General features: G+C 37.9%; 4 protein-coding genes and 1 long non-coding RNA gene across 12 annotated transcripts; 3 read left to right on the top strand and 2 right to left on the bottom strand.

The window, feature by feature from the left end:
• Nucleotides 1-6170: 6170 nt before the first annotated feature.
• On the top strand, nucleotides 6171-10724 carry LOC103947006. Of its 2 annotated transcripts, XR_667229.3 has the most exons (5): nucleotides 6171-7586; nucleotides 7690-8946; nucleotides 9667-9781; nucleotides 9856-9935; nucleotides 10237-10372. XR_667229.3 is itself a non-coding variant. In XM_009357832.3 (4 exons), the coding sequence occupies exons 1-4, from the start codon at nucleotides 6753-6755 to the stop codon at nucleotides 10470-10472; spliced, it is 2442 nt and encodes an 813-aa protein (XP_009356107.2). In that variant the 5' UTR covers nucleotides 6173-6752; the 3' UTR covers nucleotides 10473-10724. The 2 variants fall into 2 exon arrangements, 1 of the variants encoding a protein (XP_009356107.2); XM_009357832.3 differs by lacking the exon at nucleotides 9856-9935 and having other exon boundaries at nucleotides 6173-7586; nucleotides 10237-10724.
• A 5802-nt stretch (nucleotides 10725-16526) lies between these two features.
• On the top strand, nucleotides 16527-24419 carry LOC103947005 (pleiotropic drug resistance protein 2). Its single transcript, XM_009357831.3, is given in 21 exon segments — nucleotides 16527-17426; nucleotides 17538-17658; nucleotides 18079-18167; nucleotides 18375-18459; nucleotides 18726-19016; nucleotides 19100-19190; nucleotides 19291-20191; nucleotides 20314-20474; nucleotides 20584-20687; nucleotides 20783-20948; nucleotides 21035-21160; nucleotides 21257-21363; nucleotides 21466-21798; nucleotides 21932-22222; nucleotides 22330-22413; nucleotides 22508-22641; nucleotides 22759-22986; nucleotides 23092-23263; nucleotides 23375-23629; nucleotides 23765-23971; nucleotides 23974-24419. Coding segments are annotated over 21 exon segments (4485 nt in total). The 5' UTR covers nucleotides 16527-17016; the 3' UTR covers nucleotides 24103-24419.
• A 1252-nt stretch (nucleotides 24420-25671) lies between these two features.
• LOC103947004 lies at nucleotides 25672-31569 on the bottom strand. 2 transcript variants are annotated; one of them, XM_048572613.1, is made up of 4 exons: nucleotides 31314-31569; nucleotides 28815-31226; nucleotides 26632-26942; nucleotides 25672-26422 (listed from the first exon to the last, which is right to left on the bottom strand). In XM_048572613.1, exons 2-4 carry the CDS (start codon nucleotides 31100-31102, stop codon nucleotides 26061-26063), a joined length of 2961 nt encoding a protein of 986 aa, XP_048428570.1. In that variant the 5' UTR covers nucleotides 31103-31226; nucleotides 31314-31569; the 3' UTR covers nucleotides 25672-26060. The 2 variants fall into 2 exon arrangements, with proteins under 2 accessions (XP_048428570.1, XP_009356104.2); XM_009357829.3 differs by having other exon boundaries at nucleotides 28815-31569.
• Nucleotides 31570-34690: 3121 nt separating this feature from the next.
• On the top strand, nucleotides 34691-35390 carry LOC103947003. Of its 2 annotated transcripts, none has more exons than XR_007253993.1 (3): nucleotides 34691-34748; nucleotides 35043-35112; nucleotides 35232-35390. It is a non-coding gene; the product is annotated as an uncharacterized LOC103947003 (long non-coding RNA). The 2 variants fall into 2 exon arrangements; XR_007253992.1 differs by lacking the exon at nucleotides 34691-34748 and adding an exon at nucleotides 34755-34957.
• A 13284-nt stretch (nucleotides 35391-48674) lies between these two features.
• LOC103947000 (rust resistance kinase Lr10-like) lies at nucleotides 48675-55552 on the bottom strand. Of its 5 annotated transcripts, XM_048572747.1 has the most exons (6): nucleotides 54898-55549; nucleotides 54737-54807; nucleotides 51724-54590; nucleotides 51042-51143; nucleotides 49927-50396; nucleotides 48675-49783 (listed from the first exon to the last, which is right to left on the bottom strand). In XM_048572747.1, exons 1-3 carry the CDS (start codon nucleotides 55389-55391, stop codon nucleotides 53464-53466), a joined length of 1692 nt encoding a protein of 563 aa, XP_048428704.1. In that variant the 5' UTR covers nucleotides 55392-55549; the 3' UTR covers nucleotides 48675-49783; nucleotides 49927-50396; nucleotides 51042-51143; nucleotides 51724-53463. The 5 variants fall into 5 exon arrangements, with proteins under 5 accessions (XP_048428704.1, XP_048428700.1, XP_048428702.1 ...); XM_048572743.1 differs by having other exon boundaries at nucleotides 54737-55552; XM_048572745.1 differs by having other exon boundaries at nucleotides 49935-50396; nucleotides 54737-55552.
• Between the last annotated feature and the right edge of the window lie 5396 nt (nucleotides 55553-60948).

The raw sequence follows: 60948 nt of genomic DNA, 5'->3' as shown, positions 1-60948 counted from the left end.
AAACCTAATCAAGTTAGGTTGAGAAGTTATAATCTGAGTATGATTTTAGCCCGGCTATGAAGGGTTTCGCTACTATAAATAGATGAGGGAGCATACATTCAAACCCATTCCAATTCAACACACAAATTGCCTTCCGTAAACTCTCACTTTACGCGAAACCTCTCAATAACCTTGAGATTTTTATTTTCTTTTTTCCGTTAACACATCTTCAGTTTGGATAAACAACATTGTGAAGGCAATCGGTGACATCTTCAGTTTGGATAAATAACACTGTTGTCGTAGAGTCAGCCGAGCACCTTCAGTTTGGATAAACAGCACTGCTTCGAAGTTGACTAATTACTTATCCATGTCTCGATCGATAAGGATTTACAAGTCCTTGTTGGTAGAGGTCATCTTATCAGCCTTCTCGGCTAAGTGAGGTGTTACCAAGGTACTACATTCGGCACATTAAAAGCCGAATTTGATATTGAACTTCACAAAACTAGCAGCCTTGTCTTCAGGCTCTAAAAACCTGAAGGCTGAGACGTGTTTCTTCCTCGGTTGCAGTCGCAAGATCAAGAAGTCAGCAACGCGCTCAACGTAACATTAACATATTTTACTCCTCGACCGAGCTCGGCCGTTGAGTTGGTATGCCCCGTACATAACCGAATGACGTAGTTAGCTCATTAGTTACTTGGCCTACGTGCCATGTAAGCTTAGTAGTTTTTGGGGTCAACATTTTGGCACGCCTGGTGACCCCCAGTGTCAAAGCTACGAAGTTCATGACCATTGAGACATAGTTAGTAAAAAAGAAAGCAGTCATGGAAAAGTCAACGACCAACCTTTCAATCTAGAACCTAGGACAAAATTATTTGTCACAGGCACAAAATCCTTATGTTGCTGTGACACTTAGGCCACAAGCGCGACACGCCGAGAAAAAGAATTTAGTCTCGGCGGTCAGCCTCCTGATGCAGAAATCCCTAACAAAACCAGGGGCATTTTCATTGAAGGGATATTAGAGGATTGTGATGAGGATAGTGAAGGTTCTGATCCACCAACTAGGTCGTTTCTTCGGAAAAATGAGATATAGAAGCATAGAGTTAGTTTGACAAATAATACACGGACAAGTGTCCAAACGATGAACTACATGGTGCTAACTGTTCATTTTGTGGATGATGTATGAAATATGCACAAAAGGATTGTAAACTTTTGTTTGATTCCAAATCATGAAGGCAAAGAAATAGGGAAGTTGATTGAGTAGGGGATTGAAAAATTGATGTGAATCTCAATTGGCAATCCATTGGCTAATAAGGTGACAATTAAGTATATGCATGTGAGGTGTTTGACTCGTATTGTTAACTTGATAGTTAAAAATGAGTTGAAAAGAATAGATAACAGTGTGGATACAATTAGAATGTTATGAGACATGTGAGATCAAGCCCCTGAAGGTTTGTCTGTTTCAAGAAATGTTTGGAGAATGAGAAGTTGAATATTAGGGGGTTTAGTTATTATCGATGCGTCTACTAAGTGAAATAATACATACATGATGCTAGAATCGCACTATTTCACATGAAATTATTACTGTGATGACAGAGAAGAAGTGAGAATTAACATTACAGGTAGGGTTAGACCACCTATATAGAAGGATTGGGAGGTTGTAGAATTGTTTGTGAATTTTTTGAAGGTCTTCTACTTAGTGACTATTAAAGATAGTGAAAGCAAGCATCCAACATCTAATATAGCAGTCCATAAGGCCGAGATTAATAAGATGTTTTATTGCCTGAATATATGTAAACTCGAGGAGGTGTTAAGACAATACTATGTGATATGACAATGAGCATAACAACCATATACCAAAAGTATTTTGGTTCAATTGGGTCTATGAACCAAATCTTTGTAATTAACCTTATCTTAGACCCACGATTCAAGTTGAGGTACTTCTTGCAATTTTGTAGAAAGCAATTAAAGCTTTTCCAAAAAAGAGGCTGAAAAAAGAAGCAATAAAGGCGATGATGAAGGCGATGTGTGATGAATATGATCAACAAGCTTTTTGTGACATCCCACATCGCCCAGGGGAGTGATCCTTATACATATATTCTCATCCCTACCTAGCACGAGGCCTTTTGGGAGCTTACTGGCTTTGGGTTCTATCGAAACTTCGAAGTTAAGAGAGTAACGCGCGAGAGCATTCCCAAGATGGGTGACCCATCAAGAAGTTCTCGTGTGAGTTCCCAAAAACAAAACCGTGAGGGTGTGGTTGGGGCCCAAAGCGGACAATATCGTGCTACGGTGGAGTTGGGCGGGGGAAGTGGTTCCGCCCCGGGCTGGGATGTGACAATTTGGTATCAGAGCCTGACCCTGGCCGCGTGTGTGCCGACGAGGACGTCGGGCCCCTAAGGGGGGTGGATTGTGACATCCCACATCGCCCAGGGAAGTGATCTTTATATGTATATTCTCATCCCTACCTAGCACGAGGCCTATTGGGAGCTCATTGACTTCGGATTCCATCGAAACTCTGAAGTTAAGCGAGTAGCTCACGAGAGCATTCCCAGGATGGGTGACCCATCGAGAAGTTCTCGTATGAGTTCCTAAAATCAAAACCATGAAGGCGTGGTTGGGTTCCAAAGCGGACAATATCGTGATACAGTGGAGTCGGGCCTGGGAAGTGGTCCCGTTCAGGTCGGGATGTGACAATTTGTCACCCATCCTGGGAATGCTCTCGCACGCTACTTGCTTAACTTCGGAGTTCCGATGGAACCCGAAGCCAGTAAGCTCTCAAAAGGCGTCGTGCTAGGTAGGGATGAGAATATACATATAAGGATCACTCCCCTAGGTGATGTGGGATGTCACAATCCACCCCCCTTAGGGGCCCGACGTCCTTGTTGGCACACACGCAGCCAGGGTTAGGCTCTGATACCAAATTGTCATATCCCGACCCGGGCGGGACCACTTCCTGGGCCCGACTCCACTGTAGCACTATATTGTCCACTTTGGGCCCCAACCACGCCTTCACGGTTTTGTTTTTGGGAACTCACACAAGAACTTCCCGATGGGTCACCCATCCTAGGAATGCTCTCGCGCGCTACTCGCTTAACTTAGGAGTTTCGATGGAACCCGAAGCCAGTGAGCTCCTAAAAGGCCTTATGCTAGGTAAGGATGGGAATATACATATAAGGATCACTCCCCTGGGCGATGTGGGATGTCACATTTTGGTTCACAAACACAAAAAAAAAAAAAAAAAAAAAAAAAAAAAAAAAAAAGGTGAAGAAGCTTCAACTGTTGCACAAGTCCTTCAAGTGTAAAAAGAACTACTTCCTAGTGTAACAAGAGAATTGGTGATATTTAGTCAAATGATGGATGATTGGGAGAAGGAACTAGAATACACTGAAGATATTGAGTTTGCACCTGAGGTGGATATGTATCTCCTTGACATACTAAAGAGTATCGCAATGTGAAACTTTTGACATTTTGTAATGGTGGAAGTTGAAAAGGAGAAGCACATATCCCACAGTTGTTGTGCTAGCGAAAGATATGTTGGCTATTCAAGTGTCAACAATTGTTAGTGAGATTGCATTTAGCATAGGAAAGAGAAAATGATCCATTTAGATCATTTCTCACTCCTAAAACAATGGAGTCATTGATATGTCTCCAAAATTGGATAAGAAGTGAAGACATTAGCAACATTGAGTATAAAGCAAGTGTGTCGGAATTGAACTTTATAAAGAGTGTGAAGCCGGTAATTATTTTGTTTTGTGTAGTTTGGTTTATTTTAAATTGTTTTGTTTTCTATTTGTTAACTGTTAATGTGCTTCTTTTATTTATTTTTATAGAGCATAAAAATAGAAAAGTAATTACTATAAGTACAAGTCGCTCAAGTGTTTCTGAAAGTGAAGCTCAACCAACTCAAAAGAATAAGGGAATTATGGTAATATTTTAAGGAACTATTATCTGCATTTCAAAATCTCATTCTACACTTCTCACAAGTGTATTTTTCTTTCTGATTATAGAAAGTTTAGAGTGCAAAATGATATTTTTGGAGTGACAATAACAACTCTCTATTTTAAACTCAAATGAATACACTTCAAGTTTCAATGATTCAATGGGGATACTACGATATTGGATGTTGGAGCTCATGTTGATTTTAATTTTTTTCTTACAAATTTAGTGAGGAATGATGTTGGATGTTTGATGTCATGTCGGATGTTATTACGAATTTAATGGTTATAGATGTTATTTTGGATTTGGATGTTGATTTGAATTTGGATTTTGGATGTTAATCTACGGACTTTAGATATCTCAGATGTAATTTTGTAGTTTTGGATATTATTATAGAACTAATATGTAATTTTCAATTTGTGATGTTCGAACTATGAAATTAGGATGTTATTTGAATAATTATATGTGTTTTTGTATTATGTAATTGTAATATGTGTTGCTGTGCTTCTGTATGCTGCACAATGAATATGTACCTTCACTAGTTCACAATCTCTTTTATTTATTTATTTTAAATAATGTGTTTTTGAAAGGACAAAAAAATATAGTTGGATTCGGTCTGTTCACACAGACCGAGTTAGGTTAGGTATCAAAACTCAATACCTAGAGGCCCGATTCGATCCCTTTAAATGTGGGCCTGGCTCGTGCCCACCCCTCATTCAAACCCTTCCCTTTGTATAATAATAATAAAAAAATAAAAGAAACTGCTCAATCAGTTTAAAAGTCGTGTTAAAGTTGACCCAACAAGAATTGCACCTCTACGGATGACTCAAATTCTTATTAAAAATAATAGAGGACAAGTAATATTAGATTGTGACTCAATAGTACTTATTATTCAATGCTACGAATATTTTAGCCGTTAAATTTGTAACTGTTTAAATTTTCTAATTCAATTCAGCTATTATTTTCGTATGGGTTTTTTTTTTCTCACAAATAGTCCCTGAAATTGACCCCTCCCATTAAGATGGTCATTGAAATTGAAAATCGATCAATGTAGTCCCTAAAAATGGGTGTCACAAATCAATGTGGTCATTCCATTAGAATTCCATTAAAACTTCTGTTAAGTGCTGATGTGGCAAATAAATGTATTCCACAAATCTATTAAACATTACCACATGAATAAAAAATTTATTTGAATAATAAAAAAACCTTTTATTTTTACCAAAAAAAAAAAAGAAAAAGAAAGATGAATGTTCACCATCTTATTTCCTCTCCCACAGAGCAACCACTACAACCCCACACCATCCTGTCAACTACACCTCTTGGTGAGAGACACCAAAGAGGTTTTAGTTTGATTATCAGCGTTGTAGAGCACAAGGACCGCAAGAATGAGGGTGCAACCGATTGGACTAGTTGGAGCCGACGGTGCCGATCCGATCACATGACGAGAGATGTAGGCTAGGGAAGGCATGCGGTTAGGCTTGGAGTGATCAGACAGGTGAGGGTGGAGGTGGTGGTGGTTTCATTGGATGGTGGGGAAAGGTTGGGAGCGAAGGAGGAGGAAGAGGAAGACATTGGTGTGTGAGAAGGTGGTGGGTTTGGCGGTCAATGCTAGGTAGGTGTGGGGTATATGCATATGGTAATTGCATTTGTGTTTTACAGGGCTTGGGTTGATGGCTGTGTCACTGCAGGAGTCGGGGTTGGGTTTTTGGGCAGGGGAAGAAGATGACGATCTTCTTCTTTTTATTTTTAAGTTTTTAATTATAAAAAATTATTTAAATATTTTCTAATTCACATGGCAATATTTAACTATATTTATGAGATCCAATTATGTGTCACATCAGTATATAACATAATTTTAACATAATTGTGACAGAATGATCTTATTAATTTATGACATCTATGTTCAGAAACTACATTAATCCATTTTTAATTTAATTACTGTCTTAATGTGTTAAATTAATTTCACCGACCATTAATGATAAAAATCCTTTTCGTATCATTCAACATTAGATAATTGTAAAATTTCCTCAAATTCTTTACCCGTTTAAGATTTACAACAGTAACAAAATTTAAATCGCGAACATGCGAAATCCCTTGCCGCCTCAAAAGGACCAAACCCACAAATATTTAAATTCCCCCACCATCCCCACGTCACTTCAAAGCCCCTTTCAGTAATTATCCACCCTCATGACGTTAAAATATCAACCAACTCTCTCTCTCCCCCTCCCTGTTCTCACACATGGCACACCCACCCTCCCATTTTCTCTCTCTTTCCTTTTTCCCATTGGAGCCGTCGAATCTCTATAAAATCAACACGTAACTGGCAATCTCAACCGTTGATTTACCATCCAACTTGCACTCGCAACCGTTGATTTACCATCCAAAGGTTAACTCGAGTCGGCGATTGGTTCCCTCCCCTCTTGCCACTTTGTGGTTTTTTTTATCATAAACCCTAGCCGTCGTGGCCGATATCAGTCCCCCCTCCCACTCTCTCTCTCTCCTCCTCAAAAACCCAATCACTTTCTCTCTACTTTCTCTCTCTAAGTTTTAGATCTGGTTTGTGAGTATCTCCTGTAAATTAGTCTCTCTCTCTCTCTCTCTCTCTCTCTCTCTCTCTATATGTATTTCTGTGTTGTACTCTGTTAATTTTCTGTACTTGTTAATCTCTCTGGTTTTTCTCAACCGCCAAACACTTTTTTTCTTTTTCTTTTAATTTTTTGTTATCAGTAATTTTCTCAAGAAAAATCTGTAAATTTTTTTAATGAGTTGAATCCCGAGTCAGGCTGACTGTATAGAGTTCCGAGTTTTCCCCAACTCCGAGAGAATGGCGCCCCACCATGAGACCCCAGTCGCCGTCCCTTTCTTTGGTTGAGAGGTCCCGCCCCGAGTTTGGGACTGAGTCAACTCGGAGATCGACTCGGCGACTCGGCGAGTCGAGTAGGAGGAGGAAGAGGAGTGCTGCGCCCAGAGTGGTGCTGCTCCGGAATCTGAGCACGGAAATGCCATCGGTGGAGATGAGGCGGACCACGAGGGTTTTCGGGATGGCGATGGCCAAGGGCGGTGTGGACGGGGCTCGTGTTTTGCGGTCCGGCCGCCGCCTCTGGCCCGAATCGTCAGAGTCCAAGCTGGTGAGGGCCCACCGTGGCGATGAGGACTGGCTTAAAGTCATGAAAAGCCATGCCAGTGATTCTGTTGTTTCTTTAAAGAACAAGAGATGGCCCGGGAACAACCACATTCGGAGTCCCAAACAACACGCCGTCGTTTTGGAAGTTCCAGTGGTGAAGAAGCTTGAAAGTAATGAGCTTTTGGCTGATGAAGTTAAAGAGAACAGGATGTATGGGATTGTGTATCTCCGAAAGAGGAAGCGCGGCACCGCGAATGTGGAGAACGATGGTGGTTCCGATGATAGAATGTATGGGCGGAGATTTGTTCGGAGGCAGAGGAGGAAGGTGAACGGGGAGTTGGATTCCCATGTGGGTTTTGTGTCCCGGGAAGTGTTTTGTGTTTCGATTGAGTCTTCGTGCAGTAGGAGATACTGGGCTACTCGTTTTTTGTATTCGGTTTTGGTGTACATGACGAGGGCCAGTCTGGGATTGACTGAGCTTTCTGATTTCCTTGCATCAGAGCCAATTGGTAGCTTTTTTTCATCCTGTGGCATTCAGTTCTCGCGGGTAAGTGGCGGTTCTTTACCACATTTAAATTTGGTTGAGAAGGTGTAGTATCTGGTTGGTCATTAGTTTGATCTAGTTTTCGATTTCTTAAAATGTGTTTCAGGTTCGATCTTGTACTAGGAGCTCTGGAATTTGCAAGTTATTTGGGTCGAAACAGTTTATCCCATTGTTTTCTGTGGACTTTTCTGCAGTTCCTTTTTGTTTTATGGACATGCATACCATTATCCATCTCAGATATAAATGTCAGCCAACTATAAATAATCAGATTGATGGGAATGAAAGTGATGATGACTATGACGAAGAAGTTGAGTGCACGCCGGTTTGGCATTCTGGTGCAAGAGTTCCCAAATTAGCTTATAGAAACACACAGTATAGGAATGGTTTAAATTCGCGTGGTGTTCAGAAGAGGAGTTCGTTGAGGAGAAGGCGAACTAGAAATCCGTCGCTGGTTTCTTCACGAAAGCCCAATGGAGCCTTAGTTTCTGAGCTAACCAGTATTAGGAAGAACGGCCTCCCTTTTTCCTCTGTAGCATCTATTAATAAGCGTAGGAAGACATTTCCAACTTCTCCTGTAGGAAACCTGAAAGAAGACAGTTCAACCATGGAGGGATCGACACGGGATTTAGATTCTGCACGCTGCTTGGTGAATGTACTGATCACTGAAGGGGACAAATGTTATAAAGAAGATGGAGCAACTGTCATGTTAGAAATCTCTTCATCTGGAGAATGGCTTCTTGTGGTCAAGAAAGAAGGATTAACCCGATACACCTACAAGGCAGAGAAAGTTATGAGGCCCTGCTCTAAAAACCGTCTTACGAATGTTATAATGTGGTCTGCGGATAATGGGGATAATTGGAAGCTAGAATTTCCCAATCAATGTGATTGGTATATATTCAAGGACCTTTACAAGGAGTGTTCTGATCGGTCTGTGCCATCTCCAGCTCTCAAGTTCATCCCTGTGCCCGGTGTGTATGAAGTCCCAGGATATGCGGATAGTCACCGTACTTCTTTCCACAGACCAGAGTCATACATATCTCTGAATGATGATGAGCTGTCTAGAGCCATGGCAAAGAGAAATGCAAATTATGATATGGACTCTGATGATGAGGGGTGGCTGAAGAAGTTCAACAGTGACTTTGCTGAGGATAAACTTGATGACCTAGTTTCCGAGGATAAGTATGAATTAATTGTTGATGCGATTGAGAAGGCATTTTATTATAGACCATATAATTTCTCTGATGAGAATCCAGCTGCTAATCTTTGTCTGGATATGAAGAGGGAAGTAATAGAGGCTATATATAGTAATTGGATGGATAAACGGAAGCAGAAGCGATTATCATCGCTACTTAGGGTGTTCCAGGTACATGTCACATTATGGTTCAGATTACGCGTTGTATTTTGGCAATACATCTATCTCAATTTATGGTGTATATATGATAGGTATCTTAATGCCTTGCCAAATTCTTGTAGTTGAACTTGTTTCTTTGTTAGATAAGGGAATACTTCTGTTATTAGAATAACTAATCTGTGTTTCTGATTGTTCTAATTTATTGTGGTAGATATTTTTATTTGATGATTATTGTAAGCAAGATAAACCAGTTTTTTACCATTGTTTTCAATAATAAGAAGTTCGGTATGCTGAGTATCATCATTTTAATTCTCTATGCAGTTTGCCATTAATGAGAAAAGTGGGAATGCAATTCTATTCAACTGGCTGTGAGTTTTAGTTGGAATATGTTGTTCTCAAATTTTAATCCGCAAAATTGTATTTGAATGAACTCGGATATACTTCCTGACTTCTTTCATTGGTATACAACCCCTTGAGTGCACTTAAATGTGACTAAGAACCTGGAATCAATAGAACAGTTATCTTAGTGCACTTAAATGTGGTTTCTTTCATTGGAAGCATTGGTTCCTGTGTTCTGTAATCAGATCACTGTTTATGTCAAGAAAAGACTTTTGGAACTTGCTGATGAATGATTTTCTTTTGCTAGAATAGTTTCCGGCGTATATCTGGTCTGCATATGTAAATTCTGATAATTAGGTTGGTTGTCTGCGTTAATGACCCCTTTTTTAACAGGCGAATCAATCGAAGAGATCTCTACTAGATCCAAAGCCTATTCTGCGCAAGAGAAGATCATTCAAGAGACAACCAAGTCAATCTGGTAGAGGAAATCAACCAAGTTTCTTGCAAGGTAATTTAAATCTCTTATTGCCCAATCCTAGTGGTACAGTGAATTTTACTATCCTTTTTAATATAAATTTACAGGGTAGCTTACATGGCATTGGCATTTGAATTTTAATTAATTCATCAGCATCCCAGTACCTGCAACAAACACTTGATATCATGTGAGGGCTCAAACTTCTGAAACCATTTGAAGTTTTTATACGTACCCGCATAAACTTTTGTTGTGTGTTGCTCTTAGAATCCATCATAATGTGAAACCTGATGTCTGCTTGTTGTGCTGTTATTCTATATACCCGTGAATCAGAAGTTTTTTGTTTTTGTTTTTTTTTGGAACCCGTTCAGTTTGTCTTCTTAAAGGGCAATTGCAGAATGCATCTGTTGTGTATCTGTAAAAGATCTGATTTCTCAGCTTCGCTTTTAAGTATATGAGAACTGTATATCTGAGCTTGTATTGATACACAGCTATGGCTGCGGAACAAGATGTGATGCAAGAGCAGAATGATGTGGTTAAAGTTGAAGAAGCGAAAGATGCGGCCGAGAGATCTGTGGAATTTGCCATCCGCAAACGGCAACGGGCTCAGTTACTCATTCAGAATGCAGATCTAGTCACTTATAAAGCGACGATGGCATTTAGAATCGCTGAAGCTGCCCTAGTTCTCGGATCACCGGATGCCGCTGCTGATTATGTACTGGATTGACCAATTTAGGTGGGTTCTGAATCCTGATGACGGTTGGAAATAACCGTTTTCTAATCCATGGATGCTGGTTGAAGCCCTTGGAAGACGGGTGATGGATTAAAAGTGCTGCAAGTTTGTATAGGTTATGATTCGATGTACATTTGTATTATTAGAACCTCACATGATCATCAAATTATCAAAATAGTGTAGGAGTCGAAATAGTCGATTTTCTTTTGGGGGAAAAAAGAAGAAAATATAGAAAAATTTAACCGAGTTTCGCTGTTGCCCTGCGTGTTTGTTTAACTTGCTCTCTTCAGGAAATATAAAATTAACATCGCGGGGATCAGCCACATGCTCGTTCCAATCTCTTTGGATGCTAAAATTAGGTTATGTGTTGTGGGTACACAATCATTTTGACGGTTGAAAATTAAGAGGTGTGTGTTAGAGGTAAAAATGTGAATGTGTGTTTATTTTTATTTGCAGATGTTTTGTTTTGTTTTGTGGAGAAAAGGTTGCAACCTTGGCCCATGGTAGCTTTGCTGCTAGGTCCACAGTCCACTAGTGTTACTTTTTTTAAAATATTTTTATAACATAACATTCTAGATAAAAGCACTTTAAACATGATAATTTTGAAGAAAACAACATTTTATTTTAGATAAAAGAAAATAAAACTGGCACTTGGGAACAAAACATAGGTGAGACTGAAATACGAGAAAGACTAGAAGGATATGTTTGGGTCAAGAACGTTTTAGTCACATGTTTGGGTTTGGTGGTCTGGACGTGGCTGAACGTTTTAGTCACAAGCCTTAGGCCTAGCCTTCGGTTGGATATTATTTTCGTGTCATTTCAAGTTATTTTTAGCCATATGACTCTTTGATCAGGTTGGTTGGACATGGCCTTAGGGCTCTTGTCAAAGAGTTGGTTTATGCACAACACCTGGATTAGGATTGAAATGTGAACCACAAAAAAAGTAATGATATAGAGACTAAATTTTGGATTAAATATTGCAAAAACATTTTTTCGGATTAAATTTGCGTAAGCACTTTTGAATTCAAATTGTGCAAATAGATCGATATTGGAGTTGTAGAAACTGATTCATATTAAAGTGTTGCAAATACAAAATTAATGAATATGTGTAGAATAGAGTAATAAATTTTTTTCTATACAACGGCATTCTAGTTTCTATACAAAATGAGTTAACCATTGGGTATGATTATTGTTGAAAGTATGCCCTAAAACCAATCAAAAGCTTGATAAATTGCTTAGGACTATGTTGCAACTAGTCCGTAAACTTATACCGCAAAAGATCAACATAAATTAATTCGCAAATCTCTTTGGTGAGTCCATGGATAATGCCATTAGACCATCTTTAAAATAGATGCCAAATCTTAGGTGGAGTGCCAACTAATTACTTTTGACAATAAATATTACTCTAACCGAACATTATGTTAGCTGACCTGGATAGAATGGCAGCAAGACCTCTAGTGCCAATTTTGACGCTGCCTTCATTTCTATTTTATTTATTTTTTAATTAGTGGGGCTCATAATCCACTGCAAGATAAAGCATTAAAAATAATTTACTGTGTATTTTATTTTAAAGTGGGCTCTATATGATAGTAAAATAATAACTAACATACCCATTTGAAATATAAAGAAATTTGATATCATACTTCGAAATGCCATATCAGCCATTACTTAAGAATTTGACAGAAAAAATTAAATACCCATTGAAGATGCTCTTATATTAATGATCTATACATTAGGAGGAGGTAACTCAATAGTCTTAAAAAGAATCATATGAGCACAAGAGATTACATTAGGGGTTTGACTATAATAACCATAGCTCATAGGTAGAGCATTGCATTAGAGAAGGATCTTATTTCATTCTAATTCAGAATTGTACAGGTTATCTACTTATATTTTACAAGGACTTGGGAGGCATGATATATGGTTAGTTGTCATTCGTAGTTGGTGAGATCCATGAAACGAATCACCTGTTTTTCATAGTTAGGGTTGAACTAATATTCTAGTGTATAGCGTGTTGGGTTTCCACCTATACGTTCCGGATCAAAACTTCCCCTTAATAATAATAAATTAAAAAAGCTTATTAAAAAGATTATCACTCTCACTGCCTTGCCAATTAGAACTAATGGACACTTACTCTGAAACCTATGATTTAAAAGTACGATGAACTAATTAATTAAGGAAATGAATAATTAATGGATGCTAGGGAGACTAAATTTTTAATTGACACTTAATTAATAATTCAATCATCTACAATCACATTATTTGGTTTGCAAATCTGACTATTAAAAAATTTAATTATTCAAAATGTTAAAGAGGCTTGAAAAATTGCAAGTGGGCCTCAGAAAGGGCTTTTGAGATCAATGGGTCCAACTTATGTCCATGAGATATGGAAGAACCAAAGAGACCCAATGACAACTGACAAGGGCATGCCCGCTAGGGTTTGAGTGTTGAACATAAAACCAGTCATCGCTTTCAGTAACTTGAAAATTGAAAGGGGAAAATGTCAGATCGAGGATAGTTGCTCTCAATTAAAGGAAGTTGTGGGAGTGGGAGTGGATAAGAAAATGTTTAATTGATTTGATATGGTGTGAGCCCTACAATTAATTCTTATTTTTATAAAAATAATAGAAATTCTTTTTTAAAGGCATCCCTACTATTTGATAATGTTCAATCTTAAAACTTAAAATTTTTAACCTAGGCAATTTAGGTTTTAATCCAAAAACAGTTTTTCTCATCCAATTTTTATGGGTTAAATTTAGCTCGAGATTACTAAAGAATGAATTTATGATAATTATTTTTCTTAAAGTAACTTAAAAAAAAATATATAGACTATCCTAATTTAATTTTATGAACATTTTAATCTAAAAATATTTAGATTTTGATAAATATTGGAAAATTACTAAAGCGACACCAAAAAACTCGTGAAACACTATGAAAGAATATGAAACACATAAAATAATTTTTTTAATTACTTTAGCCGTTAGATTTAAATTTGAACCATTAGATTTTTTTTTTCTACCGTTAGATTTAATCATATTAGATCTTATTCGTTAGGTTCAATGAATTTATAAATATAAAACTAAAAAAAGTTATATATATATGGAGGGCCAACCTCACTAACCCGAGAGGAATCATGGGCTATATTTGCTCTAGAAATGAGTTTTTGGTCAAAAACTCATATTTATCTCATGTTGGAGCAAGTTTGGGTAAATTTAAAACCTAAAATTTGAGTTTTACTTCAAAGGTTGGAGATGCACTTAGGAACCAAAAAAACACCACCGCATCTAGTTGAGAAAATCAGAGAGAAGTGGATATAGAAAAAGATTCAATAACCTTTATTTGTCTAATTGTGCAAAATTGTGGATAAGATTCCCCTTGAATTGCCAAGACCTTCAAATTGGGAGTTGAAACAAAGTTAGCCAAAATGTAAAAGAAAATAAATCAACAACGTTTAGAGGACATGATTTGAAGTTTTCTAACTGTGGATGAAGATAAAAGTGACTATATATAATTTGCTCTGAATGTGACTCAAATAACGTCATCACGCAAAGACAAAAATATGAAAAGACAAAAGAGGAGAGGAGGAGAATGCGACTTGTTCTTCCTTCTCCAACACTAAATCCAATGAAATTCAGATAATATGGAATTGTGATAGTTTCAAATTAAAATCTGAGTGATTATATGGGGATTTATAATACAGAAAACGAAATCTGTATCACCGCTAGAATGTAAAGGCATATCAGTTCCTCGGTTTCTCTTGGTCGATTGGAACAATTTTTTATAGCGCATTGGTCAGATGAGCGTGTTTTCTACGCATATTTATTGGGAGGGTAATCAAGTTGCTAATGTCCTCACTTCTTTAGGCGCGGCTGGTAGTGCATATTATTGGTGGTCATGTTCTAGATTTTGCAGCTGCTGCCCATGCTCGTGACCTTGAGTTCGTCCTGTTTTTCATTTTCGTTGATGTTTCTTTGTTTCATCCTTTCAAACAAAAAAATTATCGATTCAGAAAAGTCCTAACAAATACCGAGGAGAAACTTGTATGGCATGAATACATCACCATAGTAACGTCTTGTGCTAATAATGCAAGTATATTGGTTAGTTTCTCCACCAAAAGGCACTATATATAACGGTGTTTCCATGCCATTCAAGTCCCCTCATCCACTTATTGTACAATATGGGATTAATTAAGATCATGAACGTACGGTGTTCAATGCCCAGATTTGACAGTAGCAAACAAGAACAAATCGAATAGAACAAACAGCAAAATATCATTTACCTTTAATTTGCTGGGAAAGGGAGGTCCATAAATGGTAGTGGATTATCCGAGGGAGTGGGGCAACAACAGAACTTTCTTCCCGGACCAAACTTCAAATTCATTAATGGTTTCATTAATGGTTTCTTGGCGCCGTTTATCTTGGTTGCTTTCTCTAAAACCCACCGACCTCATCAATTTCGGTGGAGATAACTCATTACTTGTTTTTCTCGCATTTTTTTTTTGTGGTTGACAATTATACATATTTTTTTCTCTTAGAAGAACTTGCGATTTTCGATATCTTAAGCTGTTATTGGCATCCACAGAAATAAATAAATTGTTATTGATACTCTAAAATAGTAGTCATGCACTCCTCTGTTATTAAAAACACAAAAACGATAAAACCGGCTGAAAATGTGAGAATAGAGTTCAAGGAGAGATGGAAGAGGGGTTGATTGATACTATAGATGGTGTGAGGTTTTGGTTTAGTGGATTGTTCTGAGAAATAAAGCTTTCCTCTTTGATGCACTACGATTCAAGTTCAAACTCTATCATTTTAGTTTAATTTAAATAACAATATCATTTGTAATAGAAAAATTTATGTTATTTTACTTCTCTCCTCCATAATTCTTTGAAGACTTCTTGTGTTATTATTAGGGGTGGTTCGGTATGGGATACCGAACCGAAAGTAGTATCCCGAATCCCAAACCGAAATGTTTTGGGAAGGGAATTTGAAGACCAATCCCAAACCAAAATTTCGGGAATCCCAAATTTCGGGAATCCCGAAATATTTTCGGGATTTCGGGACAAATCGGGAATCCCAAATTAAAATATGAAATTATGAAATATTCTTCAAATATATAATTTAAGAACACATTCATGAACTAGGAATGTCATTTCATTCACACTACCATTTAATCAAATATTGGCACGCTTGATTGTTTTTATCAAAGTCAAAATTCAAATTAATTAAACCCTTTTGACAATCTATTAAGATACAAAAAGAATCAAATATTCTGAAATCATTAGCCATGACAGCAGCAATAATAAAATCCAAATGAATATCAAACAGAACATGAAAAATATGCAAGGTGTAAGGCATTCCAGGTTGCAGGGTATGAATTAGAAACTACTAGCATCAATTATAAAAGAATAATATATAATATATATGTATAAATTAATAATATATAATTTCGGTTTGGTATGGGATTCCCGAAATATTGAGAAGCCAATCCCAAATCCCATACCAAAATTTCGGGATCGGTTCGGAATAGCATCCCGAATATTTGGGAAATTTTGGTTTGGAAAATTTTTGGTTTGGGATCGGGATTTTTTCGGTTCGGTTTGAGATTTTCGGGAATTTTTTCCACCCCTAGTTATTATTGGAAGAGTGGGAAAGAATGCCTTTTATCTTTGTTTAAAAAGAATTGAAAAAATGGCAAAATATGCTCGCCCAATTATTTAATATCTAGTATATATTATTGTCGGTATTACGCTGTCACAAATCTTAGAAAAAACTGTTGAGAGTACAATATGCTTATAAGTTGGACTACTCCTCATGTTATCAATTGGTTTTATGGTAAAATTACTTTATGATATCAGAGCAAGATATCCCGTGTGTGAAGCTAATGACCACAAGTACTCACATCACCCGTTTGTGTTGTCCCTGTACGTGTTAGGCTTGAAAATTTGTCACAAGTGAGGGTTTATATTAAGAGTACAAATCCCACATCAAAAATACAAAGAAACCTTGCATGTGCTTATAAGTATCCAATTATTAAAACCTTAACTTAAAAAAAAAAAAAAAAAAAAAAACTACGTCTCCATGAAACCTCAACTTTAACTTTCTTCATAAACCACGTCTACATGAAATTCATGGAGGAAGCTTGCCAAAAGATAGGAAGTAAAAATAAAGTATCCTCCAAGGATCTCCCTTTCAACTGTCCCCCAAACTCTGAAGATACTCATCTCTCTCTCTCTCTCGCTCTATCTCTCTCTCTCTCTCTCTCTCTCTCTCTCTCTCTCTCCCCCTCTCTCTCTCACAAGCCATGCAACTAGTCATTCAAGATTTTCATGCATTATTTGCTTCAATTTTTGTTCTTTGAAATAAAAGCTATATGATTTGAAAGTTGTTCGCTCCCCCTCCAGGTTTTTTTTTCCAATGCATGCATCTCCACTGCCATAGCTTCGGTCCATTTAAGATCTTCGACAGAGCATCCGGCAACTTACTAGCAACATATACAGCATTGAATACACCATTGTATAAAGAAATATAAGTAAAAAATGGCGGCGGAATTGGCCGGAGATCATGGATCAGCTGTGAGCAGCTGGAGGAGGAGCCATGGATCAATGAGCAGGAGGAGCCATGGATCAACGAGCAGGAGAAGTTGGGCGTCCACGAGTTTTCGCGAAGTGTGGAGCAATCGGGGGGATGTGTTCCACCGCAGCGGGAGAGCAGACCAGGAGGACGAGGAGGAGTTGAAATGGGCAGCGATAGAGAGGCTTCCAACAATTGATAGGTTAAGAAGAGGAATGCTTAAGCAGGTGTTGGATAATGGAAATGTTGGTTATGAAGAGGTCGACGTTACCAATCTCGGAAGGCTGGACAAGAAGAAACTCATGGAAAATATACTCATGATTGCTGAACAGGATAATGAGAAGTTCCTTCAAAGGCTGAGAGATAGGACTGATAGGTGGGTGAATCATATATATGGTTTTTTTTTTTTAACAGATATTTGTGGTGATAAATATTTTTTATCTGGTGATTTAGAAGTTGGAAACTGTGTTTGATTTTGTCCTGACAGGGTTTGGATTGAGATTCCGAAGGTTGAAGTTCGGTTCGAGCATTTATCAGTTGAAGGGGATGCATATGTTGGAACCAGAGCACTTCCTACTCTGCTGAATTCCTCCATGAATGCCATAGAGGTACTTTGTTCTGTTTTCTGCTTTTCTATATATCTTTTTCTTTGAATTTTTCTCTATTCTTTCCCCCTTTTTCTGTAAGACTGTAAATCCAGAATCTTATTTATTTGTGATCATATGTGCAAGGATAGAGCTGTATATAATTTTATCTTCAGTTTTCGAGTTCTTCGATCTGAAAAGGGTGACTCGTTTCTACCTTTTTTTCTCGATTATTGTATGGTGATAAATATGGTCTTTTTCGAGCAAGTTTTTTCTGTGGTAATATGATTGTATACAATGAATTGTAGTAACAGTTCGTACTTCCAAAGATTGTGTTTATTTATACCTAATAGAAGCTGGTAAGTATGTGTGCGTCCATGTACGCGTTTACTGAGAGAGAATTTTTTGTTCTGCTATTCTTAAGTTTGTGTTTTGTGTGAATAGGGGATTCTTGGACTCATTAAGCTCTTCCCGTCAAAGAAAAGAGTAGTCAAGATACTTCGTGACGTGAGTGGAATAGTTAAGCCATCACGGTAATGTCTAAGTCTTTTCAAATTTACATGTTGAAATTGGTTGTTCTTTGATTCCTGGACTGACATTGTCAATCAGACACCCAGATGTTCTCTAATAGGCAAACTTTTGTCGTTCTTCTGATTTAATATGATCGATGTACTAAATGGATTGACTGTATTTGTTTAACTCGTGCTATGTACTTTGCTCATTTTGTTAGCGTTTTCCAGAATGACACTACTTCTGGGACCTCCAGGATCAGGGAAGACAACTTTCCTGCAGGCTCTTGCTGGCAAGACGGATAAGGATCTAAGGGTGCGGCATCCTCCTTCCTTTGCACACTAACAATGTCTTTCATATGTTAGGCAACATCGCCCCTCAGTCTTATTGTTCATCATGAAGCATGCAAATGCTGAAATATTACAATAAGTAAATGTTTATGATTCTTGTTAATTCGACCGGTCTTGGAAATTTTTATCATGAAGATTGCACAAACTATTTCTGTGAAGTTCAGTATCTCACAAATAATAGTTTTCTAAATATTAGAAATTCTAACTTGATCCCCATCAAATATATAACAGGTATCCGGAAGTATCACTTACTGTGGTCATGAATTTTCGGAGTTTTGTCCTCAAAGAACATGCGCGTATATCAGCCAGCATGATCTGCACAATGGTGAGATGACAGTTAGAGAAACGTTGGATTTTTCAGGAAGATGCTTAGGGGTTGGAACCAGATACGAGCTACTGGCGGAATTGTCTAGACGAGAAATAGAATCAGGAATTACACCTGATCCTGAGATTGATACATTCATGAAAGCCACAGCTCTGGCAGGACAAGAAACCAGTTTATTTACAGACTATATTCTGAAGGTTAGCTTGTTCTTATTGGTTACTTATTTTTCGAATAATACACATGGAGTCTACAATTGGTACTAACTAAGAAACTTTAACAGCTACTTGGATTAGATATTTGTGCTGATATTTTAGTGGGTGACGAGATGCGAAGGGGCATATCTGGTGGACAGAAGAAGCGTCTTACTACAGGTTTGTATACAATACACAAAAATGCAAGAGAACAACACTTAACGGACAGTTCATAACACAACCCTGATTTCTAATAAGAAGTCGGTGCGGATGAATGCAGGAGAAATGTTGGTTGGACCAGCAAAAGCTTATTTCATGGATGAAATATCAACCGGTTTAGACAGTTCGACAACATTCCAAATTGTCCAGTTTATGAGGCAGATGGTTCATACAATGGATATCACCATGACAATCTCTCTTCTGCAACCTGCACCTGAAACCTTTGACCTTTTTGACGACATTATCTTACTTTCAGATGGTCAGATTGTTTACCAAGGTCCACGAGAGAATGCACTCGAATTTTTTGAGAGTGTAGGTTTCAAGTGTCCGGAAAGGAAAGGAGTGGCAGACTTCCTGCAAGAGGTTATTTCCAGAAAGGACCAAGAACAATACTGGTTTAGGCAGAATGAAAATTACCGATATATTAGCACATCGGAATTTTCAGATTATTTTAAAAGTTACCACATTGGTCAAAATCTGTCTGAAGAACTCAGGATTCCTTATGATAGATCTAAAACTCATGCTGCTGCATTAGTGAAAAAAAAGTACGGAATCTCAAACTGGGAACTCTTCAACGCGTGCTTTGCAAGAGAGTGGCTCCTGATGAAGCGGAACTCTGCTCTATACATATTCAAGACTAGTCAGCTCACAATCATGTCAATAATTGCCATGACAATTTTTTTGAGAACAGAAATGAAGCACGGTCAATTACAAGATGGGGGGAAGTTTTATGGTGCACTATTTTTTAGTCTCATAAATGTAATGTTCAACGGGATGACTGAGCTAGCAATGACTATATTCAGGCTTCCTGTATTTTTTAAACAGAGAGATGCATTGTTACACCCGGCATGGGCTTTTAGCTTACCAATTTGGGTCCTCAGGATCCCGGTATCACTGATTGAATCAGGATTATGGATCATTCTCACATATTACACCATCGGTTTTGCTCCTGCAGCTAGTAGGTATGTGCCCAAAAATGTAACTAACGTGTGTGTACAATGCTATCTTTATTGTTTAGATATGATCCACAGATGATAACGACTTCTTTAAACTATTCTCAGCAGCACATTTGAAATTGATGCAGGTTTTTCCGCCAACTATTGGCATTATTCAGCGTGCATCAGATGGCCCTATCACTCTTCCGCTTCATTGCAGCTCTTGGCAGAACACAAATTGTTGCAAGCACGCTTGGCACCTTCACACTGCTATTGGTTTTTGTCCTCGGTGGATTCATTGTTGCCAAAGGTTCACTGCGCTTGTATTTGTCCCATCTATAGAATAATGACTCAAGTTTCTGTATTAGTTTGTTATATTCCTGTATGAATGAATATGTTATCTTCTCCGTTTCATACAGATGACATCGAACCATGGATGATATGGGGCTACTATATTTCTCCTATGATGTATGGACAAAATGCAATAGCCATCAATGAATTTCTTGACGAAAGATGGAGTGCAGTAAGATCTCCTTCCTATCATATATCATTTTATGTCAGAGGCCACATCTATTCTTATAATCTGACTGACATTATTATACTGTTTCTCTGTTACAGCCTAATATTGACCCGCGAATCCCAGAACCAACAGTTGGAAAGGCTCTCCTAAAGGCCAGAGGCATGTTTACAGAAGAGTACTGGTACTGGATATGCATAGGAGCACTCCTCGGGTTTTCCTTACTTTTCAACATCTTGTTTATTGCAGCACTGACTTTTCTGAACCGTAAGCGATCATTTCTCATGACAAGCATTATTTCAGTTACGTGAATAAGATTTTGAGTCCAATACTGCTTTCAAAACCATATGCAGCTTTCGGAGATTCTAAATCTATTATTTTGGAGGACGATGAAAAGCAAGGAAGTAAAGAGCAGCCAATCTTGGATAGAATGGGATCCCAGGAATTGAGTTCAGCATTTACTTCCCCAATGCTTAAAGGTTCAAAATATAAAGAGTTATACATACTGCAAATGTTTCTTTTAAAAGGCAGATAAAGGAAGCATGCTAATGATGATACCATGTGAATAACTACAGGTATTGATATGGAAGTGATGAAAACTACGAAGCGAGGAATGTTGCCGAAGTTTCAGCCTTTGTCACTTGCATTTGATCATGTGAACTACTATGTTGATATGCCTGCTGTAAGTCTTCTATGCATCTTTTTCGATATGTAGCATCACATTATGTTGAAATTGTTTAAATCCATCCCTCGTGAATGCTGAAAGCTGTTAGTTGTTCATCAGGAAATGAAGAGACAAGGAATTGAAGAGGATCGCCTCCAATTGTTGCGAGATGCTAGTGGTGCTTTTAGGCCTGGTGTTCTAACAGCATTGGTTGGCGTCAGCGGTGCAGGAAAGACTACCTTGATGGATGTGCTAGCAGGAAGGAAAACTGGTGGTTATATTGAAGGAAGTATCAGCATTTCCGGTTACCCAAAGAACCAGGAAACCTTTGCTCGAGTTAGCGGTTATTGTGAACAAAATGATATCCACTCTCCAAATGTAACTGTTTACGAATCTCTCGTGTACTCTGCTTGGTTGCGTCTTGCAAAGGAAATTACAAAGGAAACACGACAGGCATCTTCTTCGACACATAACTCATTGTTGATTTTATCATTTTTTTGTGACATTCAAATTTGTCAATACAGGTTTTTTAATTTCTTCCCCCACAATGTATATTTATCGTAGTTTTCTCCTTTCTGACATGTAGATGTTTGTGGAGGAAGTCATGGATTTGGTTGAGCTAAAACCTCTGAGGAATTCCTTAGTAGGCCTTCCTGGAATAGATGGTCTGTCAACAGAACAGAGAAAGCGATTAACCGTAGCTGTAGAGTTGGTGGCGAATCCCTCCATAATCTTCATGGATGAGCCGACATCAGGTCTTGATGCAAGAGCTGCTGCAATTGTAATGCGTACAGTGAGAAACACTGTGGATACAGGTCGGACGCTTGTCTGCACTATTCATCAGCCAAGCATAGACATTTTTGAAGCCTTTGATGAGGTATTCGACAATTCTCATTGTCCGAAACTAGTGGCCCGAGTCTTGCAATTTGTAGTTTTTGTTAGCTACTTGCTTTGATTCGATTTGTTTTCCTTTTTTCCTCACAGCTTCTGCTGATGAAGAGAGGTGGACAAGTGATTTATGCCGGACCCCTTGGCCGCTGTTCTCAAAAGCTCATAGAATATTTTGAAGTGAGTATTACTTGTGACGTGGTCATTAGAAATTGTTGAATTATAAACCCCACGCTACCTTCATCGTCAAACTAATGTCTATAACATCTTGCAGGCTATTCCCGGAATTACAAAGATCAGAGATGGTTACAATCCTGCAACATGGATGTTGGAAATCACTTCTCCTGCAGTTGAGTCCCGACTCAATGTGGATTTTGCGGATATATACGCGAACTCTGAACTTTATAGGTAAGAGGAACATTTAGGACCGCAATTGTAACTTGCATCGTTGTGCCTCCTTTTCCTAAAAATTCTTCAGTAATACGCTAACACGATGTTTATATCATTTGATTTTCTCCTTTCCAGGAAGAATCAAGAACTTATAACAGAGCTAAGCACTCCAGTCCCGGGATCCAAAGACCTTTATTTCCCAACCAAATACTCTCAGTCTTTTCTTACTCAATGCAAAGCTTGCTTCTGGAAACAACATTGGTCATACTGGAGGAACCCGCCATACAACGCCATCCGGCTCTTTCTGACTGTAGTTGTTGGTATCATTTTTGGACTAATTTTCTGGAACAAAGGAGATCAAACGTAAGACATAAGGTTTCTCATTTTTTTGTTAGAATCAAGTACAATAGACTTCTTTCGTATTTGTTGCATATTTCTAAAGTTTATTGCAAAATGTTATCGCAATAGATATAAGGAACAAGACCTATTAAATCTAGTCGGAGCCATGTATTCTGCCGTTCTCTTCCTTGGAGCAACCAACACCGCCTCGGTACAGCCTATTGTGGCAGTTGAAAGAACAGTATTTTACCGCGAAAGAGCAGCAGGGATGTACTCTGCGCTGCCTTATGCTTTTGCTCAGGTAAAAGAAGCCGAAACCTTTATATCAAGTTAGGAAAGTTGAGGCATGAGTTCAATCAAAGCAAACTTCATCTTCCATGGAGATATACAGTAAATTTCGTATCCCCTGCAGGTGGCCATTGAGACAATTTACGTTGCAATCCAAACTCTGGCATATAGTCTCATCCTCTTTTCAATGATGGGGTTCACTTGGCACGTTGACAAGTTCTTCTGGTTCTACTACTTTATATTGATGTGCTTTATCTACTTCACATTGTACGGCATGATGCTTGTAGCTCTCACGCCAGGCCACCAAATTGCGGCCATTGTGATGTCCTTTTTCCTGAGCTTCTGGAACCTCTTCTCTGGTTTCCTCCTCCCTAGGATGGCAAGTGTCCCGCGCAAGCTTATAATATGTTAAAAGATTTTCTCATCTCAAGTTATACACATGAATGCTATTCACTTGTGTGACATATATGAAAGAAATCATTGCATTTTATTTATATACGTGCTGATGTTGCAGCAAATCCCGATATGGTGGCGATGGTACTACTGGGGTTCACCGGTGGCTTGGACAATCTACGGACTAGTGACATCCCAAGTGGGAGACAGAACTTCGTTAGTTGAAGTTCCAGGTGAAGCTCGTATGTCAGTGCAGATGTACCTTAAGACAAGATTAGGGTTTGAATATGACTTCCTCGGAGCCGTCGTCGTGGCTCATATTGGTTTCGTGCTCCTGTTCTTGTTCGTCTTTGCCTACGGTATCAAGTGTCTCAACTTCCAAACGAGATGAGCAAGTATATCGAAGTTTTTACAGCTCCATATTTATTTGTTCTTGAAAAGTTGATGCCACTGCAGTGAAAAGTTTAACTGAGAGTTGCATTAATACTTGAGAGAGACGCCGCATTGCTGGGTGGTATATATTAAAGCCAAGGATTGAGTACACTACAAGGCACCATATCCACCAGAGACATTCAACCGTACAAGTTAAATAGATTGAGACATCCAACCATAAAAGTTGTATGTATAAAACTCAAGGAAAACCCACCTTTCTGTTTTCATATTAACACTTTTTAAGTGCCACACTTTGTCGAAATTTTTTTATGTGTACCCACAACAGAATATGATTTAAAGTGGACGGTATAATTAATATGTCTCACTTTAGAGTATATTCTCAATATCTTCGATTATATTATGACATGTAATTTAGCGCCTTGTGTTTTAGGTACACTAAATAATCGATATAATAATATAAGCATGTTATTAGACTGTATTTGGATATGATGACGGTTTGAATTCAATGTCAGTGGGATCAAGCAACGTAAGCATCTTACGTTACATTATAATCATAAATACAGCGAAACTTATGTATAATCATATTGTTGGGAGTAAATCAATTTTATTACTGTAAGGAGGGGGTATTACTTAATAGAGGTCTAGTTAAAAAATATTAATTTTTTATATTTAATTATCTTTATTAAAAGTTGTATGGATACAAAGAACTACATTAGTAGTAGAACATGTCAATTTCGAAGATATAACATTGGAAATAGAGAGACACCTCTTTAATTTGACGGTTGAATGTCTTGACAAGCTGTCTATGTTGACGATCTACTATGTACGTGCAAGCTCAAAGACGTAGCATCAACATTAAAAAAATAAATCATTGTCCAAACAACTTTAGAAGAATATTTTAGTTCATCTTAAATTTTTATTTGTGACATTACATATTTTTGAACTTATTGACAATTATTACTATAAGAAACCATGTTTCTTTAAGATGGTACCTAGCAATTTATAATTCAAGTTTATATAACTAGCCAAAATTGGGACTGAAATTTTTATGACTATAATGTTCCTTTATCGAATATCACTACAAAGAAGCTTTACTGTATTTGGGCGCCTTTTTGGACTTTGGCACAATCGCAGATTCTGTACACCCAGGGCTGTTCAATGAGTTAGATGAGATTGGACATTAGAGATAGGATTTAATTGACAGAGATGAGTCACATAATCCATATGTGTGGTTTGATTACATAGCCTATCATATTTTCTCTTATTTCGAATTGACGTTTGGTGGATTGGTTGAGATTGAACATTAATGATAAGATTAGATTGGCAAGAATGAGTTACATAACCCATGTGTGAGGTTGGGTTACATAGCCCATCATATTTTCCCTTATTTTGAAACGATAGCCAATATTGTCCATGTGACAATTTTTCTCACCAAATATTATTCGGAAATAACGCATCACATCATGCCCCCAAACGGAGCTAACATTGGACTCTTACCCCAAAACGGAGTGTCGAGTGTGAAGATCCCCATCTGTCCCAAAAGTAAATATACAATCTACTTCCAAAAAATAAGACACCCAGAATTTAAATTTAATAAAATGTAAAGCTTCTCGGATCACCAGAAAGTCCGCATCATGCATACTCATAATTTCCTTCTCACTCAAATCATAATTTCTTTCATTCTGTTTATCGAAACCAAATGGCATTTTATACATGAAACTAATCCAACACAGGAAATTTGGCCTCAAGAACGGAATTTACGCCGCTCGGCCTTATAAACATGACTACGAATTGAAGCATAAACGGTACATTAGTTTGTTTACGTAATGTAAGCCACCACGCGTATAAATTACAAGCAAAATATTCGGGATTCCACGAGTTCAGAGTATTGTGCTAATAACGAAAGCTAGCGGTGACTTCGAGTTTCTTACACGATAATTTCTTTTGGGTTCTCTTCAGGGCATGTTCTACGAGAGGGAAACCTAAGCATAATTCTTAAATTAGTATTTGTGCACAACTATGAGCTACCTCTCATCAGGTTTGACGGGAGCATTGGCCAGGTCCTGAATCTCCTTCTTGCTCTTTATCACAGTCCAGCTCCTGGTATGGAAATCCACCTTATCCAAGTCCTCTACAATGCCCATGTACCCATATAGGAATCGCTCCTCCGCGTTGTCTCCCTGCATTGCTGCTTCGACAATTTTTCCGTTCGAGGATGTCGCTCGCTCAAAATCCACTCTGCCACGCTGATGCTCTGCAAAATGCTTCTGAATCCTCTCCGCGTCCCCAAGCCCAGTAAAAGTTCCCAAGAACTTCACCACTAAAACACTTTGGTCAGCAGGCTTCCCTAGGCAAATCTTGATTCTTCCCTTGATTAAACCATTACCTGCCACGCCATGTAGAACCCAAACGATTCAGAACAAATAATTGTTATCCTAACTTCAAAAGGCATCTTGCCATCATATCCTCCGCTCACCCTGAATAATACATGGTACACTATATTCTTATTTTCTAGTTTACTCGATATTTTTAATAACTCTATGCTCAAGCGTAAGTATTGTATAACTAAATAATAAAAACAACAAAGTCGCTTACTTCTTAGAAAAGCCTCGAGTGCCTCCATGGATACAACCTTCCAACTTTGAGGATTGTTGTCTGACATAGAAATATTGTGAACAACAATGACAGGAGGCCAGAGAATCAAATCTTCCTTCTGAGCCAAAGCTTCAGCCCTGGGCAAGACCTGGGGAGCCCATGTGACCGTGTCAGGGGGGACAACAGTACTCCACCCCAACAGAACACAAACTGCTTTTAGAAGACCCAAGTGCTGAGCCCTCAGCCCAACTCTGTGAGACATATATGCGTGTCTTACCAAGCGTTGAGTGTCCATGAATTCCTTCGACAAACTGCAACACATCATATATAAATAAACAATTGAAAAAGATAAAAAGAACATAAACAATGAAAGGACACAGTATTCGTGAGTACCATTTCTACTCCAAAAAAAAAAAAAAAAAAAAAAAAAACATAAGACAGAAACATCTACAATATCTCATTTAAGTATCATATACAAATTTCAGGCCCTAATAAGTATCATATATAAAAATTCAAAAATGAAAGACAAAAATCTAACTTTGATATCTTCATAAAATAACCAGTGAAAACAAAACCAAATGCTATTTGACGAATTACCAAAAAAAAAAAAAAAGGAAGCTATTTGACGACCCTCAACTGCTACAGTCAAGTTTGATTCAAATTAATCATCTTGCCTCTCATTTGCTACAGGGCTTCATTCCTTCGTATCAAGTAATACACATTCATAAGGTGTGATGGCTTATACCAGCAACAAACTACCACAACCTCTTTTTATCAGACTTGGGGCAGACTTGCATCAATTTAAGACATGTCTCCGACACAGTAGATATCCTCATAAAAGTAAGTGCGGATCAACCTTGGAGCAGTAACAAGACAAACCAATGCACATCTAACTCTCGATAATACTTTGTCTAATGATTTTCTTAATTTCACCCCTTTAAGTTTTATGACATTTTACTTACTTATTTCTAATTTGGGTTCTAATCATCTTTTCTAAAAGCTCAAAATTATCTTACTCTTAAGCATATATAGGAAATATCCTGCATATTCAACCTCACGACCAAGTAAATATTTGGTCTTCCCATGATAACGACATGAAAAATCATATTACTATGCATCGTTAGCAAACCAAATGATTGATCTCATTGTCACTGACTTCGTAGAACACTCCATGCGCTCTTGTGAAACTTTAAACCTACTCACTCACATGTTACCACAGAATCTTTGACTCCAATTTTCACTACAAATCCTTCTTTCCCATTTCTTACCAACTATAACTGACTAACTTCTACTTAACTGGCCAGTTTCTACACTCTCCATCCAGAAAAGACAATGGACTCCAGAGCCTCAAAGATTAACTTACCCCAAGTGAGAAGCTATGGAACTTAACACTGCATCATAGGCTACAGTATGCTTTATGATCACATTTTTGCAGGCATTATAAAAATAATGTACTTTCATGAATGTATAAGCCTCCAAAGCTCCTTCAAAGTCCTGAGAAATTTTTAAAAATATTCAGGTAGAATAAGTGCATATATGAGTAATGAAACACTCTGCATTTCGACCTAGATGCCAATAACAGGATACCAAAATGGCTTCAGCAATTAAGTTCGTATCAGAGGCCTATTTGAATCAATGAATCATTTCAAGCCAAGAACCTCATTTCACTCTTGTTCACAATCCATCCTATGTACATCCTATCCCTCCACCTCAAACAATAAACCAATTTGCATAATCTCTTTGCATCACCAAAGCCTAAAACTATATGTAGAATGTCCACATTTACTTTCGCCAGTGAACAAGGAACCAAAAAACACTTGAAGAGGCCCTGTATCATTTTCTGCTGGACTACGACGACCCTTGTTGATCAAATGGTGTCTGTCATTCCCACTACAAAAGCCATGTTACTTGGAAATTTCACCCATGATTGGTAATGAACAACTCCGCAAACAACATTTCGTATTAGAAGATGTTCACCCAATGAACAACAAGGAAAGACTCAAAATACCACATAACTTTCACAAATTTAAGGTCATAACAAGTGACTTGAGTAGTACTAAACAAACCTAAGTAACAAAAGCTTAAAATAACTGCATCAATATGAGTAATACTAAAAACCTCCTGAATGAAAGATGAAAACTGGAGTCCCACTTAAAAAGAACATGACAGAAAAGAAAACGGACCTTCGGCCACATACAATGCAGAACAAAGTACCAGCCTTCCCTTGTTCCTTGTATCTTCTCCGAACAGCCGAGTTCATATTTAGCTTTTTAGAAAATGTTAAAAAGGCTTCATTTACCATTTGCATAAACTCCTCAGAGTCCTCGGATGGCTCAGGACCTGCAGAGCTCAGCCCATTTTCTGATTGATCAACATCAGTACCATCACTTACATGGACATCTTCTAAATAATTATCATGTCTTTTCCAAACTCGGTGCTGTTTGTGAACACTGCTTTTTATATCAGCTGTATGCAGCTTATGCCTACTTAATGGACCAGATTTTTGATGACCCTTTATATATCGATCACCGTGTTTATAGAATCTGACTGAATGCATTTGTTCATGTTCAAAAGAGTGTTGAGATGGCAACCAATCATCATATTCATATTCACCATGACGGTGCCCACCATATACCCTCTCAGCCTTACTGTATCTATCATGGTCAAATCCAGCTGATGCAGATGTATAATAACTGCCTAAATCTCCATCATTCCACTCTTCACCACTTTCATATGAATCTTGGAATTCTCTAGATGTCCACTTACTAGACACCATAGTTCTAGGATTATGTGTACTTATACCTTCTTCAGTAGCATAGTTTCTTTTAAGCATCCTATCTGCTGGTTCATATATTCCAAGCTCCTCTCTCATAATCTGCATTCCAGCAGGATGCCCACTCATCTCTGAGTCATAATTTGACACAGAAGACAGCCTGTCCTGATACTTCATATTAACATCTCTTTCAAAACCATAATCTTCTTTCTGATGTGCGACCTGAAAATCTTGTGATGCCCTGAAATGGGATAGTTCATAATCTTGTGACATTCTCCTTTCTAAACTGACATGTGTGCATTCTGAACCTGAATATTCCGCACCATGCTTTGATGTCTCTGATATTCTTCTTGAATCAGGGTAGTCTAATAAAGGTTGCCTCTGCAAAGTAGGATTATTCAGCATAATGCCCTTTCTTGAATTTCCAGAAAATTCCTCAGTATCACCCATTCTATCCATAACAGGGTTCATAATACTAGGTCTTGACAAATTTCGATGGTTATAAACCATTTGAGTACTATCATAGTCAAGTTGTGGTCGTGGAGGCATCATTTTATGTGAGTCATCAGATGGATATCTGCGATCATCAACTGGCATTGCCCTTGATTTGCGGTAAAAAAAATCTGCATGCTCACCTCTGTTAGGACTATAACTCTGGTAAAATGCCAGGTTCCCCTTGCCAGAATCAGGATCTCTAGGATAATCTGCTGGTGGCCTTTGTCTATATGCATTAATGAACCGTCTGCTACTTGAAAATTCATCCATAGAAGGTAAGAGTGGATCACCCCTATAAGAATCCTGAAATTCACTCCTTACATCTGTGGAGGAGCTAGGATGAAAATCCGTATAATGAGCACCTGACACCATGGGGTACAAACCATCCCTTGAAGTAAGAATGGGTTTCTCTCCTTTGTAGGATTCTGTCACTGGTAATCTATCCAAAGCAACAGGATCCGTATACTGAGGCCGTCCATGCTCAAAATGGGGTAAATTCATACTCCGTGATGATGATGGTAGGTGTTCACAATCTTTTGCAGGAGCTATCACAGGATGCAGGTCTGGAGGTGGCCAATATGTTCCTAGTGCTGTATTATCTTGCATAAGTGTGGATTTTAATCCTCTTACCGCACCATCTTCCACATGCATTGATTTCTGACTCAATGTCCCATGTGTAACGCCAACCGACAATCTGCTTTCATTCAATTCCTCATTGCTGATTCTAGAATCATTGTTCTCCGACCCGTAAACTCGTCTACTATTTGAATCATCATTCACTCTATATTTTGCAGGCTCTACAAGTTCAGGTCTGTGTTGTAACTCCGAAGAAACAGGTGCAAGTGGAGGTGACGAATAATTCCTATGCATAACCCCAACTCCTTCATCAAAATGTGGCCTTTTCTGCATGCCGCCAAAAGGCAGAGGTGGTGAAGTTGACCTTGATCTCCGCCTCACCCGATCAGTCCTTCTACCACCCAAATGCCAACCATGGTCACTCCTTTCAATAGAATCAGTCCTTTGACTCAAACCCACATCCCCTGGCAATCCGCGAGGGCTTAAACTCCTCCCACTAGACTGATCAGCAGCCTCGAGTTGCATATTACTCCTCCTACTACTATTACTATACGGGTCGGGAGCAACCGCATGTAATCTAGAAGCTGGGGATTGCTTATTGAAATTCTCATGCTTCCGAGAATGCATTTTGAGATTCACAGCTCAAAACCCTCAAATTTCTATTTCATACAATTGAATAAATATGATAGTAAGAGCTCGAAAACCCTAACCCTAGCAACACAAATCCAATCACAGTGCAATTGGGAAAACCCTAACCATAAAAAGATTCATATTATTCGATAACAATCAGAGATCACCGAACGGAAATTGAATTCCATGAAAAGTGAGATTTTCAAACCTTTCGCTGGGAATCCATGAAATTTCTGTACATAAATACGATCGATCTTTCTCAGACTCTTTCAGTTCTCGATCATAAACCAGAAAGCTGCTTTTTCATCTCAGATTCTGTGATTGGAGCCAACGGGCGAGAGAAACTTATGCGTTGTTCTTCCACTGGGAATTTGAATTTCTTGGTTTTTCTGGGTTGGTCGCCAAGAGAGTTTTCTCAGCAATCGATGCAGTTGGAAGGAAAGTGGAAGATGATGACGCGGTTTTGTTAGTGGGGTGTACTTTTAATCGCATTTTAATTACGCGGTTTAGCATGACTTTTTGGCTACGCAACCGTTGCTTTGAAATAGATGCTAAAATGTACACATCAGCTATAACAGTAGAAAAAAGATCACACAAATCTTCTCCAACCGAAATATCAAATTCTATGTGGTGATGACATGGATTGGCAGCAAAAGAGGTTGCTGTCACATTTGACAGCAGCTTCAAATGTTTTTCTTTATTAATTGTTAAATGTATTTTATTAATCTTTAATTAATTTAATCATTTATTATAATTAATGTTAAGTTGACCTATGTAATTATCTTACTTTTTTCTTCTTTTTAATTAAAGAAGGTGAACAGATTACTGATTAAACTTTAAATGTCATTTATTAAATTTTAATTAGTTTAATAATTTATTTTATAAAATAATAATTTAGTTTGACATATCAGTTGGAGAAAAAACTTTTAAAAGATGTCAAAGTACCACATAAGCTGTCAAAATTTAAATTTTATGTTCAAAATTTGATATCTCATTTGGAGATGGTCTAAGAGCATTTCTAATGAAAATGTCAAATGTGATGTAATTAGAGATAGGCAAAATACTCGCGGTTATGAGTAACCGCGGTTATCCGTCCATTTAGACTTCACGGTTATGGTTATGGGTATAACGGTTTACATGTGAAATTTAAATGAGTGGTTATGGGTATTAACCGTGGTTATAAGTAGGTAACTGTTTACCCATTTATTTTATCTCTATTAATTAATAAAACCATCTTTGTTAACCAAAAGAGGGTGAAAAGACTGCTTAGTCTTCTATCACACAAAAAAAATGATGGGCAATAATGTAATTTCATATGTCCAAAATTTACTTTTTTTTTATTGAAGCCTCACCTACGTGTGATGTTAAAATACCTTTAATATTTATAAAAAATAAATAAAAAAAAAAAAAAAAACAAACAAAAACAAAAACAAAATCCTCTCACTCCTCCCCCCTCCCCCCCCCCCCCCCCACGTTTTCTCTCCTCCCCTCTCTCCTTCTCATTTCCTTAAAAAATATGCTCATACACACAAAGTGTGTAGGCAAATGCTAGTATATGTAAAATTAATACAAACCATGTTCTCAGTCCAATAATACTTAGCACCCAATAAATAAGCAAGGAATTCATTGGTCATTCTCTTATTAACATTGCTGCAGGAATGATGATTCTCATCCGCAAGAAATTCGCCAAATTAATTTAAATTCCTTATGGGTAACCGTGAAATTGACTGAAATGTCTTTGAAACAATTTTTGTAACCCAATAATACTTAGCAAATATTATATTACTTCCATTGGTAACAGTTAAAAATATCGTCTGTAAACTATTATTTCAATTATTGGAGTGATATAAGGACTTAAAAAAATTAAAATACGGAAATGTATGATAAATGTACCTATAACGGTGTTTAATTGTCAAAAAAAAAAAATTATAACAATTTTTTTTAAATTTTCAAGTTGTTAAAAAACATGACAAGAGAAAAAGGGGTAATGGTAAAAAAAAAAAAAAGAAGATAAACTGGTTAAAAATGGTAAATGGCAAATGGGTATTAAACGGTTACGATTAAATGAGTATGATTAACCGTTTATAAACAATTATGGGTATGGGTATAATCGTTTAGGCAATTACCCAACGAGTAAACGATTATGTGGGTATGAGCATAAACAGTTATGAGTAAATAACCGCGGTTACCCGCCCTCCATAACTGTTGCCCATCCCTAGACGTAATGTCAGATTTTCTATTTTCTAACTCATATGTGGTTTTTTGTTATAAATAATATTTGTATGACTTATTTCAAAATAATCAATTAAAATAAATTTTCAAGATTTATAATTTGTGCGGAACTTACATAATAAAATAATTAAAAAATTATTTGACATGAGCTTTTTTCGTATTCAAATTTGACATATGAGATTTCATATGGAATAGAGCTTATTCCTATTTTCAAATTTAATTAATTGACATTCCATTTCCAACACCAAAAAATAAAATAAAAATAAAAATAAAAAAAACCTAGCCGTTTAGAGTAAAAACCAAAGTACAAACAATGTCTTTTCAATTAATGGGTTTTTATCCCCACTAGCTCTTACGCGTGCAAAAGAATTTTTTTTTTCCTTTTATCAAGAATTTTTTTATATGTTAAATTAATGAGTAAACAAAAAAGGTGTTAATGTTAAATTTATGACATGAGACAAAGTTTTTGATGATGACATGACCAAATGATGTTATGTCTTGATACATCAATCCAAAATGAAACAAAATTACATTCATAAGATAAATTACAAATACAGAAGGAACGAGATCATCATGTCACATAAAGTACTAAAATTTCAAAAAATTGCATCCACAAATTAGATGGAAGCAAAATATCTTTATATACAACATTGCTTGCAATCCCATGTTATTTTTGCAATCCTTACATAATGAAGTATATAGTGTAAATATGTAAACGAATTGCTCCTGTAATGCACAGATTTTATTGATTAATTATTACCTTTGGTTGTGTTGCCATCTCTTCCTAAATTACTTTAGTCTAAAGAAGGAGGCGAAATCGCACGGTAGAAATGAACAGTGTTTTGGATGACATTTCAGTTTATTTACAAGATTGCCACTCAGATGCTTTAACCAACGTTCTCTTAATTTACAAAATTGCCACTCAGGCTTAAGGACCAATTTTCAACCGTTCGCTGCATTTCAGCTTTGACTCGGCGAGAGAGAGGAAGGGGACATCACGGCTAACAAATTGGAGAGAGACGATCGCTCCCATTTTTGACTCGGAGACAGCTGCGTGTGCCTGTGGCGAGCGGAGAGAGGGGGACAGAACGACTACAGAGGAGGGAGGCACAGGGCTTGACAAATTAGAGAGATATGGGAGCTACGGGTTTGGATTGAGTGAGAGAGATATTTAGGTAGGTGCTCTGACAGGATCTATGAGATTTTCTCCCATTTTAGAGAGAGATGGACAGGGAGAAAGATACAGAGCGGAAAGCATATGTGTGTGTATTCTTTGGGTCTTCCTAAAACGTTAGAAACCTAAAACATTCTCAGCTGCTCTGTAACGGGTTGGCGACTTCGATCATGCGTCCTACAATCTGCATCAATCTCATCCATCTCTGCTTCGTGATCCCTTCGATTCCTTCAAGAGGTAATTAAATCTCACTTCTTTCTCTGATTCGTGCCTTATTCTCACTGTTTTTCTCGAATTGTTTGTTTTTCTTCAATATTGTTGTGTTTTGATCCCAAAATTTTTCGTATTTTAAGGGATCTTATTTCTGGTATCTGATTTGTGGAGGGTTTTTGATCCTTTTAAACGTGGGGTTGTGGATGTTTTGTCCAGGGAGCAAAATTTATCTGGTTAGGCCTTTTCCCTTTGAAAATTAATAGATGTTCAAATTCGGAACCGTGAATTATTAATTTATTTGTTGTTGCCGTAATTTAGGCACTTGAAAGCGAGGCAATCATGGTTAGATTTCATGTGGTTCATGAAAGACTCGGTCAGGCTTTAGAAGGTTCGCCTGATGAACTTTGCCTATCAGATGAAGTTGAGGAACAAGTATATATATGTATGTCCCTTTTATCCGTTTTCAAGCTAATGCTTCCCATATGTTATTTCATTTTTTTCACACAGACAGATCTTTTATCAATTCAAACTATTCTTGCTTTGCTGCACACGTTTGATATAAGTTCGTCTGGGTTTGACGAGATTCAGAGTACTTCTTATCAAATTGGTCTCACGGACCACTACGAGGAAGACATCCTCTAAACCCTCTACATAGCATTGAGGTAAATCCCACCTCTGCTCTGCTTCATAAATTATTTGTTATTTCCCGTAATATATTTTGATTTCTAGAACTGTAATTTCAGATTATTGCCCCTTCGATTCCTCTCCCACTGCCTCAAGCCAAAACCAAACCCAGCTCCAGTCCTCTACAAATCAAACCTCACAAAGTAAAGCACTCTGATTTCGTTTTTTATTTCTGGTCCAGTAACCTTAGGTAAAGCGAAGAACTGTATAAATCCTCATGCATGTGGTTTGTTTTTTTGCAGAATCCGAGATTGGAGGTGATAAGTAGCTGGTTTTAGCTTCTGAGGCAGACACTTAAAAAAGGAGCAAAGATGAATGCATTAGTGGCAACGAACAGAAACTTTAAGTTTGCTGCTCGGCTTTTGGGATTGGACTCCAAGCTTGAGAAAAGTTTACTTATACCATTTAGGGAAATCAAGGTAATTTTGCATATAAACTCCCATATGTATATCCCTTACTCTTAATTATAGGTAGATTTCAGACCCTAAAACTAATATGGTTATTGAGTTTTCTCCTTTCGTTGCTTTTGAGCTATATACTTTGGTGCAGGTTGAGCGTACTATACCAAAAGACGATAAGCTGATGAATAAGGGTAAATGCAACAGATAATTGTACAAACCAGCTACGCAGCCTAAGAGAAACGCATACGCAGACGATAAGACGCCTACCAAGACCATCAAAATCAATGGCATCTTCACCGAGTTTGAATACTTGGGGGCCACAAATAACTCCAAGAAGAAGAAGATCTGGTAGGCTATAACAATCTCCTAGGTTTAGGCAGCCTACGCCAAACCTGGACCGATCGTTGGTTTTACCGAGCAGGATGCTGAAGGAGTTGACTTCCCACATGATGATGCTCTGGTAGCGTCAATTCAACTGGCATACGCTATAGTTGACAGAGTGATGGTGGACAATGGCAGCACAGTAAATCTACTTCAGCTATCTGTCATCCAGAAGATGGGCCAGGAATGCACGATAATACGTCGAGCAGAGGTACTCATCGGATTCATCAGATACACCTCAACTGGTATTGGCAACATAACACTCGATGTGAGAACACCATCAGTAGTCTCAAAGCAAACGTTCATTATAGTCAACGACCCGTCTTCTTATAACGGGATTCTAGAAAAGTCATAACTATTGAAATTGGGCGTCGTAACCTCTGTTAAGTACCAGAAAATCCAATTTTTCATCCTGGGAGGAGGAGCCGAAGAGATCAAGTTTAACCAGGCTGCATCCCGATGATGCACCGTGCAAATGCTGAATAAGTTAAAGAAAAAGTCCTTCACCTGAGTAGGAGCTATAGAGGTTGAGAAGGACGAGCCTGCTACCAAATAGTAACTACAGCAGGTGGATCAAGATGATGGCGTTTAGGAGGACATACAGATAGAAGAAAAAAGATGGAAGCCAGAGGAAGACGTCGAATACATCATTTTTTATCCTGAGTAGCCGGAGAAGACTTCTAGAATCGGCTCATTGCTGAGCCAGAAGGAAAAAGAAGAACTCACAACATTCCTTGGGGAAAATCATGACGTGTTTGCATGGTTACTCTCCAACATGCCCGACATTGATCCCAAGATAGCCTTCCACAAGCTATATGTCGACCCCACTGCCAAACCGGTGATCTAGAAGAGAAGACATTTAGCTCCAAAACGAGTAGCGATCATTGAGGCAAAGATAGACAAGCTATTGGAAGATGGGTTCATCGAGGAAGTGGCGCACTCAACATGGCTAGCCAATGTCATGCTGGTAATAAAGAAAGAGAAGGGCAAGTTGAGAGTATGTGTAGACTGCATCGACCTTACAAGGCTTACCCAAAAGATCTGTTCTTTGTCCTCGGAATTGACTTATTAGTAGACTCAACAGGCGGGAACCAACTGCTCAGCTTCTTGGACGCATATTTTGGCTACGATCAAATCGCCATGTTTGAGCCCGACAAAAAGAAAACCGCGTTTGTGATTGAGCAAGGCACCTACTGCTTCAAGGTTATGCCTTTTGGCCTCAAGAATGCAGAAGCTACCTATCAAAGATTAGTAAACATGATGTTCAAAAAGTAGATTGGGGTTACCATGGAGGTTTATGTCGATCACTTCATGGTAAAAGGAAAGCAATAGTCATACCACCTTAGAAATTTGGTAGAGACATTCAGTATTCTTATGGAATACAAGATGAAGCTTAACCCTACCAAATGTATATTTGAAGTCTCCTCAGGCCGATTCCTAGGGTACCTTATAACCTAGCAAGGAATCGAGGCACATCCCAAGTAGATCAAAGCAATCTTGGAGATGAAGTACCCCATCACTTTGAAGGAAATCCAAAGTCTGACCAGACGAGCAGCTGCGCTCAACCGATCCATGCAAGCCCTTTTTCAAGGTCATCAAGAACTCACGACATTCCTTAGGGAAAATCATGATATATTTGCATGGTCACTCTCTAGACACTTCTCCACTAGTGATAAAGTGGGCTTCGGAATTCAGCCAATACGGCTTGATTTTCCAACCTAGCACGGCGATAAAAGCACATGTCTTGGCAGATTTCATAGCAGAGTTCACCCTTGGCCTAGCAGACACAACAACACAGCCCAAATACACTTCTGAGGTAACCAAGCACACCCTGGCCGGACCAATCTTTGTCGACAAGAACTTTTGGCACCTGTACGTCAGCGGTTCATCCAACTACGAAGGTTCCGAAGTAGGCTTGGTTCTAGTCACCCTAGACGACTCAATTTTTTAACAAGCAATCACTCTAGGCTTCATGGCATCAAACAACGAAGCAAAGTATGAGGCCTTATTGGTAGGCTTCCGAATGGCATAAGATCTGGCAGTCAAGAAGCTCGCAATCCATTACGATTCTCAGCTCATAAACTACTAGGAGTATGCAGCAAAGCATTCAAAGATGGCATTATACCTCGAGAAGGTACAAAAGCAACTTGAGGCATTTCAGACTTGCACCCTCACATAGGTGCCACGGACAGACAGCGCTCATGCAGACGCCCTGGTAGCCTTAGGCTCCGCTTTGGACAACCAGTTCAAACGCTTCATCCCGATCGAGTATTTAGGAATGCTGAGCATAGAAGAAGAACCAGCACTCGAGCTGTTACAAGTCAATACAACCCCAAGATGGCAAAACCCCATCATCGAGGGGTGGCACACTACTACTTGTGGGACAACATTCTCGTCTAAAGATCATTTTCAGGCCCACATCTTCGCTGCCTAGCGCCTTTCGATGACTTGAAAGTTCTGAGCTCGATCGAAGAAGGAATTTGTGGAGACCACTCAGGGGGTCGATCTTTAGCACATAAAGTCTTCAACGTCGGCTACTACTGGCCCACCATATATCAAGATGCTAAGAATTTTGTTCAAAAGTATGAAAGCTGCCAACCTTTCAAGCCTGTACCTGCACTGTCTACCAGCGAGCTCCATCCGTAAACAAGCCCATGACCCTTCATGTAGTGGGCAATTGACCTAAAAGGACCTATGTTGCCCGCTACTGGGGGTAAGGGCATGATGATCGTGGCTACCAACTATTTCACCAAATGGGTAGAAGCCGAGCCCATGGCCACCATTACTCAATCAGACATAGAGTGCTTCATATGGACGAACATCATTTGTCGATTCGTAATTCCACAATTTATCATCATCGTCAACGGCCCGTAATTTATGAACAAAGACTTGGCGAGGTTCTTCCAGAAATACGACATCAAGTAGCATATGTCTATGCCTTTATATCCCCAAGGCAACAGGCAGACAAAGGAATCCAACAGGATAATCCTAGATTACCTCAAGAAATCCCTCATAGACAAGCAAAGGAAGTGGCCAAACGAACTTCTCGGTGTCTTATGGGAGTATCGCACAACTAAACAGCGAGAAACCACCAACCAGTGAAACTCCTTTCTCTTTGGCATTTGGTTCAAAAGTAATCATCTTTCCTAATGTCATCGTGTTGAGCATTAGCACCATACTGCCAACTTTGGAGCATAACAGCAAAGAGATGGCCACAAATCTAGATCTGATGAAGGAGGAACGCGAAAGGGTCATCACCCGCATTGTAGCCTACCAGCAGCAGCTTCTCTTCAGCTACAACAAAAGGGCAAAGATCCAGTAATTTCAGCTTGGAGATCTAGTCTTAAGAAAAACATTCATCATTGCACGAAGAGAAGGCTCTAAAAAGATGAATCCAATATGGGAAGGTTTGTACAAGGTCAGCAGAGCAAGCGGCAATGGTAATTATACCCTCATCACCATGAACGACAAAAAGATCGACAAGCAGTGGAATGCCTACAACCTGCGGAAGTACTACACATGACCTCCCACTTCTCCCCAAGCATTGCTCAGAAGAAATAAAGCTCGATGACTCAATAAGCTCGACGAACACTACCTCGCAAGCGGATGACTATCTAGTTGTTACACAGTTTCTACCTTCTAGCTAAGTTCGATATCCTTCTTTTCTTTTTTCAATGAAGATTTCTTTCATTATTTGGCTTAACTGCATACCTATAACAATTGTTTACTCTTGCTGTCATTGAAGATCGTACCCAATCAGGGACTTATCGCAGGAATTACACCCTTATCGGGGACCAACCTTGCTCTCCCCTTAGGAGAGGGTATACTACGCACTCCGAATATCCAGACGTGGATGGGTCGGGCTGCCCTGGTGTAACCAGAGCACGATGGCTTACACCGACATCCTTAGAAGCAGCTACAATGGTTTTTTTCAAGGTTTAGCTAGAGTGAAGAATTTTAGGCCTTTGGCTTGATCCGTAGGGACTTGGGCCTCAGAGATAGAGAAGGCACGTTGCACAACTCTTTGGATGTCTCCCATAAAGATGGACCGTAATTGAGCATCCTTGGTGTGACCAGCTGCTGGCAACCTTGCCTAAGCATTCTGTACGTGACCAGCTAGCGATCTTTGTGTTACAAAATAGTATTCCCTCTACCCATTAGAGGAGCATCATTTTTTAGCATCTGCTATGTAACCAACTAGCATTTGCAGCTAAGCATCCCTGGTGCAATACATAGGCAATCTCTGTGAGGATACAAAATTCTAGCTCCGGCTACACGAATGGGGTGTACATGGTTGAGCATCCTTAACATGACCAGTTAGTGTAAGGAGCTGAGCATCTTGTATGTGACCAACAAACGATCTCTGCACATACGGTTTCTAGAAGTACCTCGAAGCCTAAAACTATTGCCAATTCAATGAGCAACCTACGGATTCTAGAAGATCCCTGGGAATCTAAAGCTGCTGCTTAGTTAACAAGCAGCCTATAGTTTCAGGATGTACTTGGGAACTTAAAGCCGTTGCCAACTCAACGAGCAGTCTACAGTTTCTGGAAGACTACCTATGGTACACTCTTCGAGCAGTTAGCCGCATAAACTTATAGAACCGCATAATCTTGTGAAAGGTTAACAGATTAACGTGAACATACATTGCCTAGCGTAGAACAACCTCTTGGGTTTACATTGATTCTTAAAGTGTTGTGCTACTTGCTACGTAGCCTACGAAATTGGTTACATAAAGTGCAAAGAGCTCTTTCGAATCATTGCCCATGAAATTTCGTAGAACCACAAACTTTTGATGCGAAAGGTCAGCGAATTTCGTGTCTCAGCAATCTTTAGTATGTTGTGATGCAGACCACGCAGCTTAAAAGATTGGAGTAAAGACGACCAGCAAAGCAGCCTATGGTCAGGGGGCAATAACACAAGATAAAGCTCAGTAGTTCAACGCCCTAAAAGATCAAAGTTAACAACCAATCAGTCATGCAGGCTCTCCTACTTCTATGAGTAAGGTGCCAATCTGCTGACTCTCTGGTTAACAGTTTTGCAGAAGTCCTAAGCCTACATCGGCAGTCACATTGGTCATGCAAGCCCGTCTGCTTATTAAAAAGCAGTGCAATTTGCTAACAACCTTGTGATTAAAGATCTAGTGGACTACCAATACGAAACATGCAACTACAGAGGTCATTCGGTTTAACAGGTTAGAAGTTTCGAAAGATGCCTCAAGTAAGCGAAGATTCACACCTGACAAGCCAAAGTTGGCACCTAAAGGAATAAAGATGAGCTTGACTGTTTTGTTCAAAGCAGCTTGCTCGATTGTTCATTATACGACAATAGCTTGAAGCAAGGCAAAAAAACAAGGATAAAGTAAAGCGAAGAAAAACAGTTTATTAATTTTTAGCAAATTAATAAACTGGCACGAAGGCTAATGGAGTTTAAGCAAAGGAAAAAGCAAAGCAGGAGAGGAAAAGAAAGTAAATCCTAAAGTCTATAAAAAAAAAAAAAAAAAAACTACTCCGTAGCAGCTTGGACATCTTCAGCAGTCGCATCGTTCCCAGTAGCATCAACTTCCTGCACTTTATCAACAGTTGCCTTATCTTAGGCAGCACGGTCATCAGCCGCCACTACCTGGGCGGCACCACCTTCGACCGCACAGCCCTGGGCAGCCTGATCTTTAACTACTCCATAAACAGCACTCTCGAAGGAAAACTTAAGGAAATCCTCAGAAGAAATAGCAAAAAGCTCGAGGTCCTAATCAGAAAAGGCATAGTCAGATAGCATGCCAAGGAAATGATTTATATAACCAAGCTTGTAGAAGTCAGCTTGACCTTGGGCAAGGACAACCTCAAGATTGGACAAATCGCTCATTAGCTGCTTATTTTCCTTAATCATGTTAGTACGAGCATTTTGCAACTTATCTAGTTCCTTAGGTTCTTGTTGGCAGACAACGCTCCGTGCAACTCCACTTCATTAGGCTCAAGTCTACACTTAGCTTTCTTGAGTCGAACAATGTCATTATGCATGATGAGTAGCTCTACATCCTTGGCATCACGGGCAGTCTGAAATTCTGAAATGGTATGCTCAAGGTCCTGCACCAGCAACACTTAGACTTCAATCTCCTTCTCTGCAATGTTATATCTTCCCTGGATCACGTCAAACTGAGCTTTCAAGTCACTAATCTTTTGGTGAGTAGTCTCAAACTGCTAAGCAGTGGGGGCAGAGATATCAAATCCCTTCAAAAAGCAAGCAGGGAACCCCTTCGCGACTGAGCATCATACCTCGCGAAGAAACTGGAGTTGACAACCTTGCTCACGCTATCAATAAACTTGGCACATGCTTTCGTGTCTTCAAGCAAATCAGGCTTTAACAGCGCATGGATCTCGAAAAACTCCTCTAAGGCTGGTTTGGCAGGCTGATCACGGCTGCTTATCCAAGCATACGCTTCCTTCTCAGCATGAGAGACCGGCCTTGGCAGTGGAATCACCATCCTCGATCTTCTCTGCTGCACACACCTCTGGAATCGGATCAAACTTGGGCAAGGAAGGCTGTCTCGGAACAAACCTAGGCACATGGGGCACGGTAAAACTCCTCTGTTATGCAATATTGTTAGTAATCGTTCTAGCAACCCTCGGAACAACATGCTTCGTAGGCTCAGATCCAGCAGCCTCTTTCTTCCCATTGGAAAAAGTCATGTCAATCACAAGCCTCCCAACAATGAACTAACCCTCGCGAGCAATAGAGGAAGTCTTCAGCTTTTTCTCCACCAAAGGTTCTCGAGCAGGCGATGGAGATCTATTTTTCCCGCCTTCACTTACAACGGGCTTTACAATGGCGATCAGACGAGCAAACGCCTCACCCTTGATCCTCCTAATCTCCTCCTGCAGAGGCTACCCACCTTTCTTCCTACAAAGAGGACTGAGCAGCCAACGTCATTCAGGGTATTCAGCAAGGATCCCCAAAGCGATGTGCACCTTTTTCATGTCTGAAGAAGCCTTGGGAGTGAAATCGAATTTTGAATCTACATAAACAGAGGAGGAAAAATCAGAAGGTAGCTCAACAAAAGCATAAAGCAACTTAGTGACTAAGCAGCCTACTTACCATCGATAAAGGTAATCGGAATGCGCAGCCCAGGTGAGGAGTTGGAGTCCCACTATCCACTGATCTCTAAGGTCTTCTTAGACCAATCATGATCCCCTTTGCTCAAGTGATCAAATGGCCTATGGCTGGTCCTCAGCTGCCCGACACCATCGATGTGGCCTATGTAAAAAAAGTACCAAAACTTGTTGGCAGTCAGGTCCAAGTCAAATAACCTGCTTAAGTTGTGGAACCCCACCATTGCACGGACTATGTTCGGAGAGGACTGAGCAGGAGCACACTTCATAGAGCAGATCACCTAGAACCAAGGCATGGGAAAGATGAACCCAAACACAAAGTAGTTGGGGTGAAACTTGATAGCTTTCTTAGACCTACACGGTTCACGATTGCTATTATCATTGACTCATTTCACGCGAACCCCAGACGGAATTACGTGCTTAAACTTCTTGAGGAAGTCTTTGAACTGCTCATCAGAACCTACCTTCTCGTGAGCAGCCCTGAAGTAGCCTAGCTTACTTGCAGATCTGCCCTGGCGATGCAACGGTGGAATAAATTCATCATTCTTGTGGCTCGAGGAAGACATGTTCGAAAGAATCTTATAATGATGCAAGGAAAACTTGTTAGAAGGTTGCTTAAAGGAGAAAAATAAATAAATAAATAAAATTAAAAGGGCCACAGAACCTAGCGCCCCACGCCAGGCTTCACAGCCCAACCCACTTGTGCGACAGAGAGCCCAGCCTGAGCTGACTCCCCCATCTCTCTCTCTCGACCCAATGGCTTTGCTACCCAAGTTAAACAGAGAAGGGGCAGGCACCTCCACGCCTCATCTTTCTTTTGCAACTCTCACAGCTGCACGGGCCCGAGCCCAGCAGCCCGAGATCGGCACCCATGTGCCTAGGTCCATGTACACCTAGCCCAAGTTAGCCGAGGTGCACCTAACCCAACCAGCCAAGCTGCCACGGTAGCAGCAACACAGCATCCCTGCGGTTGCCCAGTTTCACTACCCTTCGACCCCTGTCGAGCAAAACATTTAAGCCCAGCTCTAGAAAATCAAGAAGAAAGAGAAAAAAAAAATTTCTTAACTTGGAAAAGAAGAAAAGCAACCAAACACAATTCTTTGCTCGGGCAAGCGAAGAAGATTGCTAGGGGGAACAAATATCCTTTGGCTTTCTCTCTTTCTGGCGGGGTTTTAATTGCACTCCAAATTTATTTAAACCCCTGCTTGACGCAGACTTAAATAGGTTTTGGTTGTAATTACATTCCTTTTCCTAAAAGAATTTAAATTCCATATGGAAAAAGGAATCTACATCAAATTAGGACACAAACTCCATTGCAGCTTTGGATTCCTACACCTCCTGCCATTTCCTGCGAGCAGTGCCAAAATTCATGTCGCTGACACATGGATTATTTCCCAAGAAGGAAAATACTACCCCTAATAAATGAGCAGGGAGCAGCCTCATTCACCACGCGCAGTTGAGGTAGAGCAGGCAGAGATCAACCACTGCTCAAGGCACCCCTGTCCGTAGGAAAGTCAAAGGTATTTATGATAGAATATAATCTTTTATTCTTATCATAAATATATTCCTAATCAGAGAAGACCTCTTTCAAGTAAGTTATCCTAATCTCATTTGTTTAGGATATTTACCTATTTATTCTAAGATATTTATTTACACAAATATCTTAGAATATTCCACCAAAAAATACCATCTATGGCCAGCCACCTCTAAACGCTGGAGGTTTGGGTCATCTCCTCCTTCTCTCCTACAAATACACCATTTATCTCCAAAATTCAAAAGGCTTTTAGCTACCCCTAAAGAGGCTTTTTGCTTCCCACAAACACTAAAACACATTCTTAACAAAATTCTAACTTTGGCATCGAAGATTCTTTGGCCAAAGCCCCCCTTCCCCCGGGGCAATTCATCGTGGGTGTCTGAGGCTTTTGGCCTTAATCTTGGGTGTTATTATTTTGCAGGTGCAAATCGCTAATGAAGGAGGAAACTTACATCCACATCTTCCATGCTCAAAGTATTACGTTTTGTTTTATGTGATTTACCGTAGTGGTAGAACCAATAATGTCTATGCACTCTGGTGAAGGTTTGATCCTCACCTATCCCCTGAAGGAAGATTTGTGAAAAACATGTTCATTTAAGCAACATCAATAGCATGCAATTAACAATTAAAGGCGGAATCATGCTTGTATACACTTAAAACAAAACATTTACCCATGAAATTCAAAGCCTAGTAGATAGGTGAACCAAGACTCAACTCAAAACAAAGTGAGTTGAGAAATCAATACCTTTGTAGATTCCTCTTTGCATAAGCAAAGGCTAATCACCCAAAGAGAGGGCCTTCATTCCTTGCATCTTAGATCCATGGATTTGGATGGATGAAAAAGTTTCTCCAAGTTCCCAAAATTGAGAACCTCTAATGATTCATCACCAAGGCATAATGAAGAAGAAATGAGTGACCTTGGAGGAGTTTGATTGCTAGATGATCCCTCCAAGGTGGCCTAAATTTTAGAGAGAAAGGAGAGCTTGTGTTCTCATCCTTTCCCCAAAAATTACCATATGTAAATTTTAGGCTATAAAGTCCTTTATATAGTCCCTTCAAATAAGTGACCTAATGGACCAAAAGCCCTATTCTTCTAACATGGCAAGCCTATAGGGTTTATTGGGCTTTCAAGCCCTTTGTTTATTCAAGTTGTCATACAACTTGAGTTAATGGGCTTGACATTCAAATCCCATTGGGCCTTGCGCCCAAAACTAACCCGAGGTCTTTAACGAACTTATTCGTTTGATTAATTAACATATTAATTAATCCTAGCCTTAGATAAATAATTAAACCATTTAATTATTCTTACTCATCTCCGTTGTTTCTTCAAACTCTACCTTACTCGGTGAACGATCCATTAGGTTCCTTTTAGCGAGGCAGTGGGCGATTAAAACTCTTTCTAATCGATTGTGAATTGAAACTTACTTTCAATTCTCCCGTTAGTGATAATACACTTTTAGGGCTTCCACAAACCATGGTTGACGCCTAGCAGCATGTTATGGTTACCCAAGCTAATCAGAAGAGGTGGAGAACCTATTCAGTTTTAGGATTACAAATGCAATACGGTCTTTCTCTAATACAATACTCTTGACCACATTGTTTGGTTTGATAGTTAATTCATGTCTACTATCCAATGTGAGTCTTGTGCTTATATGATTACCTTGAATGTGATTTGGAACATATTCCTAAATCTCATTCATACTTTGGCCAAAGATTCTTAATCATATCATAGAGTATTCTCCCTCAAACAGTTTGAAGGTTAGAGATCCCTTGTTGCGCATTCACTTGCCTCCATGGCTAAGTGGCTTAACCCCAACGATGCCATGGACACCCTCCTGATGGAGTGACTTTGACATAATCAAAGATTAAGGACCTAACCACAAGACAACTGTGATGCCTCAGGTCAAAAGACTACTTTGCATTATCCCAACCATGAGTTCTCATGTGACATGAATATGAGAACTCCTCGTTGATCGTGTTCAGTGAACTCATTCTCTATTGAGCACCTACATGCTTGTCTTGATGTCACACACACCAATGACTCGAGACTAGTCACTCTCCCTGAGAGAAGACATAGCACGTACTGATCTTAACGGACTGTCAATGCCCAATTGATAATCCTATGATCAGGAACGTTTAGGATGTGTCAACGAAAGAAAGGTCTCATGAATCTAACTTCTTTAGATCGCATTCTTCCAATCACATATTCCTTGGACTTATCGTTTAAGCATATAACATTTATATGAGACGGCTCAAACAATAATGTTTGCCCTTAACATTAAACTAGATTAGTTTAACATGTGAAATGTCCATAAAGTATCATCATATGATTGGTTTTAGGGCACATTTCCAACATCCCCTACCCTTAACAGCTAACAATTTAACTCCCTAACGTTATAGTTTGTCCAAAAAAAAAAAGGATTCATTGTTTCTTTTAATTAAAATTAGAAACAATGTTTAGTCGAATAATTAGCGTCGCTTACTAATCAATCTACTTTGTTTGACAAGTTTTGGTATCCCAAACTCAATGTGAAGAGAAAAACTTGGGCTGGGATAGCATGCTATACCGCAAGATAAGTCTAAGTGAAATATAATCACCACGGGGTGACTAAGTGGTTAGAGACGAATTTCAGGCCTGTATTCCACACAACACGTCTTGGGTTCGATTCCTGATAATGGTAAATCACACGACGGTAGGTATAGGGGGAGACTGAAATGCTTTTGTGAGTCTTATTAGCTCCCAGAAAGTTGGACTATCGTGGTGAAGCCACCAATTGATCTCTTTTTTAATAAGAAAGTCTAAGTGAAATATAAATTCTAATGCAAACATACAAAGTGCTAACCGATTGAAGCTCACAACAAATGATAGTGCTCTAATTCTTATCACGGCTTATAGCTTAAATAGTATAAATAAGAACCGAAATCAAGCTCCTGGTGTGTAGAAATAAGTTAAAGAGTTTTGGTAAGTCCAGTGCTCGCTTTCCTTCTAGGCTTCTACTGTAACAAAAAATAAACGTTAAAAAAATGACAAAACAAAATTTGGCACTATGCTTAAACAAAGAGCGGAAACAAACTTCTATTATTTGGACGGCTTTGATAACCATTTTGTTTTCAACTTTCAGTTTTTGTTTTTATTTTTCTTAAACTGAAAACTGAAATTTCCTTTTTTTTTTTTTCTTCTTATAATTCTAATTGTCTAATCGATTGAAATTGGAATTGTTAATTATATTTATAAATTGTTTTTTCTTTTGTAGTCTTTTCTCAACATTCATATTGACAACAATGTATCAAATAAATATAATTTGCTCGTGGATAAAACGATCCATTTATATCTCCGTCCCATAGTTTTTATTTCATTCAAATAATGGGTTCTTGTATTTTCTGTGATACAAGAAGTCTTTTTTTTTATTAAGATTAAACTCAATAAAAATCTATATATACTATAGAATTAATGGATGACATAAGAGACAAGGAGCTATTTATAAATATTTTACTTTATCCCTATTTTTATCTGAGAATTTTTTATTTTTTAATCGGATATGTTCATTTTTACTATGTTCAGAATCTAACCAACTAGAATTTAAATTTTTTTTGCTATTTTAATGTTTTGATTGGTTTGAATTGTGTTGTGCGATTCAATTCAATCTCTCTCTTTTTCTTTTTTTTTCTTTTTAATTGGGATTCTTGTTTGTTCGGTAACTACTTTTAATCTATTTCCTTTGAGTTTTTAACTTTTTAGTTCTCAGTCTTCATTTTTTTTTTAACTAAAAATAATTACTAAACAAGATTTTAGTTTTTGGTTTTCAAAATGGTGATAAATGAAAACTAAAAGCTGATAACGAAATGGTTATCAAACGGCCCCTTATTCAATGTAAATATTACTATATGTCTACATATTTGCATATACATTTTACTCTAATTCAGCAATAGCTTCTAGCTCTAGGCGTCTTGCATTTCTAGTTGTAGGACCAGTAGGCACAAAGGGATTAGGCGGCGTACTAAAGCTTTCTCCTCCTCTTGCAAGTTTCTTTGGAATTTTACCATCTCCTTCTTCCCCAATATGGATTCGTAGGTCATTCCCCTTCCTCTAGAAGATTATAAATCCACTGTGGATAGTAAATTTCATTTGTAGTGTTATCTGTGATTGAACCAATACTCTTCCTTCCTCCTACCATCTCAAGCAGCAGCATTCCAAAATTATAGGCATCTGCCTTGTAAGACACATTTCCGACATTCTTGGAGAACACTTCAGGTGCAATGTAGCCCATGGTTCAGTAGTCATGAACACCAAGCTTTGATCCTTGGAACATAACTTGGCCAAACCAATATCAGAAATTTTTGGAGTGAAGTTTTGGTCTAGCAAAACATTATGGGGTTTGATGTCGAAATACAGGATTCGTATATCGCATCCTTGGTGAAGATAATCAATTCCTTTGGCTATGCCTAGGGCAATATCTTGCAGCTTATCCCAACCAAGAAATGAATTCTTACTATCTGTAGATGAAATGAAATCCTGCAGGGAACCATTGGGGAAGAACTCGTAAACAAGAGCTCGTACAAATCCATCAGCACAAAATCCAACCAGGCGAGCCATGTTGACGTGGTGGATATGACCCATCGTTCGCACTTCATTACGTACTCTTCCCCATCTCCCTTGGAACTGTTGAGGACTTTGACAGCAATAAAGAATCCAGAAGAGAGCATTCCTTTGAGGACAGTTCCATAGGCTCCTTCGCCCAACTTGTCCTTGAATTGATTTGTAATCCTCTTAATATCTGCGTACGAATACCTGCTTGGTTTGAGTGCTGTGTAGTCCTCCAAGAATCTTTCAATTCTTAATCGACTCTTTTTCCTTCCTATCAGCGCTATATACCCGGTATGCTGCAATCATCAGTAGAACAAGAAGCAAAGCACCCAGGATTCCACCTGTAACCACTAATTTCCATGTGTTGCCTGTAAAAGAATTGCAAATTAAATCGAGACTGACAATTAATATCCTCAGAAAAATGGATCAGACAACATCCTTCAAATAATAATTACTGAGACATAAATGTAACGATGCTTAACACTAGCAATGAATGTCACGTTCTCCTTACTTGGTTACCTCACGTCTTGACAATCAATTTCACTGTTGGTACCATTGTTCTTCCATCTACACATCTTTCCCTCTGCTTCACATTCTGTACAATTTGGTTTCGACCATTTGAATTGAAGAAAATAGCCATTACCCACCCACCCACCTAATGGAACTGATAAAACATCATACATCTTTGAACAAGATCATAGATCCGGGATGAGATCTTCCAATTGATATGCAGAATGAATGGTATAAATTCTGCTGCCAGGGTCGCCGAGGCAGGGGACTTGATACCCATATGTATCTCTTGCAACAGAAGTAGGATAACTGAATAAGGTAAAGTTTCTGATGAGAGAATATGACAAGTGGTTACTTGGGGGAGACACTAGGATTTCCTGACGCTTGTAATCTATGTTTGTGATTTCGACAGGCTTTAACAGCAGGCAGTTACTTGGGGGATACACACTTGGATTTCCTGACGCTTGTAATCTATGTGTTTGACAAATACTGGTATTACATATTTAACAGAATTTTGTTATAGAAACTATTGTTATACTCATGATTATAAAGAATTAAAAACTGTCTATACTCATGATTATAAAGAATTGAAAACTGTACAGTCAACGATGCAGCCCTTAAATTAGTGAGTCATGTGTATTTCATACATGAATCACATCCATGTAATGCACTCCACAAGTTTGTAAAGGAAAAAGAATCTTGGGTAATTTGGACATGTAATCAAAATTCTGTATAAATAAGGAACTAAAATTACGCGTCAATGCATGCTGATTTTTCAGTATTTTACGTATGAGAGTAAACAATGAAAGTATAAAAGCAATAAACACCCCTTCAAAAGAAAAATATAAATGTCAACAGCACCCTGCTGCTAGGGCTCTACAACTTTGTCTTGGCCATCTTATCAACAAAACATAATCCACATAAGAACGATTGACTAGTGTAATTGAAACACACTGGAGTCTTAAAAAGAAGAGGCTAGCCACCACCAGTTACATGGCATATAAAAAAATAAAAATAAAAATCCTTCTTTTGAGCATATAAATGTCTTTACTAAATGAATTTTTACTTCAAATGGCAGGCATTCACATATAAGTAATTAAAAGTAACAGGATTTACCTTTATATAAAATGAGTTAGACTTTGTACGGTTCAGGATCCATCCACTTCGTGGATTACCACTTTGTAGATAACTAGTCATCTCAGGGCACCCACCAGTTTGCTACAACCAAAACACAAAACCAACCAAAATACCATAAAATTTCTGTAAGAACTACATATAACCTGAAAGAGTTATCTCCACTATCAAAGACTGAAAAATAGTCACAATGCACATGTATTCATGCAAATACTTTTTGGAATATCAAGTCTCTGTATTACAGAGTTCTGAAATAATGATAAACTAGTTTCAATCATTGAAGTCATCTCTCTAAAAAGGATGGACCAAACCATCATTAACAGCGGCAATTACAAACCTCGGAATTACAACACCGGGGTATTGCTTGATGTGGTGCAAAGACTCACAATCGATTCTAACTATAAAGCCATAGCAACATTTTGATTGCAGTTTCCCAAAAATCAAAGTTCAAAGTAATTAAAATTCAGAAAGTGGATTAATCATCCTCAAACCCAGGCAACCAAGAAAACAATTACAAACCTAACTGAGATTCTCGATCAAATTCATTACCTAAAATCCCTTAAAATTACAGTGATAGAACAAATCTAAGAAAAGCACCATAAAGTTGAGACTAAACAAAAATCTAAAGGGGACAGGATAGGGTTGATACAGATTGAGAGCATACCTAAAGTTTTGGAGAACGAAATGCCGAAAAGCACCCTGTATTGGGGATTTCAGTTCTTTAATGGCGGGGCACTTCGACGGTGACGGAAAGCAGACGGGCGACGGGACGACGAGTAGACGAATCGACGGCGATGACGAGCATATAGAGCGACGGCGAGCAGGTGGAGCGAGATCGATGGAGAGGAGAGAGTTACGATGTCAGAGAGAAGGAAAGGGGGTGGGCTCTCGACAATTAATATTGGGTACATGAAAATGCAATGATTCTCTTTCAAGTTTACCAAGAAAATACAAACCTTTTAAGATTTGAGGGAAATTTGAAAAAAAAAATAATAAATAACCCAAAAAAAGAAGCGGCTAAATAAAAAAGGGAAGGCGCGAGAATGAATTTGTGCGCGGGCTTCTTTACCACAAACTTCTGTGCCATTGTTTACGACGTGTTATTTGCGCCATAAAAGGTACCAACCCAAATATATAGAAAGTCCACGTTATAACATAACGTAAAGCCTTAAAAAAAAAAATTAAAAAAAAAGGTGCGTCGTATAAATTGTCAAATACGATACACAACGTTTAAGTCATGAATAATTTTATTTACAACTTGCACAAAAGTAACGCTGTGAATGACAGATTATGCATAAGTATTACGACATGATCTTTATAAATGTCATGAATAATATCATTTAAGGCATATCAATATTATACGTCGTATATTTCAAGTCGTAAAAGACCCAAACTATTGTAGTGGATATAAGTATAGCCAACCAGACATTGAATAATCAAGACTAATATATAATAATAAAAGGAAAAGGAAAAATATAAAGAACAAGAGAAGATGACTTCAGAATGGTACAGTTTTGACATAGCCCGCTCACTCTACAATCTCTGCATGTTTGAATTAACCAGATTCTTTGAGAAAGCGATGCCTGCATTGCCTTGCCTATGCCACACAAATCTCACAGGCCGACAAAACCATTGATGCTAATTTGTATTGTAATCACAATAGGTTTATTCAACATATATGCATTGGATCAATTCAGGAATGGAGAAAAAATGGAGAAAATTGGGTTTGGTGTTGTAGATTCCGGATGTGCATAAGGGAATAAGAAGAATGGAGGAGTTCAAATGGATTTTCCTTGTTTTAAACTTACTCATATAGTTTATTTTGCCTTAAATGCAGAAAGTGATGAGATTTCATTTATGATGACATGTAATATTTTAAATACTAAAATGATGGCATAGAATAAGTCAAGGGACCTTGATCTAAAATAGAAAAATAATTAGGTTTCAATTAATGTAATATGAAAATAAGGGATAAGAACCTAATTTTTCCGAAAATCTATATATACTATAGAAATAATGGATGACATAAGAGACAATGAGCTATTTATAAATATTTTACTTTATCCTTATTTTTATCTGACAATTTTTTGTTTTTTCATCGAATCTGTTCAATTTTACTATGTTAATGTTTTGATTGATTTGGATTGCGTTGTGCAATTCAATCTTTTTTTCTTATTGAGATTCCGATTTGTTTGGTAACTACTTTTAATCTACTTCCTTTGAGTTTTCACTTTTTAGTTCTCAGTCTTTATTTTTTATTTTAACTGAGAGTATTTACCAAACAAGATTTTAGTTTTCAGTTTTCAAAAAAGTAAAAAATGAAAACTGAAAACAAAATGGTTATCAAACGATCCCCTTATTCAATGTAAATATTACTATACGTCTACATATTTGCATATACATTTTACTCTAATTCAGCAATAGCTTCTAGCTCTAGGCGTCTAGCATTTCTAGATGTAGGACCAGTAGGCACAAAGGGATTAGGTGGCATACTCAAGCTTTCTCCTCCTCCTTGCAACATCTGAACAGCTGTTTTCATGGAAGGACGATCCGACGGGTGCCACTGGATACACCATAGCCCTATAATTGCAAGTTTCTTTGGAATTTTACCATCTCCTTCTTCTCCAATATGGATTCGTAGGTCATCCCCTTCCTCTAGAAGATTATAAATCCACTGTGGATAGTAAATTTCATTTGTAGTGTTATCCGTGATTGAACCAATATTCTTCCTTCCTCCTACCATCTCAAGTAGCAGCATTCCATAGCTATAGACATCTGCCTTGTAAGACACATTTCCAAAATTCCTGGAGAACACTTCGGGTGCAATGTAGCCCATGGTCCCCTTAGCTGTAGTCATGGACACCAAGCTTTGATCCTTGGAACATAACTTGGCCAAACCAAAATCAGAAATTTTTGGAGTGAAGTTTTGGTCTAGCAAAACATTATGGGGTTTGATGTCGAAATGCAGGATTCGTAGATCGCATCCCTGGTGAAGATATTCAATTCCTTTGGCTATGCCTAGGGCAATATCTTGCAGCTTATCCCAACCAAGAAATGAATTCTTACTATCTGCAGATGAAATGAAATCCTGCAGGGAACCATTGGGGAAGAACTCGTAAACAAGAGCTCGTGCAAATCCATCAGCACAAAATCCAACCAAGCGAGCCACGTTGACATGGTGGATATGACCCATCGTTCGCACTTCATTTACGAACTCTTCCCCATCTCCCTTGGAACTGTTGAGGACTTTGACAGCAATAAGGAATTCAGAAGAGAGCATTCCCTTGAAGACAGTTCCATAGGCTCCTTCGCCCAACTTGTCCTTGAATTGATTTGTAATCCTCTTAATATCTGCGTACGAATACCTGCTTGGTTTGAGTGCTTTGTAGTCCTCCAAGAATCTTTCAATTCTTAATCGACTCTCTTTCTCCTTTCTATCAGCGCTATATACCCGATATGCTGCAATCATCAGTAGAACAAGAAGCAAAGCACCCAGGATTCCACCTGTAAGCACTTTTTTCCATGTGTTGCCTGTAGAAGATCATTGCAAATTTAAACGAGACTGTCAGGTAATGTTCCTAGTAAAAATGGATTGACAACATATTTTAAATAATAATTACTAAGACATAAATGTAAAGATGTTTAAAACTAGCAATGAATATATATGTTATCCTTACTTGGTTTCCTCCAGGGAAGACATTTAATTTCACTGTTCTGCCATCCACACCTCTTTCCCTCTCCACATTTTCTGCAATTTGGTATAGACCATTTGAAAGGAGGAACTTCATATTCAGATAATATTGGAATTATCGGAATTGGAACTGATAAAACATCATACATTTTTGTACGAGGCAGGGGACTTGCGAAAGTCCCAAAATAGTCTCGAGAATCAATGGCATAAGTTCTCTTGCCACGGTCGCCGAGGCAGGGGACTTGCGAAGTATCCAGACGTGCAACAGAAGTAGGACAACTGAATAAGGTAACGTTAATCATGTCATCGACTGACACGTTGAAGGGAGAGGGTGGCATGTTTGGGATTTCAACAGGCTTTAGCAGCAGGCAGTTACTTGAGAAATTGACTTGGATTTCCTGACGCTTGTAATCTATGTGTTTGACAAGAAATTTGATTAGTATTTGCTGCTCATGTCTCCCATTGCATTCAAGCCCAGGATTTCCACAATGATGTGTGCGCCTGATGTTCAATGGGAAATGGATAGCCGGGCCTTGATCATTGCTACAGTTAGATTCCGCGCACATATACTGGCTAGCTCCAACTAGTTTGAAGAAAACCAGTATCAATATGCAAAAGGAAGAGACGATCAATTTCTGCATTTCTGAGATAATAATAAAAAAATAATGCGCATGGATTTTTCTTTTCTGTAATTGAGTAGAGATATGTACATAGTAATTATACACTGTCCTCCATTAATGAAAAAGAGGTAGAGCATTATGATTACACAATTCTATCTTTGTCGTTGACTGACTGTGTCAACATCATTGACTGACTTTTCTCTGGATAGAAGTCCTCACTGCAACTTCACGGCAGGTGACTTAACCCCACCAATATTATAATACTACTTGGGGTTTTCTCTCTCTCCTCTCTCTCTCTCTCTCTCTCCTTCCTATGGAAATAAGTGGAAGCAGATTCTTCACCTTAATTTTAGCCTTCCTACTTTGCTTTTGCAGTTTGGTATTGATCTGCTTTAAAATAAAAATTGCTTTTGGCAGTTGTGAAAAGGGTTGTCTTTCTTGATCTTAATTGAAAGTTCTATGACAAGGAAATTCTGTGTTTGGGTGGAAAATTTTAAAATTATTAAGAATTTTAAAATAACAGAAATTGAAATAATAAAATTTTATTTTCTAGAATTTATAAATTTTCTTGTTTGATTAACCTCAAAGAGGAATGAAATATGAATACATGTTTGTTATTTTTAAACTCTCACTTACTGAAATTTAGAAATGACACATATTTACATGAAATTTAAACATGAGAATTAAAGGTTCCAAATTCCAAGTTTTTTCTCACGCAGAAAGTCTAAATTTCTATGTTTATGAATCCAAACAAAGGAATTAATTGTGTAAATTTATAAATTCTGACTTTTGTCAAAATTCTAAGTTTATTGTCCTTATCCAAACATATTGTTACTATACCAATGCATGACCATGATAATAACATATCCGGTTAGGGTCTAGGATATTTCTCTTCACTTGTAAGTGAAATGTCTTATATTCGATTCTCACCAAAGGCGAATTGAACTATATTATTGCTAACCCATTGTAAGGCTTAGGCCACTCCCTCACCCCCTTAATCTAGATAATATTGTTTATTCAAAAGGAAAAAAAATATATACAATTGTAGTGACAATAATTTTCATTTTTTCCCTATTTTCTTCCTTAGTATTTGTCATGCTTGTTTGAATGTATGAACAAAGATATATTGTGATATGCAAGAAATTTAAATAGTTAATTATGAAATATGTGACTTTCTGTTTTAACCAAAAGTTATACTCATACATGTAGACGCACAAGGTTTTTGAGGCGATGCAACAAAAAAACCAAATGAGGCAATAGTGAATAGAAAAATAAGAGGAACGTAATCAAGTATTGGTGTTCTAAATTGCATACCACTTTAACTACAAACCTCATTAAACCCAATCCCTGTAAATCATTCACAATAGACGCACATTGGAAATTTTTTGCACACTTGCCCAATTCGTTGCTTTAATTTGTGGATAGCGGTCGGATAACGCTGAGAATGACAAAGATTTCAATTTTGCTATGTTGTGACCCATGTGGCCTTGGTGTTCACAAATCTTATCTTTTTCCTGGTAAGCGGAAACCCTTGGCGGCTTTTTGTGGCGGCAACGACGATGTGACGGGTGGCTCTAGCTTGCCGTGGTATTTCCTCTGCCATCCTAAGCACTAATCCTTTGTTGTCCTTGCCACGGACACAACCTCATGGTTGTACAACCCACGTCTCTTGCCACATCTGTACTCGTGTCTTCCCTATGGACAAGCATCTGGACACGTCATTGACTTTAGTTTAATTTTAAGTTTTTGTTTGTAGCGTCTTGAGCGGATTAAGTTAGTAAACCCTGTGTTGCTTCGGTGATCTGTTTGTGTCTCTTATGCGATTTATGTGGTCTCGTTGTCAATGGCTTTATATCAGGGTATCGGTGTGAGGATGTTGTGTCTGCTATCTTTGTTGCAATTTTACTTGGAACTCTTATTTGTGATGGTTTATTGTGGTAGTCATAAAAGAGGTAGCCGTATAGGAGTTTAAAAGTATTTGCTTCTTGTGCGAACTATCTTCCTATTCAAGAAATTGATCATTGGAGAAATTGTATCTTTTGACACCTCTTGTATTTGGTTGTTCTTAGTAATGAAACACTTTATCGCTTCGATCAAAAAAATAAATAAACAGACCACAATGTTATCAATCATGTTTTCTCTTCTACAACGTTTTTCTTTTGGTCTCAGCAAATGAACTGATACACTAAATCAGGAAGGAAAAAAAAGTTCTCCAAAATACTATATTTGTACAATCAACAGTTGGTTACATGTCAATGCAAAAGAGAGAACAATCTGGCATTAGTATCATGAGAAAATAATTAACACCAAAATCATCATATTTAGTCTTGGCTATTGTTAACCTTCAAGATGACAACATCTATAACAAGGAACTAACACCAATATCCATAAAATAAAATAAAATAAAATAAATGTTACAGATCCAACCAATACACAATTCAATTGGAAGGAAAAAAGCACAACAAACAGATGACTATCAGAAAATAAAAATAACTAGCAAAATTCACAACAGGCATAAAGAGTCTACCTGAAAATCTAAAATAATTCAAGAAAGAAGAGAGTAGAGGCGCTGATCCTAGAACAAAGCAAGAAGATGATGCACGAGCTGAAAATCTTGTCGAAGATTTGGAGAGTTAACAGAGTGAACAATGCAGCCCTAAACCGTTATTAGGTTTTATCATTAAATTTAGCACCTTAATCGTAAAGTTTGGCTGTCGCAAGATTTCCCCGCAATGTATTTGTGATTCTCATCGTAGTTAGAATTTTGAAATTACACTTATTTAGACGAAATTAAAATTGGGAATCTTCATCCCCAATTTCTAACTTTTTCCTGTACAATTTGCCTTTGCTCTCACTACATGTTGCCGAACAAGAGAAAATTGCTTTCACATTCCTAGATTTTTGAGTTTAAATGAAATTCCGAGTTTTTTTTATTTTATTTTATTTTTTTACCAAAACCAAATAGATAAATTGCAAATTCTAAAGGGATTTAGGCATATTGATGAAAAAATGGATCACAAAAAGTTATAAATAAGGGATTAGAACAGCATCGCATGAGCATTACAAAGAACACGCGAGAGTTAGTAACAACTTGTTTTCCGGCATGTTAAAAGGCCTAAGGAGAAGCAACTTGTTCTGTTGTTCACTAACTCACATCAACAACAATATTCATCTTCATCTTCATTTCTCAACAAACTCACATCATTTGGAAGCCCTTCCACTTAGAAACATAGACTTCTTTCTTTGTCATATATAGTTATGTAGAAATTTCATATCATATTCCAATTGAAAACTAGCACCCTCATTACCCCTAAAGACTTGAAATTGTAAATACAACACTATGACTTTTCTTCTAATCAAGTATTGTTTCAATGACTACCACTTTCAAAATAAGACTTTCTTGCTTTTTTCTAAAGGAAAACTAACGAAAAGTTCAAAAAAACTTTAGTTTTAATGAAAAATGACAAATTAAGGTGTAGTGCATAATAGTCAAGAAAGGTAAAAATGTGGTTTTTGGTTAAAAGTAAACAATACCAGAAATGTTTTGTTAAAACTTCATTTTTCTAAATCACTATAACCTTTTTTTTTTTAGATTCTAATGAATGTCTCGTCTCCCTTCAAGGTCATTTTTTCCTATTCAAACGCATCAATCAACATCCACATCCTCTTCAATAAATAGTTGATTTTTTCAAAGAAAAATACTCTTTCTCTCTCCTTATGTAAAATCATATTTAACAAACATGACTGCATAAGAGGAAGAAAAATGACATGTCAAACTCACAATCCTTTTGCAGATTTTTCAAATTTCATTCGTTCAACTTTTGTGCCCCTGCTCATTTTCCATGGAAATTTAATAAAAGAAGAATAATCTTTTGGACAATCGTTGCAATACAGAGAAAATTGTTTTCACATCCCTAGATTTTCGAGTTTAAATGAAATTCCATGTTTTTTTTTTTACCATAACCAAATAGATAAATTGAAAAGGGAGGTGTTATTGCCACTTCAAAAATCTCATTCTACACTTCTCACAAGTGTATTTTTCTTTCCAGATATAGAAAGTTTGGAGTGTAAAATGAGATTTTTGGAGTGCCAATAACACTTCCCATTGCAAATTCTAAAGGGATTTTGGCATATTGATGAAAAAATGGATCAGAAAAGGTTATATATAAGGGATTAGAACGGCACCGCATGAGCATTACAAAGAGCACGTGAGAAGGATTTGCAAATGACTACTTAAAAGGAGTTAATATTATGCGCATTGGTGTGTACGCATCTAGAAATATGCATATACATTTTACTTAATGACTATAAGATTATAAAGGAAATTAGCTTAAGATTTTATCCCACTGCATATGAAGTTCGTAAGGCTTTCCCTTGGGTCTAGTTAGATAAATTTTGTCATGACACTGTTCATCTTCTCTAGTTATCAACAATCGTACCTCATGTCTTAGTTCACCAATCAGTTACATTTATTAGTAACAACTTGTTTTCTGGTAATACCATGTTAAAAGGCCTAAGGAGAAGCAACTTGTTCTGTTGTTCACTAACTCACATCAACAACAATATTCATCTTCATCTTCATTTCTCAACAAACTCACATCAATTGGAAGCCCTTCCACTTAGAAACTTAGACTTCTTTCTTTTTCATATATAGTTATGTAGAAATTTCATATCATATTTCAATTGGAAACTTGCACTCTCGTTACCCCTCAAGACTTGAAATTGTAAATACAATACTATGACTTTTCTTCTAATCAAGTATTGTTTCAATGACTACCATTTTGAAAATGTGGCTTTCTTGCTTTTTTCTAAAGGAAAAGTTACGAAAAGTTCAAAAAATCTTTAGTTTTAATAAAAAATGATAAATAAAGGTGTAGTGCATAATAGCCAGGAAAGGTAAAAATGTGGTTTTTCGTTAAAAATGAAAACTATCAAGAATGTTTCGTTAAAACTTTATTTTTCTAAATCATTATAACTTTCTTTTTTTTTTAGCTTCTAATGAATGTCTCGTCTCCCTTCAAAGTCGTTTTTTCCTATTCAAATGACCCATCAATCAACATCTACATCCCCTTCAATAAATAGTTGATTTTTTCAAAGAAAAATACTCTTTCTCTCTCCTTATGTAAAGTCATATTTATTTTTGTGTTTTAACAAACATGACTGCATAAGAGGAATAAAAATGGCATGTCAAACTCACAATCCTTTTGCAAATCGTTGAAATTTCATTCGTTCAACTTTTGTGCCCCTGCTCATTTTCAATGGAAATTTAATAAAAGAAGAATAATCTTTTGGACAATCGTTGCAATACAGAGAAAATTGTTTTCACATCCCTAGATTTTCGAGTTTAAATGAACTTCCAAGTTTTTTTTTTTACCATAACCAAATAGATAAATTGCAAAGGGAAGTGTTATTGCCACTCCAAAAATCTCATTCTACACTTCTCACAAGTGTATTTTTCTTTCCAGATATAGAAAGTTTGGAGTGTAAAATGAGATTTTTGGAGTGCCAATAACAATTCCCATTGCAAATTCTAAAGGGATTTTGGCATATTGATGAAAAAATGGATCAGAAAATGTTA

This window comes from the organism of the source record quoted next, unplaced genomic scaffold, assembly GCF_019419815.1.
Source record: "Pyrus x bretschneideri cultivar Hongxiangsu unplaced genomic scaffold, Pyrus_bretschneideri_v1 Contig62, whole genome shotgun sequence".
Classification (NCBI taxonomy): domain Eukaryota; kingdom Viridiplantae; phylum Streptophyta; class Magnoliopsida; order Rosales; family Rosaceae; genus Pyrus; species Pyrus x bretschneideri.
This window is presented reverse-complemented; position numbering and strand designations above follow the sequence as displayed.

Coding starts and splice junctions, on each gene's coding strand:
- LOC103947006 (XM_009357832.3), top strand. CDS start 6,753: ATGAGACCCCAGTCGCCGTCCCTTTCTTTGGTTGAGAGGTCCCGCCCC. Junction 8,947..9,666: donor CGCTACTTAGGGTGTTCCAG/GTACATGTCACA, acceptor CTTTTTTAACAG/GCGAATCAATCGAAGAGATC. Junction 9,782..10,236: donor TCAACCAAGTTTCTTGCAAG/GTAATTTAAATC, acceptor ATTGATACACAG/CTATGGCTGCGGAACAAGAT.
- LOC103947004 (XM_009357829.3), bottom strand. CDS start 31,102: ATGCATTCTCGGAAGCATGAGAATTTCAATAAGCAATCCCCAGCTTCT. Junction 26,943..28,814: donor TGCATTGTATGTGGCCGAAG/GTCCGTTTTCTT, acceptor GATGTGTTGCAG/TTTGTCGAAGGAATTCATGG. Junction 26,423..26,631: donor ACTCGAGGCTTTTCTAAGAA/GTAAGCGACTTT, acceptor ATGGCGTGGCAG/GTAATGGTTTAATCAAGGGA.
- LOC103947000 (XM_048572743.1), bottom strand. CDS start 55,391: ATGCAGAAATTGATCGTCTCTTCCTTTTGCATATTGATACTGGTTTTC. Junction 54,591..54,736: donor TCTTCCCTGGAGGAAACCAA/GTAAGGATAACA, acceptor GATCTTCTACAG/GCAACACATGGAAAAAAGTG.